This window comes from Ostrinia nubilalis, assembly GCF_963855985.1.
Source record: "Ostrinia nubilalis chromosome W unlocalized genomic scaffold, ilOstNubi1.1 SUPER_W_unloc_1, whole genome shotgun sequence".
Taxonomy (NCBI): domain Eukaryota; kingdom Metazoa; phylum Arthropoda; class Insecta; order Lepidoptera; family Crambidae; genus Ostrinia; species Ostrinia nubilalis.
In genome coordinates this window covers 993,890-1,057,799 of record NW_026973566.1, presented here as the reverse complement: position 1 = coordinate 1,057,799, position 63,910 = coordinate 993,890, and the positions used below count along the sequence as shown (strand labels likewise).

Below are 63,910 nucleotides of genomic sequence, written 5' to 3'. Positions count from 1 at the left end.
TCATCCGTTAAAATCTAACTGATCGTTGATTATTTTGGTGCAGTCCTGTTGTCCCCCCTGCTTGGCCCCCCTGGGGGAGCCAACAGGATTTCGAAATCTTGTTGTCCCCCCTGGCTAGGGGAGACAACAGGACTAGATTTTCAATCAATGATTTGAGGACTGTTGTCCCCCCTGGCAAACATTGGGTATTTAGAAACCATATACTTTTGTAACATTTAAGAAGTACTGGAGTACCTACCTGACGAAATGCCATATTGACAAACTAAATACCTAAACGCATGTCAAATAATAATTAACATCTTGTTAACGAAAGAAATATAAGTTGTTGGTACCGGTAATATTTCTGATTATTCCAAAATCTGCTTTACTTGCTTTTAACAGATCGTTATGAATTATCCCTACTAAATAATATTATACGAGTAAATGCGACAGTACTTTATCTGTCTGTCTGTTACGAATTCACGCATAAACCATTGAACCGATTTTGATATTTGGTAAAGAGATAGTTTTGAGTGCCGGGTCCCGGTTTTTTAAACAGGAATGCGCTCTATATTTTTTTTTGTGACAGACAAAATTTTATGCGGACAAAGCCGTGGGCAAAAGCTAAGTATAATGCTTGACAATATTTTTTATTCTCATGTATTAAAAATATTGTCTTCTGTAAAGTTGACTAAAAATCCGTTTAGTAGGTAGTTTTTACGTGAAAGAGTTTCCGTTTTACCTCCTTAAGTGTGGAATTTCGTAAAATCCTATTATATGTTTCGTATTATTTCCTATCCTTAAATAAATCTATACTTATAATAAATCTGTAGAGAGGTCAATTCTGTACATGAAATATATTTTCTAAATAACTATCAGGGGGTGATTAGTGATCGATACTGATGCCAAAAATGCAATCAGTAAAATTTTTGTCTGTCTGTCTGTCTGTCTGTCTGTCTGTCTGTCTGTCTGTATGTTCCTTATAGAAACAAAAACTACTAGACGGATTTTAACGAAACTTGGTACAATTATTCTTCATACTCCTGGGCAGGTTATAGGATACTTAGGAATTCCCACGGGAACGGGAATTAGCGGGAAAATCCTTTTGTATGAAAAATCTAAACCGCTTAAGTTAGACGCTTGAAATTTGACATGCAGGTACCTTAGTAAACTTAAAGCTTAGTTACAACAGGATATTGCAAAATTCCCACGGGAACGGGAGTTAGCGGGAAAAAACATTTGTATGAAAAATCTAAACCGCTTAAGTTACGACGCTTGAAATTTGACATGCAGGTACCTTAGTAAACTTAAAGCTTAGTTACAACAGGATATTGCAAAACTCCCACGGGAACGGGAGTTAGCGGGAAAAAAAATTGTATGAAAAAATCTGAACCGCGTAAGATAGATGAAGGGGGGGTAAAACGAGATCCACGCGTACGAAGTCGCGGGCGGCCGCTAGTAGATAAATAAAATTCGTTCTTGGCAGATGTCTACACCCTATAAGGAACCTACCTGCCAAATTTCAAGTTTGTAGGTGTCAGTACCGGCACCAACTTTATTTTTTTCGTTATCAAAATGGTAATTATTATTTAACAAACGTTTAGGTATTCACTCATTTTGGGAATTTGGCATTCAGTCAAGTACTTCAGTATTTCACAAATTATGTTATAAAAATACATGGCTTTTAAATAATGTTTGCTAGGGGGGACAACAGTCCTCAAATCATTGATTGAAAATCTAGTCCTGTTGTCTCCCCTAGCCAGGGGGGACAACAGGATTTCGAAATCCTGTTGGCTCCCCCAGGGGGGCCAAGCAGGGGGGACAACAGGACTGCACCGGGTGCTCGGTGTCTGTTAAGGCTCTGGAAGATCCACCAATGCGGTGCTTCAGGTGCTACGGCATCGGACACACCCGCGCGCTCTGCCCGTCAAAAGACAGGGCGGCACTGTGCTACCGCTGTGGCAAGGAGGGTCACAAATCATCCACCTGTGACGAAAAGGCGGTGCACTGCGCCGTGTGCGCGGATAGCGGACGGCCAGCAGGTCACAAAATGGGGGGAAGGAAATGTAATCCCCCATCAAAGAGGGGCAAAGTACAGACAGTGACCCGGTCTGTCATCGCTGCAGCTGCACGACCGGCGGCTGATGAGGAGTGTACGATGGTCGAATAATGGAGTCGATCAACGAACAGTTCTGCAAACAAACGCAAACCACTGCAGGTCGGCTCAGGACCTCCTGTTATAGGCCATGGCCGAGTGGCTGATAGATGCCGTTGGTTGGGTGACCGTGACGGCTTGGTGGCTATCGTACCACGGCCTTCCACAAATTCCCCACCACTCTCGCTCTTAGAACGGGGACATGGATACGTGGCCGCCGCGTGGGGGGAGATTGCCCTTGTGGGCGTGTATTTCTCCCCCAACCGCCCCCTAGTCGAATTTGATTCTTATCTTGATATTCTAGGGGCTGTAGTTCGTAGGTGCTCTTCACGTCAGGTGGCCCTCCTTGGGGATCTAAACGCAAAATCAGAGGCATGGGGGAACCCTGCCACTGATGTTAGAGGTGAGGCCGTCGAGCTATGGGCAGCATCTTGTGGTCTATCCCTATTAAACAGAGGGACAATACACACGTGCGTGCGACAACGGGGAGGGTCTGTGGTAGACGTTTCGTTCGCCAGCCCCGCTCTAGCCGTGCGTGTACAAAACTGGAGGGTAGAACTGGTGGAGACCCTATCAGATCATCGGTTCATCCGATTTGAGGTCTCCAACCACGATTCACAGAGAGTGGCCCGTCCAAGAGCTTCCCCTTTTCCCAGGTGGGCGCTCACCCGCCTTGACCGGCAGATGGCCAAGGAGGCCGCTTTTGTGCAGGCGTGGTTTGAGCCATCCGCGACCACTGCAAACGTCGACCTGGCGGCCACCCAACTACGGGAATCACTGACCGAGGTGTGCGATGCTAGTATGCCTCGATCGCGCCGCCCACCCCCTCGCCGCGCCGTCTATTGGTGGTCAATGGAGCTGGCGCCCAGATAACAATTTAAACTTGAATCTGACTTGCAGTAAGTTTGATGTATCAAAAATGAAGCTTTGTTTCAAATTTGCCATGGCAAGTATATAAACTTGAGGCAAGTTTAAATCAAACTTTCTAGTTTCCGAGCGACAAACTTGCATTAATGTGTTTCTATAAAGTATATGCAAGTTTGCCTTAACAAACTTGCATTATGTCTGCTTCTATAAATTATATGTAAGTTTGCCTTAACAAACTTGCATTATGTCTGCTTCTATAAATAATATGTAAGTTTGCCTTAACAAACTTGCAATGAATATGCATGTTTGACATTAAATAAAACAACAAACATAACATATATTTTTTTATTATTTATACTTTTATCTTATCTTACTTTAAATGAGAAAAAATCGGTTTCATGGTCGCCGTTATTGGTTTTTTTCTTTATTTTGTGTTTCTGCTCTGAAACAAAAAGAAACAAGTATATTTACCACAGGTTAAGACATTATTTTACATTTAATTGTATAAGTTTCTGTACTACTAACAAAATTATGAACTATGTCTGAAATAAATATATTTATAGTAATCCTTAAAAACTACTATAAGGGTAAGGGGTTATTAGTTAAAATTCTGAAAGGAGCACATCTAAAATTTGTAAATCACTAGGTACATAGTATAAAAGAAAGTCGCTGTCTGTCTGTCCCTTGTGTAATAATAATGTAATATATGTATAACTAGCGACCCGCCCCGGATTCGTATGGGGTTCTATTATACAGTGTGTCCGGGCATGTAGTGATCAAACTTTAAGGGCGTAATCTATGGACAATTTTATCGGTGAAAATACTTTAAATTTGGGGCTTGACCCATTTCTCGCATATTTACAAGGATTTAAGTTTTTAATTTTAAGTTTTCACCTCTTCCTTCAATAACAAGTGATAGCGTGGGTAGTTTAACATTAATAAGCAAAAATTTTATATCATGCGATAGCCAATAAAATTATCTATTAGTAGAAGTAGAAAACAGATACAAGTATCATACATTTTAAGGGTGTAAGAATGGATTTAATTAGAAATAAACACGATTTTTTTCACATCTTTTTCAGTTATTTCCCAACACAAGAAAAACCAGGTCGTTAAGGTATGTTTTATTTGCATTTTATTGTTAGTATTTGAGCTATTCTACAAAACGAATGTAAATTTATTAGTCTACGTCTATCAATTTCGACGTAATTGTTGAACAAAGATACCCCTTCCCAGCGGTTTCCATAGCGCACGCGACATGCGAAAATGCACTGCCTGAAAGAATCACACAACCTATTCCGATTACTATGGAAATCGCTGGGAATGGGTATCTCTGTTCAACAATTACGTCGAAATTGATAGACGTAGACTAATAAATTTACATTCGTTTTGTAGAATAGCTCAAATACTAATAATAAAATGCAAATAAAACATACCTTAACGACCTGGTTTTTCTTGTGTTGGGAAATAACTGAAAAAGATGAGAAAAAAATCGTGTTTATTTCTAATTAAATCCATTCTTACACCCTTAAAATGTATGATACTTGTATCTGTTTTCTACTTCTACTAATAGATAATTTTATTGGCTATCGCATGATATAAAATTTTTGCTTATTAATGTTAAACTACCCACGCTATCACTTGTTTTTGAAGGAATAGGTGAAAACTGAAAATTAAAAACTTAAATCCTTGTAAATATGCGAGAAATGGGTCAAGCCCCAAATTTAAAGTATTTTCACCGATAAAATTGTCCATAGATCACGCCCTTAAAGTTTGATCACTACATGCCCGGACACACTGTATAACCTTTCTCATAAATCCCTCTAACTATTGTTGAAAACCGCATCAAAATCCATTGCATAGTTTTAAAGATTTAAGCATATGTATATAGGAACAGACAGCGACAGCAACTTTGTTTTATACATAATGTATAATACATGTACCCGTGTGAAGCCGGGGCGGGTCGCTAGTGTAAAATAAAATACATCTAATGTAAATAAATTAAATCTTACCTTTTTGAAAGTCTAACTTTAGCTTGATTTAGCCAATCACTTATAATTTCTTTTAGACTGTCTTCAGTTACATCTTCGTTGATTTTTCTACATATTTCTGAAAAATAAAATAGAAATAATTAACACTAACAAACACGAATGATTCAGAAAATAATAGTAGTAGGTATATTGAGAGATATACAGGTGTATCTAAATGAATTCATTGGCAACCTTGCAGGGGGAAGCTCAGACCATCATTATGAACAAATTTATTTTCGTGATCAGTTTTTGTATGAAAACAGGAAAAATTGGTCATAGGAAAAGTTCATAATGATGGTCTGAGCCACCCCCTGCAAGGTTGCCTATGAATTCATTTACACCCTGTATAAGTTTGTAATAAAATAAAGGCACTTACGAAAGATTAATTTATAGGTTTCTGTACTCATAAATGACTTTTTATTCGAATTTTTCATCTGTTTCCCAGTTAACGAATACAACTCGGCTACATCATCTAGAATTATTCGTCTCAACATATTAGTCGTAAGGCTTCTTACATTTCTGCCGCCAATACCAGACAAAAATGACATCTGAAATTTAATTAAAGTAGCATTAGAATGTTTTCATAGAATAATAAAATTTGCCCTGTGTTTAAGTATTTAATTTATACATACTATTGCCTGTATTCTTGTTTATTTTTAAATGGTCATCGAAATTATTAAAACTTGCAATATCTTTTACTGGTAGACTTGCCAAAAGTTCTGAAAGACCTGCATTGTCATCTGTTGGTGAAAATGTTTCTTCGGACCTAGCTAACGGTAAATCCAATTTTCTATTGATTTCAGCCATTTGGTTAGCTAGGTCTGACACAATCTGAATCATATGACTCTGCTGTATAGCATATTGCTTGTTTGTAATGCACTCTGTAACAAATAAAAAAACATGGAAAAGTCATAACTAAAACAAGTGAAAATATGAAATTTTGTCGCATTGCATCTTTGACGAGAGAAGCTCATTGCATGTTATAAAAACCTGTTACCTGATTGGCAGTTAACAGCTTTAGAGTTGTGTTTGCTTGGCCTCTTTAGAACCGGAGGTGACTGGGTAATTTACAGCAGACATTATGTCCACTGTCACTTCATTTGTAACATCATTTTCTGCTTCGTCTGAGTCCAAATTTCAGGTTTCTTCCGCTTTTTTTAAATGTAATCGTGCTTCGCCATAAGTTTCTGAAATAAATAAAAAAGTCTCACAATAGTAAAATCTAGTTATAACTTAGCAATACAAAAATAAAGAAAATTATTTTACCATAACTTTTAAGTATTTTTATTTGATATTGTGACCATGTTGCTTCAGGTGCAGGCATCTTCTTCAAGTTTGTTTTTGATTTCTTCAGTGCATACATTAGGGTAATAACAAGTGTTGGTATCTTAACCACTTTGATGAAACTATGCCAGGAGCATCATCTTCATCTAAAAATGTAACCAAAAAAAATTTTTTTGATTCCATTATGCAAAGTCTGAAACCAAATAACACTATTAATTATAATTATATTATATAATATAATAGATAGGTATGTAGGAGGAAATTTATGTTACCTTTGCTAAGACATAACTAACAATTTTAAGAATTAAACGAGGTAGGATAAAAGTACATGATAAGGTGGATAGGATGTTTAGGGGGTATTTTATATTTACATTTACAATTTTGAAGTGCTATGAGTGTAGCATTTTCATAGCAACATGATAATTATTGAAAGGAAAAACTATGACTTTTCCATCAATGTCAGTCACTGTACAGCAATTAATTTATTTTATTTGAGGATATTTGTTAATTTTAGACGTTCTATTTATGTATTATTTTCCAATTGCAGTGCAAGACAGGGTCCACGATGTACATTTACAACTTACAATAACACCTTTCTGTTACACATAGATAATTAGAAATAGATATTGAGTAATATGCATAACTAAACAGGATCGAACATGCAGGAACTATTTAGGGTTAGAGAGAGTTTTAATGAGTTTTTTAACACTTGGAACACGTTGCCTGGGTTTGAAAGTAGGTAAATAAGGTTTAAGGGATAGATATGAACTACATATTATCATTAATTCTGTTTGTAAAAGTAAAAATAAATGAACTAACCTTTAATCTTCAGCACGTCACGCGTCCAATTCGCACAACAGAAGCGTTTATTAAATAAAACACCGTGCAAAACAAAAAAACTTGTAGGTTCTACGTTCTACCACTGATTTTGTGCACTGCAAAACACAGATTAGAGAGTATGCTGCAAAAGTGCAAAACACTTGGCTGTTTTTTCTTCCGGAACCGGAAGTTTTTGTTTTCTTTTTTATGGCTTCGGGCGAGTGACGTTGGCGTATGACCACTAGTGATTATTTGCAGTGTTGCCAGTCGGGTCTTGTCAGAAATTACCAGAAATATAAAAAAATGTAACCTTTTTGAATAAAAAGTAACCTTCATACGGGGGGGGGGGGGGGGGGGGGGGGTGCGGAGCGATTGTGTAAGGTTGTTCATGGATGGTTCATGTTTACCTAAATTCGAAATTTTGACCATTCCATGAAGACCGAAAAGTGACCGGTCGTATAAAACCGTTTCATGGATTTGCGTTTTATTATCAAAAAAACATTTGCTAAAACTCATTGTCTTTAACAAATAATAAATCAAATTCATGTTTAAATGCAGTTTATGACATAATTTTTTAATTGTCACTATTAATATTTTTACTGAATAACCTGTAAAAGTTAATTCTACAATTTCTGAAAAATCACCTAAAAGTAACCTTTTCATTAGTGTAACCTAAAAGTAACCAAAGCAGTTCAAAAGTAACCTTCTGGCAACACTGATTATTTGCTCCATGCGTATGACAGTTTAACGCAAGTTTGTAACAAACAAAAAACAAACTTGATACTTCATCTTTGAAACATAGCGCAAAATGCAAACTTGCTTCAAAATTAAAAAAGCCTTGAAACATCATACCTAAATCAAAAAGCTTACAGCAATATTGCCACAAACTTGATTTGTCATATTTGACGTGACAATCTAATTTCAAATAAAAATCATGTTTGCAGCAAGTTCGCTTGCTATCTGGGCGGAGATGCGGACCACCTGCAATGCGGCTAGGAGGGCCTACACTAGGAGCCGACGCCGCGCAGTTCGAGATCCATCAAATGAGGCCCGCCTCTATAGCACTTACGTGGAGGCGAAACGGGTCCTCAAGACGGAAATCGGCGCCGCCAAGGATCGGGCTAGAGCCGAGATGCTGGCGAGCTTGGATGAGGATCCGTGGGGGAGGCCGTACAAGGCGGCCAGAAATAAGCTACGCCCTATCGGCCCCCCGCTAACCGAGACCATGGAGCCGACTTTGCTGGATAGGGTTGTGCAGGCGCTCTTTCCGAGTCAGCCTGCCTCTTTCATCCCACCGCAAATGGCCGATCACCGCAGGGCAGCTAGTCCAACCGCTCAGGACGCTCCTCCTTCCATCACAAACGGGGAATTTGGCGCGGCTATTTTAAGAATCCGCGCCAAAAAGACGGCTCCTGGCCCCGATGGTATCCCGGCCAAGATGGTGGCCCTGGCTTCCGCAGAACTGGAAAGTCGGTTCCTGGAGCTTTTCGACCAGTGCTTTGTTATCGGAAAATTCCCGAAACCCTGGAAGGAGGGGCAGCTGTGCCTGTTGCGCAAGGAGGGCCGCCCAACTGACTCCCCCTCTGCATACAGGCCTATTATAGTCCTGCTCGACGAGGTAGGGAAACTATTCGAACGCATCATAGCGTATCGCCTCGTCGAGCACTTGACGGAAAATGGGCCCAATCTTTCCGAGGCCCAATTTGGCTTTCGGGCAGGCCGGTCGACCATTGACGCTCTGTCCCACTTAAAAGGCCTTGTCCAGCAGGCAGTTGATGCAGGGGATGGCGTGATGGCTATATCAAAAGATATAGCCAACGCGTTCAATACCATTCCCCACACCACCATATTGGAGGCGCTTCGATACCACGAGGTGCCTCCTTATCTAGAGAGTCTGTTGGCCGACTACCTGTCGGACCGAGAAATACTGTTCGTGGACAGAGCCGGCCAACTTCGAAGGCATGGCGTCAGGTCCGGTGTTCCACAGGGGTCCGTTCTTGGTCCGCTCTTGTGGAACATCGGATATGACTGGGTCCTGCTACCCTCCCTCCGGGCATTGGACATCATCTGCTATGCAGACGATACCCTTGTAACTGCCCGGGGGAGGAATTATGACGAGGCGGCCTGCCTGGCCGCTACAGGTGGCACAACGGTCGCCAACAGAATTGGGCGTCTGGGGCTCGGGGTAGCTCTCCATAAAACGGAGGCCATCTATTTCCACGGGCCCCGTAAGAAGATCCCTCCTGATGCCCATATCATGGTGGCAGGTGTTAGGATCGATGTCAAGGCCCAGTTCAAATATCTGGGCCTAATCATTGATAGCCGGTGGCAGTTTGGCGCACATTTCGCCAACCTGTCGCCGCGCCTAAGAAAGGCAGCCGACGCCTTCTCGTGGCTGCTCCCAAATCTGGGGGGTCCTAGGGCGAAATGCCGGCAACTCTATGCCGGCATTCTTAAAAGTATGGCCCTATACGGGGCTCCCATATGGGCTGATACCCTCGACAGGAGGGGGAACGCGGCCCACCTCCGGAGACCTCAACGGGCCATCGCCCAGAAGGTTGCCAGGGCGTATCGCACCGTCGGCTTCGACGCAGCATGCGCCTTGGCAGGGACCCCTCCCTGGGAGCTGGAAGCGCATGTCCAGGCCGCCGTTTACAGATGGATGGCGGCCCAGAAAGAGCGGGGGGAACGCCCCGCCTTCGAGGAGAGGGAGGCGGTTCGGCGCGAGGCTCGCGAAACTGTGGTCCAGCAGTGGGCAGACCACCTCGCCGTTGCCGAGTCGGGCCGCCGAACCTTGGATGCGCTGGCGCCGACCATAGAAAGGTGGCTCGAGCGCCCGCATGGGTACCTTTTCTTTCATTTGGTACAGATGTTGACCGGGCACGGATGCTTTGGCTCATATCTGTACCGCATTGGAAGGGAAGAGACGCCGTCCTGCCACGCATGTCGCGGCGGTGCGGAGGACACGCCGCATACCCTTGCGGTATGTCCGGCGTGGGCTCCGCAGCGCAATACCCTTATCGCGGCGGTGGGCCGGGACCTTGTGCTGCCCAGTATAGTCAAAACTATGCTGGACAGCAACGAGGCCTGGATGGCGATGGCCTCCTTCTGTGAAGACGTGATGTCTCAGAAGGAGGTCGCGGAGCGAGAGCGCGAGGATGATCCAAACGCGCCCTCGCTCCGGCGACGGCGGAGGGGTCAGAGGAGGCGACAATATGATCGCCTCCAGTTTCCTCTCCTCGGTGATGGCCAGCGGGCCGGGGGCGTGGGGGCGCCCCCGCCTGCATTGCACAGGTCACCACCACCGTCGGACGGGAACAGCTGTGTGCTTCCAGCTGTTCCTGTCGCCCCCCGTCCTGGGGGGCTTGTAGGGCCCGCCATGTAGGCGGGCAATCGCCGGGAGGGGCTGTGGTAGAGAAGGCTTTGTCCGGAAACCCACAGTCTCCTCCCACTTATGGCGAGTGACGGAGCACCGGGGTCTTTTTAGTGGGTATGCCTCGTCCTTCTGACGTGGTGAGCCCCACATAACCTACCCTGTCCCCGCAGGGTAGGTATGCGATTCAACGCATTTTTTCCCCGTAAAAAAAAAAAAAAAAGGGTGCCAGCTATCTCCATACCAAATTTCATTAAAATCTGTTCAGCCGTTCTTTGTTTTATACATAAAACAAAGTCGTGTTAGTTAAACGATTTATAAGTCAACAACGGCTGGGCAGATTTTGATGAAATTTGATATAGAGGTAGCTAGCCAACTACCTATAAAAAAAGAATAATGTTTTTAGTGTATTATTTAATAAGATGTGGGTAGTCCGCGACGTAATACGCACCTTCTCAATGCCAACAATCATTGTCTGTTAGACGGTACGAAGTTCGCCAAGTCAAAATTATAATTGTGTAAGAGTATGCATGCAACAATATTAACGTTTCAGTTATTTTCGAACAAATAATTTTTATACAGTAGCCAAATGTCGATAGCCAGTATGACGCTCATTGCGGCGCGCTCGCACTTTACTGCGTCTAAATCAAAAACCAATACAGACTCCATTCTACAACTTTACACACATTATTTATAGACTACTAGGTATATTTTAAAATAAAAATTTAAAATTTTAAAAATCCCGAAGTTTTGTAAAATTCAATTTTAAAACTTTACTTCCGGTTTTCTATGTGAACAAAAAAGAAATTTCAAATTTGTAGTAAATAGTAAGAAACACAGTTATTTATTCTTCAAAGTCCAATAGTTACTTTATTTTTAATCAAATGTAATAATAGCAGTAATAGCTTCTGAAAAATCTGTTCCTAAAATTTTACCAATTTTTTGAACGCTCATAAAAAATAAACTAAGCGTCATAAAAAAATTATAATGATGCACATCCATTCAGGTCATATAGCAGTACATTTAATCCAAATATGAACAAAATCCAAAACCTGACTTGATTTTCGCTGTCCGCTTCGCGTGAAATGCCCCATATGGCAAGTGCTGAGAAGAAACGCCGGAACAAACTCAGTCACCACTAATTGCCGGGAATTATCTAACGCTAAGAATAACCAAATTCGAGTACATCAAATATGTGCAGACTGAACTGACCACGCATCCTTGTCATCAATATAGTCTCGAACCTTGTAGTACCCTTTGGACATAAGGGTATTTTTTATATGTATCTTAAATTTGTTTATTGGTAATTCGACAAGGTTGTGTGGTATTTTGTTAAATATGGTAATGCATTTCCCCAAGAATGAATTACCAATTTTATGCAACCTAAAAGATGGAACAGCAAGTTTATTCTTATGTCTCGTGTTAAATGTGTGGACGTCGCTTTTCTTAGTAAATAAATGTAGATGTTTACGGACATATATAATGTTATCAAATATATATTGCGAAGCCACAGTCAATATATTGATTTCTTTAAAAACTTCTCTAAGCGAGTCACGTGGTTTAAGACCGTATATTGCCCGAACAGCTCTTTTCTGTAAAATGAAAATTGATTCTATGTCTGCTGCTGAGCCCCACAGTAAAAGACCATAAGACATAATACTATGAAAATAACTAAAATATACAAGCCTTGCTGTTTCAACATCAGTCAAGTTTCTGATCTTTCTCACCGCAAAGGCAGCTGAACTAAGTCTTCCCGCCAAGGCAGCAATATGGGGGCCCCATTGTAATTTACAGTCTAGAGTAATACCTAGAAAAATAGTAGAGTTTATCAGTTCAATACGTTCATTATTTACTGTAATATTTGTGTTAATTTGTTTGACATTAGGCATAGTGAATTTTAAACATTTAGTTTTTTTTGCGTTTAATAGCAAATTATTAGTTGTAAACCAGTCTAATACTTTGGAAAGAGCATTATTCACGTCGTCAAATATTTCCTGACGCCTGTTAGTTTTAAAAATTAAAGAAGGGTCATCAGCAAATAATACTATCTCACAAAGGTCCTTTGAATAAAAAGGTAGATCATTTATATAAATCAGAAAGAGCAATGGTCCTATTGAAACACGGGAGACGGTTTTCCACAGACTAACTTTTATTTTTAAATAGCATAGACAAGACAGGAGCCAGGTACACATAAATATACAGCCTACATTGGATGGCGCTAGTGTTTATAATAAATTATTTTGATATAGATCTAACACCTACACTTATCAAAATAATCTAAACATTGGGTAAACTATATTACATAGAGTATTACATCAAAGTACTATACTAAAGTATGACAGCCATTATACTATACTTTGAATACCTAGCTTCTTTACAAAATAGCTATGTTTTACATTACCTAATCCCTTTGTCAGTAGGTCGGCAGGCATTTCAGACGTTGGTAGATAAACTATCTTTACATGTTTGTTGGCAACGGCTTCTCTAACAAAATGGTGACGCACATCTATATGCTTAGTTCTTTTATGGTACAATGGATTCTCAGTTAACTTCCGAGCCCCCTGATTATCATTATATAAAGTTATTGTATAATCACAAAAGTTCACATCAATTTCACATAATAAGTTTTTTAAATAAATTGCCTCTTTGCATGCCTCCGTTACCGCCATATACTCGGCCTCAGTACTTGACAAAGCAATAGTTCTTTGTTTCTTACATTCATATGTGATAACTGATCCAGAAAACTTAAAGTAAAAACCTGTATACGACCTCCTATCTAAAGAATCTGAGGCCCAATCTGCATCAACATAACCTTCCAAGTTACAATCATCTTTGCTAAACATTAGCCCATAAGATTTAGTCTTACATAAATATCTTAATATTCGTTTTGCATGTTTCCAATGAGTAGGTGAGTAACAGTTATTAAACTGACTCAAATAGTTTACACTATATGAAATGTCTGGTCGAGTTAAAACACTTAAATACATTAAACTTCCTATTAGTTGCTGGTATGGGTATTCTTTACAAATATCTACATTTTTTTCTAACTTTAAATTATTCTCAATAGGAGTGTCAGCAACATTACAGTTTGTCATATTAAACTTACTCAAAATATGATCTACAAATTTCTCTTGGTCTAAGGAAATATTACCATTTTCATATGTTTTTACCCTCATACCTAAACATTGCTTTAATTGTCCCAAATCTTTAATTTTAAACTTTGACATCAATTCAGTCTTTAATTCATTAAACAAATTACTACTGTTATAAAATATTAAAAAAATCATCAACAAAAATAGCTATTATGATTTGCTCCTTTTTACATTTTTTAAAATACAAACATGGTTCTAGTTGTGACTTAGTAAAGTTTAACTTTAATAAACAATCATTTACTCTCATATTCCACGCTCTGGCTGATTGTTTCAGACCATAAATCGCACGTTTTAATTTCAGAACACAATTTTCTTTACATTCTAAATTTGGTGGAGCTTGCATGTATACATTTTCGTTCAGGTAGCCATTTAAGAATGCTGTAGTTACATCAAAGTGAGCAATTGTGAAATTAAGTTTTACACTCATACCAATTAAAAGCCTTAAAGTAGAGTAACGAACCACTGGGGAATATGTCTCTGTGTAGTCCACACCTTCTTTTTGTGAGAAACCTTTCGCGACCAGTCTCGCCCGATACCGCACTCTATCATCACTTTCAAGCTTTTTCTTAAAAACCCACTTACACTGCACTACTCTATCAGCTTCACTCCTGTCTACGACTTCCCATGCTTGAATGTCTTCAAAAGATTGAAGCTCCTCCTGCATAGCTTTACACCATTCTACTGACTCCGGTCCATTCAAAGCTTCTTCGTATGTTATCTGGTCTTCACACAAATTGACATCTGCTTCAACACACATACTGCTATAACCGTATCTGTCAGGTTTTTTTCTTTCTCTTACTGCCTTTTCAGGCTGAGCTGACTGAGTAATACTCTTCAACTCTCTAATGGGTAAGCTGCCAGGGTCATCATCTGAAGAACTGGTTGCACTTTCTTCTTCTACATAGGTACTGTCTTCATTTCCTATCACTGTATCTACAGATTCCTCTGAATCGGAACAGTTGTCAGAATCTTGGTGCTTCTCTGTATCACCAGATGTCTCACCTTCACTCAAAACAACTTGTGATATTTCTGGATCAGCACTTGGCTCCATGATAGTAACATCCCGGCTTGTGATTACCTTGTTAGTGGCAGGGTTGTATAGTCGGTAACCCTTGACGTTATCTGCATATCCCACAAGGTAAAGTTTTTCAGCCTTCTTGTCCCACTTTAACCGTTTTTCTTTTGGGACATGAGTCATCACTGTGCTTCCGAAGATCCGTATGTGACTAAGATTTGGCTTTCGGCCAGTCCAGAGTTCATATGGAGTTTTCTGGTTCAATCCTGAAGCTAATGTTCTGTTCTTCAAATACACCGCTGTGTGAACTGCTTCTGCCCAGAACTTCTTCTCCATCTTGCCATCATACAGAAGACATCTAGCTCTTTCTACTATTGTTCGATTGAATCTTTCACACATTCCATTTTGTTCAGGACTATACGGGTTTGTACGCTGATTAATGATTCCACATTGTTTCAGGAGATTCTTCATTTCATTAGAGCAAAACTCTGTGCCGTTATCTGTCCTTAAGGTCTTGATTTTGGAATTTGTCTGTGTCTCAACCATGAGCTTGAACTCTTTAAAGTGTGAAAACACTTCACTTTTGTTCTTCATAAAATAAACAAACGACATCCTGCTGTAGTCATCCACGAAAAGCAAGAAGTATCTTGATAATCCAATGGATTTAGTTTCCATCGGGCCACATACATCAGCATGCACCAATTCTAGGACTTTTTCACTTCTATGACTGCTTTGTGGAAACGGTAATCTTGTCTGTTTGCCTTCACAGCACACTATGCAGTTCGATCTGTTGATTTCTGCCTTTTTCACATATGAAATTCCTTCAACAGCACCATCTTTCATTTTTTCTAAGGACTTACTGTTTATGTGTCCTAGTCTTCTATGCCACATAGTCATCCCCGACAGTAAACTCTCTGATTTCACTGTTTGCAGCTTGTACACACCATTTGTCATGTTTGCAACGCCAACAAGTTCATTTACTTGATTATATATCAGGCAAACATCCGTTTTGAAGTCTACTCTGTTGCCATTTTTTATCAATTGGCTTACAGACAGCAAGTTTGTTGTGAGTTTCGGTATGTACAACACATTTTTCACAGTCACATCATACTGAGAACCATTCACATTTGTCGTTATCTGTGTTTCCCCAACACTAACTACAGGCATAGTTGTTTGATTTGCAACTACTATTTCTTTGTTTTCATGCATAGGTCTCGTTCGCAGTAAACATTCTTGATTTGGCGTCATGTGTGCACTTGCGCCCGAATCAACGTACCAGTCTTCTGTGCTAAAATTCCCGTTGAAAAACGCAGCACTAAAAGCATTCACAACTTTCTTAACTCTCAATTCGGGGCATTTGTTTTTATAATGACCAATTTTCTTGCAATTATAGCATCTTATTTGTTTACTGTTAGATGTTATGTCATTTGACGTTGACATTGACACTTGTGATGGTTTGAAGCCGCGGTTAGTGTTGCCACTTTTCGACCGCTGTTTCGTCGACCAAAATGCAGAGTCTGTTCCAGTAGTGCCAACCTCGTCACCCATGTCAAGTAATTTTGTCTTTATGACGTCAGCGTTAATGGCGATGCCTGAATGTTCTACCGCCATTATCATTGGTGAAAACTTATCTGGGAGTCCAGCCAAAAGTAATGATCCGATCCATTCATCCGTGATCTCAAAACCCGTTCCTTTCAGTTTTTGCGCCGTCTCGACCATTTGAGATACGTAGGTTGTCATGGAATCGCAGTTTTCAAGGCGAATTGAGATCAACGTTCGAAGCAAACTGATTTTTCGCTGATACCCGTTGTCATCAAATAGTTTTTTCAACTTGTTCCATACGCCTTCCACTGTAGTCTCACTCTTGATATGCGCATATAACGAAGAGTCGATGGTCATCACGAGTTTTGCTTTGGCTTTCTTCATCTCAGCTTCACTAACCGACCGTAGGTTTTCTATGTCGATACCCTCGAGTAGCAAAAAATTACTTGTAGCGAACGCCCAATCGTCGTAATTTTCTCTTCCTTTGAGTTTCGGCACATTTACTAGATAACCCGACGTCGACATTTTTACTTTCTGCACAATATACTAATTTATTTCCGTAAATTATTGCGCTGGGCCCATAACCTATTGAAACACGGGAGACGGTTTTCCACAGACTAACTTTTATTTTTAAATAGCATAGACAAGACAGGAGCCAGGTACACATAAATATACAGCCTACATTGGATGGCGCTAGTGTTTATAATAAATTATTTTGATATAGATCTAACAGGTCCCAGTATTGAGCCTTGGGGCACTCCCATTTTTAGAGGGGCGCCTGAAGAGTTAGTTCCGTGAATATTTACTTTTTGTAATCTGTCTGAGAGGTAAGAGTGTAATAGGCTTAAGGCCTTGCCTGATATGCCATAATGCTCTAGCTTAAATAACAGAGTTTGATGATCAACACAGTCAAACGCCTTCGATAAGTCACAAAATACACCAATAGCATCTTTTTTCTCCTGCCAAGCATCGAAAATGTGTTTGATAAGAGCAACCCCTGCATCGGTCGTACTTTTCCCTTTTGTGAACCCATATTGTTTTTCATGAAACAGTTTATTTAAGTTAAAATGAGACAGTAGTTGATTGAAAATAATTTTTTCGAATATTTTACTGAGCGCAGGTAGTATCGATATAGGTCTAAAGTTGGATGGGTCACTTTTGTCTCCTGCTTTAAATAATGGTATGATTTTACTATGTTTCATCAGGGTGCGGAACTGACCTTCGTTAATACATTCATTAAATATATGAGCTAAATGGGGAGCTATAAGAGGAATGATGGGTTTTATTATGTCTGTTGATATGCCCCATATATCCTCTGTTTTTTTTATATTCCTTCCTTTCCTAAGATGAAATCTTATTTTAAGCTCACCGCCCGAATTCTACTAAACGAGTACCTACAAGGTAAACCGACAAGGAATTCAGGAAGTCTATTTAAGCAATTCTAATAGTTTTAGTCTATTTACATCCGTCACGTATTATTATGTACCTCCGCTAGAGGGCGCAGACAAGTAAACATCAGCTCCGTAATAAAAAATATCTAATAAATACAAAATGGTAAAATAGTTCGAGAACAGTTATAAATACAAACTTTATAGTGTATAATTAGTGTGTGAGAGTGTTTGTGGCTGTGTACGTTCAGAAGAAATAAACAAAAAGCTCAAAACAAAATGTCAAAAATAAATGTTTAAAAACTATAGAAACAATAGACAATAGTTAATAATACTGACTACAAATCAACAAGTGCTGGAAGAATACTCTATAAACACATAAAACACCAGTGAACAGTGCGGGATTTTTAAAATCACATAACTGATTTTAGTGTTCACAAACAAACAACAAAGTGAACTTTGACCTCCGCGGGTGCAGCGCGCTTCAGCGAACGATTAGTGAACTATAGTCTTTTTCACACGTCGCTAGATGGCGTTAGAAGTCTATTTATAATAAATAAATAGTTTTGGTGTTTTGTTGAACTTTTACAATGGCTTTGAATTGCAATAAATGTAAGAAGGAAATACTAAAGCGAGATTTCATCACATGTTTAGAATGTCATCTGAGCTACCATCTGGACTGCACTAGCATAGGAGAAAAGTTATTCTACCTTATGTCATCTGAAAATAGGAAGAAATGTAAATGTGATGATTGTAGATTTAATAAAGAGACTCCACATGAAGAACAGGTACAAATAAATATTCCGACCGAAAATTCTTTCGGATCATTGGAAGTGGAAACAAGATTGGAAATACCACAAGATGATAGTAATTTTGTTACCTTGCGTAGAAACAAAAATCAAATTTCTCTGCCTGATCTTACTGGATCCTTCCTATCTATGAATGAGACGCCTCCTCAAACAAAAAGTTACAACAGCTTACCTGATGGAAATACCTGTGAAAACCTGTACATTCACGAACTTCAAACGGAAATAAAGAGATTAAAGAATGAATTGGATATCGCAAATAATGAGATTGAGAATCTAAATTCTATGAATCTAGATCTGCAGAAGAAAAATCAGGAAAAAGATAGAGTCATAAAATTATTGAAAACTGTTACTGTTGGCGATATCAATAAAAGTAAAGACCATTATCCATATATGTCCACTCCACTGGTACACCAAGGCAAAAGGAAGGAATCAAAAAGAAACCAACTGAATAATTCTAAGAAAAAGACATCTAAAGAGATGGCGCCTTCAAGAAATGAACCCATTCTGACACCTAAAGTTGTGACTTATGAGAGCACATCTGCAGACAACGCCGCAAAGATGAAACATAGAGAGGCTCCAAAAGTTTGTCTAATCAGTAGTATTGAACAGCGCAGCGTTTCGTCCTTAGTGACAAACCATTTTGTGGAAAAGTCAACTTGCTGTCATTACCGCACGCCGGGGGGTGGTATAGAACAACTTTCGGAGGGACTACAAGAAAAGCTTGAACATTTCACACTTAATGACTACTGTATAATTATGATAGGAAATAATGATTTTAATATGACAAAAAATTATAAGGAAATGGTAAACATTTTGAGGCAAAGAATTTTGGCTGTGCAACATACGAATTAGCAACCGACGTATTAGCAAGCTGAAGTGGCAATGGGCAGGGCACATAGTACGCAGAACTGACGGCCGATGGGGCAGAAAGGTTCTGGAATGGAGGCCGCGTACCGGAAAACGCAGCGTGGGACGTCCACCTACAAGGTGGACCGACGACATCGTAAAGGTAGCAGGGAAGCGCTGGACGCAGGCCGCTACCAATCGATCAACATGGAAAGCATTGGGGGAGGCCTATGTTCAGCAGTGGACGTCCTGTGGCTGAAATGATGATGATGATGATGATGAACATACGAATGTTATTATATGTGTACCTAGCTTTAAGTATAGTTTTGAGTCTGATATCTTTAATAAGAGGATTGAGAGTTTTAATGAGCTGTTTAACAAAGATAATGATATTCATCAGTATTGTTATTTGCTAGATTCAAATAAAAACATAAGCTGCTCTTATGAGATGTTCTCAAGGTACTCGGGTAAAATAAATAAACGTGGTATGCGAGTTATAATGAACGACATTGACAAACTTATTCAGTATGTAAAGCATAATTCATCTTGTCAAGTTGGTAGTCCAACTTCTACAATCTACAACTTACTTAGACTCTGAAACTCATATCTCGTTTTTTCGACCGTAAAAATAGTAAATCTATCGAAATGAATATTTTTTATCAAAATGTGTGTAGAAGACAGGACGCGGGGTTGATTAACGTCGAAGGGCAGGTCAGCAAATGAAACACAGGGCTCGATCCAAACGTGACAGTAATAGCGTGTTCAAACGGCGACTGAGGCATGAGCTCACACAATCAAAGCAACGGACAATTGTTATCTTTGTCTCGCTCACGCCCCAGTCCATCTTACTCTAATAACAATAGACAATGGTTACTTTGTTTAGAAATTCTACTACAGAGGTTCTACCGTTAACATTCCACCCCCTGGTTGAGGGCTTAAGTCCGAAACATTATATATTTTACGTAGGTAGAACCGCGATCGTTGTAGCTGGTCGCCGTAGCACTCCATGGGAAGTCCGCACGTCCGCAACTCGAACCTGCCCGTCCGCGCCAGGGTACACCTTTTCCATTATCCCGCGCAGCCACACGTTGCGGGGTAGAGCACCGTCTACGACGATCACGACGTCGCCTGGCTGAAGCGGTGGCACTGTTTCCGTCCACTTCCAGCGTAGTTGCTACGTAGGCAAATATTATTTTAGCCACCGTGCTCATGTGTGGTGATGCCGGCGAGGTGAAGCTCCGCTGGATCCCCTTTGTGGTTGCCTCTTCTTCTAGTTGTTGTTCCTTTTTAAACGCGGTTTTCAGTTCACGGTCGGCGTTTATGAAGTTCGTTCTTCGGTCCCTATATATCATCTCTGGTTTACCTCGACGAGCGATAAACCTTCGCAGTGATAAACCTATGACTGCTGAGTCAGCGCTGAGTGATACGGCGCTCTCCAAGTGAATGGCCTGCGTGGTTAAGCATGTCAGGACCACACCCCAGCGTTTCTCTCGCCTTCTCCCGATGGTAACCTCCATGGGTCCGAAATAATCGATGCCGCACTGAGTGAAGGCCCGCCTGTGATGCATCATCCTTGCTGGTGGAAGGTCTCTCATCTTGGGCGGTGTTGGGCGTGCTTTCCGCACACGGCAAAGTTGGCAGTTCTGCGCCACTCGTTTTACTGTCGGCCGCAGCTTGATGATCCAGAACTTTTCACGGAGCAAATTTACCACAGTCTCGTTATTAGCGTGAAGGCTTCGGCAGTGGTAATGCTGTACCAGTAGCTCGGTAGTTCGATCTCGGCCGTCCAGAATGATGGGGTGGCGTTCTTCGTAGGGAATATCAGCGGTCCCCAGCCTTCCCCTTACGCGTAGCAGTTCGTCTTCATCGAGCATTGGGTCCAAATTCTTCAGGCAGCTCTGCGAAGGTAATGGCTCGCCTATCTTGATCTTTTTCAGGTCCAATGAAAATGCCGTCTTTTGCGACTGTTTTATCAAGTAGGTCTCCGCTTCATCGATCAATTCTCCTGTGATAGAGCAGGTGTTCGTCTTCGGTCGGCGCAGCGACGCTAGTACACGCGCAGTAGTACGTACGGCGCGTGTCCACGAAGAAAACCTCGTGACATCTATCGTCGGCTCCAGGGCTTCCGCTGTCACGCAAACTGGCGTCGCTCGAAGCTCGATGTTTGCGTCAGGAGTGCATTCAGCAGCAGCTTCCATAGGCCATCCCTCTTTGCGCAGGAATGCCGGCCCACTAAACCAGATGGACTTATCTTGCGACCATCCTTTTTCGGTGAACTTCGCAGTATTCTTAAGGATTGTTGTAGTCTTGACGTCCTCAAGATTATTGCGCTTCACTTCTGTGATTCCAATTGAATCCAATTCGAATTTCTGTTCCACCAATTCGTTTAAGTCGGAAACGTGGTTGACGGATTCGATGTTTCCCATTTTTCCAATTGGACCGTGTAACACCCACCCTAATTCAGTGAGGGATGCCACCGGCTGTCCGGATTTTCCTCTTCTGACATCGCCTCCAACGATAAGCTCCCAGTTGTCCTGTCCGATCAACAACAGAGGCTCAGCGCTCTTCATCGCGGTGCAGCCCAGACTCCGTAGATGCTTGCATCGACTTATCACTTCCTCCGGTATGGTCTGTGGCGGCAATTTGATTGCGTTGATCGTGCGCATAGTAAGCATGTGGCTTTTGTTGTTAGGCCCACGTAGCTCCACTCTGACACTTCTCGACCCCCGGTCAATGACCGAATGGCCACCAGCACTAACGATGTGCAGCGGTGACTTCGGTCCGTCTATGTTGACCGCCATTGAGCTGTCGATTAATGACACCGTGGCGCCATCGTCTAGTAGTGCGTACGTTTGTTGCTCGATATCACCATTTTTCACTGTTACCGGTATAACTTTTCATTCGTTTCTCGCCTAAATTCGTTACTTTTTCGGTTGGTGGCGACTCGTCGGGCTCGTCAGTTGTCGGTTTCTTCGTCACGTGTAACAACTGATGGTGATTATAATCGCACTTGCCGCACTTTTTCGCTCGGCACGACAGGCGATTATGTTTCCTCACCAGGCACTTGAAACAAAGTTTATGTTTCTTAACTAAGTCCCACTTCTTATCAGGTTCCATTTTCACAAATTCACTGCAGCTTGGCAACCGATGTTGTCCTTCACACAACTCGCACACTACTTCCGGTTCTTTTTCAGTGACTTCCATCACTTTGTGTACTACTCGGTTCGGTTGACGTGCAGTCGACGTATTTGCTGGCTGTCTACTTTGGTACGTAGACTTGGGTAGATTCGGCTTTGAAGGTGCTCCACCCATGTCAGTAGACACCAAAAACGCAGCTGTATTGGCCAGCTCTTCTAGGAACTCCACTAGCACAGTTAAGGTCGGTGACACTCGCGAGTCGATGTTCACTTCCGATGAAACTCGCCGGGCAAACTTGATGTATTCCGTGCGTTGTGCGGGCGTGAGCTTGTCTAATAACTCCTGCACTAACTAAGGGTTGTTCAAGTATCCGTCCGCCTTTATGTTCTTCAATGTAGACACACATGAACGGACTGCGGCACTAAAGTTTCGTAGTGCTACACTATCGTTATCAGCGACGTGGGGCAAGCTTCTGATTTTCGCCATTGCACATTGAAGTAACGTATGCGGGTTTCCATATGTTCGATCTAGCACTTGTATTAACTCGTTCGGGTTTGTGCTAGTGCGGAGCAAATCTTCAATGAGCTCCTTAGCTTTGCCTTGCACCGCCATTTGAATTCTTGCCAAGTTTTCCGACGGCTTGAACTCGTACGTGGCCGATGACTCCTCGTATCTTCTTTTAAAGAAGAGCCAATCCGCAGGGTCCCCGTAAAAGTTTGGCAGCTCGTAGAAGGCGCGCGGTGTAGGACGCGGCTTCGCAATTGAATGAAGTGCAGCGGCCAAGTCTTCGATCGGCAAACGGCGCTCCCTCGACGTATCGCGACGCTCTTCCGCCGCAGGCACGTGTATCGCTGCTTGTCGTCGCGGAAACTCCATGCGAGGGCGATAAAGTGTCTCTTCTGCAACGTTGAAGGGCGATTTCTCAACCCACTCCCCAACAAGCGACTCACGGTTTCGTTCGGGTGGTTCATCCTCGAGTTCTTCATCAGCTTCTAACTCGGCTAGCTGCATCGCCTTTTTCATTTGAGCTAGGCGTTGTTTCGATTTAAACAACTCAAGCTCCGCTTCGTACTCGATGCGGCGACGCGCTGCTTCTCGTTGAGCGTGACTCGACCGGGACGACACACTGTGGGCTGCGGACGCTGCGGTGGCCGCGCGGCGGAGGGTCCGGGGCGTGACGGAGCGTGTGGTATTTTCTGTGCACGTGGTGTTTTCGATGCACGTGGTGTTTCCGGTGCACGTGGTGTATTCGGAGCACGTGGTTTTGTCAGTGCGCGTGCTATTTTTCGGGCGCGTGCTATTTTCTGTCGGCGTACTGCAGGTTTCGGGTGCACGACGTATTGTGTGATCGTGCACCGTCCCTCCTTCTAACGGGATCTCAGGAACTATAGCCTCCGGGTTGCCGTGTTGACTGGAACTGGAAGGCGACTGTACGTTGAAGCGTGATTCTGCGATGCCCGAATCTGTAGCAGGATGTGACAGATTCATCGTACTGGGCGCCGATACTTCTCGTTGATGTCGTTCCTCTTCCATGCGTCGTTCTTCCTCACACGACGGCAATCTTTGTTGACGGCGCGTAGAGTTTCCCCGTGGTACTTTATTATCGGGCCCGATGTTTCTGGATTTGCTGCGAGTGTATGACGACATATTCTTCGACGATCCGATGCTCGAAGGACCACTTTGTAGAAGACAGGACGCGGGGTTGATTAACGTCGAAGGGCAGGTCAGCAAAATGAAACACAGGGCTCGATCCAAACGTGACAGTAATAGCGTGTTCAAACGGCGACTGAGGCATGAGCTCACACAATCAAAGCAACGGACAATTGTTATCTTTGTCTCGCTCACGCCCCAGTCCATCTTACTCTAATAACAATAGACAATGGTTACTTTGTTTAGAAATTCTACTACAGAGGTTCTACCGTTAACAATGTGTGTGGTGTAACTAACAAAAACCCCGAATTAGAAATGTATATTCATTCAGCAGAATCCAAATTGGACTATGTATGTTTTTGCGAACACTTTCTAAATGAATCTTCAGCTCCTTTTTTTAACTTAGAAGGCTATAAAACAGTGTCTAATAATTTCCGAACCAATAAAAAACGAGGAGGTTCGATGATACTAGGGCTGAATGAAGTAAAATATGAAGATAATTATTTCTGTAAGAAGCTCTATAAATCGGAAGCTTTTGAAATTTGTGGCGTAAGGGATACAGAGTCTAATGTTTATGTTTGTTGTTGTTATCGAAATCCAGTAAGAAATAACTTCGATTTATTTTTAGAGCGCTTAGAAAGATTCTTGGAACATTTCTTCAATAAAAACTGTATTTTATGTGGTGACTTCAATGTAAACTTATTGAACGATGATAGGCAAAAAAAAGATTTTTTGAAACTTCTGAAATGTTATAATTTTAAGTATTTGATTGATTCGGTGACCTATGTACGTAACAACACAGAATCATGCATTGATAATATTATAACTAACATGCATGGTACTGAAATAACAACTAGTGTTGTACATAATGGCCTAGCAGATGGTCACGCAGGGTTTTACTGCACCTTGAAATTGGAAAACCAAAATATGGCTAAAAACTGCGATGATGCTATTAGAATTACGTGTAGAACCTATAACGAACAGAGTGCAGCAGTCTTTGAAAGGCAGGTTAATAACGTAGATTGGACCAGACTAGACGTAAATTCTTTTCTGAAAACATTTAATCATACTTTCGAAACAAGCTATAAAAAAATAACAAGAAAAGTAAAAAATAAAAGAGGTAATAGGCTACAGTGGTTAACACAGGGTTTAAGAGTATCTAGTAAAATGAAAAGGTTTTTAGTTCTGAATATTAAAACAAGTAACGGAGAATTTGCTTGCAAATATAAAAAAATCTATTTACAAATATATAAAAAAGTACTCAGAAAAGCAAGACAACTAGCTGCACAAAGAGAAATTATCCTGGCCTCTAACTGTAATAAAGAAATTTGGAAAATTGTAAATAAAACTAGAAAAGGTCAGACAACTAGAAAAAATAATACACTACTAAAAATAAACGAGAATATTTTAAGTGATCCACAGGAGATAGCTAATATTTTTTCTAACCAGTTTGATAAGGCAAATTCACAACTTAGTAAAAATGATCCTTCTTCAGCAATCTTTATATTGAAACAGAGTGTGAAAGAGGTTGAAGCTAATATGAATTTTTATAAGACTAACAAGAATGAGATTACGAAAATTGTTCAACAAATGAAAAATAAAAGTTCCTTTGGGTTTGATGAAGTTACGATACGAGTTATAAAAGATCATATTGATATTTTAGCGGGACCTCTGGCACTCTTCTTTAATAGTTGTGTCGATCAAAATTTGTTTCCTAATGAACTTAAGTTAGCAAGAGTTCTTCCGATACATAAAAAAGGAAGTAAACTGAATTGTAAAAATTATAGGCCTATCTCTTTGTTACCTATTTTGTCAAAAATCTATGAAAAGCTAATAATTTCAAGACTGTTGGTACATCTGCGACAAAATGGCATACTGAGTGATAGGCAGTTTGGATATCAGACGTGTGTAGGAACTATAGATGCTATAAATAACTTAATTGATGATGTAGTTGCTAAATTAAATAGTAATATGAAAGTAGGAGGATTGTTCTTGGACCTAAGCTCCGCCTTCGATACAATAGATCATGAAATTTTGCTACAAAAATTAGAACACTACGGAATTAGAGATAAAAACTTAAAACTATTTCAATCTTATCTATCAAATCGCAAGCAATTTGTTGAAATTAAACACAGTTAATAATGAGGAAACTACATACAAATCGGAATTAAGAACAATAAAAAGAGGGGTTCCGCAGGGCTCAATATTGGGACCTATTTTGTTTGTAGTATTTTTGAATGACCTGGCTGATTACATGAAAGCAAATCAGCCAGATGTTAAATTAACTATCTATGCAGATGATACTAATGCTGTAGTTTCTGCGAATAATGTACAAGAACTTAATATTAAAATACAAAATACCTTTCATGAATTTGAATATTGGTTTGCTAAAAATAATCTTGTGTTAAATAAAAACAAAACTTTTGCTTTGCTATTCAGGACTAATGCTAGAGATAAAGATTCTTTAGAGCCATTAGTAAATAACTTAGGAATTAATTCAGTGGAAACAGTTAAGTTTTTGGGTATACATATTGATAGAGATTTAAATTGGAAGAAGGAAATAGAAGCATTAGAATCTAGCATAAGCTCAGCATGCTATGCCTTAAGAACTTTACGAGATGAAATAACTGGTAAAAATGTAATAACGATATCTGGCAACCCAGAAGCGTTGTATGCTCTATGGCCCCTCTCTATGGTCTCTTTTTCCTACCATTCAAGTGTGTGCACATGGTTGTAAATTATCTTCTCAATAAATAGAATATCACTGAAGTTAAGTGTCTTTTGTACCTGCCGCATCACTCTGTTCATGGTCCTTCGAGCCGGATGCAGGAGTCTGTACTGAGAATCTGTACTTGAAGCAGTTTTTTTTTCGTGTTGTGTGCTGCCGGCCCGGGGTGACGTTAACGCATTGCATACCACATATTGCGTGCTTTCAAAATGCCCCTAACCGGCGAGGATACCAGCAGTGATTTTGCTCATCAAGACAAGCAAAAATTGATAAATGTGAGAAGATACATCAAAGGCCGCATATCACTTGTGGAAAATGAGCTGGGGGACATTTCTACCGTAAAATCCACCGCCATGTTGGATGTTGCCGCCGAACGAATTAGCAGTCTTTTTACGAGATTGGAGGACGTCAATCTCAATTTGGAATCGATGGATACTTCAGAGACCGCTGAGGGATCGAAAATCGAGTCAAGGTGTCAAAGAATACTAACTGACATTCGTGAACGTCGTGAGGCGCTGAAGCATCATTGTAACTCATCGGCGAGTGACTCCGGATCGACGCAAGAGCACCAGCATAAACCGAATCTTCCCAAGATATCGTTGCCCAAGTTCAGTGGAAGTTATGGAGACTGGCTGTCGTTCAAGGATTTATACGTCACTATGGTACACGGAAATGAAGATTTAAGTCCCGTGCAGAAGTTCTATTACTTGAAGTCGTGTTTGGTCGGCGAAGCTGCCTCTTTGGTTACGACTTTGGAATGTACGAACGAAAACTACGTGAAGGCATGGTCTGCGATTACATCAAGATATGACAATAAGGTTCTTATAGCTAATTATCATTTGCAACACATTTTGTCTTTACATAAAGTCAATGGTAAATCTTATACACTAAGGCAATTAACAAATGATTTTATGCAGTATTATAACTCACTATTATCACTGAATATTTCAAACTTGCAAGATATTATTCTCATACATATTTTGTCAACAAAAATTGATTACAGTTCTTTGCGTGACTTTGAATTGCATAGAGATTCCAGTGATTTCCCTAGTTTGCAACAATTTCTTAACTTTATACAGCAGCGCTGCCAAGCATTAGATATGCTATGCCGTGATGAAGCAGTGAGCACTACAAAGGTCGTGCCTCCGGCAAAGAGCACTAGTCATGTGACTGTTGGCAGCGGCAGAAGTGCAAATGGTAAGTTATTTTCTTGTTTGTATTGCAACAAAAATCACTCAACTTACAAGTGTTTTAAATTCATTAAATTGAGTCCCAATGACAGACAGACATTTGTTAACAAAACTAATTTGTGTGTTGTTTGTTTATCAGATAAACATTGTACTAGCAATTGCACATCCAATATTCTCTGTAAAAAGTGTTTACAAAAGCATCATCACTTATTACATCTTGATTCGCAGACATGTAATGAGACTTCTGCCCGTAGCTCTACTTCAAATGATTCTCACATCAATTCCCCGAGTAATGTTGTAATGACATCTTCAATAGTTACACAAAATAGTACCTCTGTATGTCAAGTGTCCCTTCTGCCCACTGCATTAGTGAATGTGTGTGACAGTGATGGTAAGCGATATGACTGCACTGTGCTTTTGGACATAGGTAGCCAAAAGAATTATATTAGTTCTGCGTTTGCTAATAAATTGTACTGTGTTAATTTTGAAGATGCTAGTCAAACTGTGGCCGGGGTGGGAGGTCATACTTGTAAAATAAAGCATAAAGTTGCACTATCAGTTTATTCTAACTGTTCTGATTTTAAATATTGTTCAGAATTCGGTGTGTTAGATTTTATTACTGATCCTTTACCAATGGTCAATGTGTCTAAAGAGGCACTGCCGTCTCTCATGCATTTGCATTTAGCTGACCCTAATTTCAATATGTCTAAGGACATTGATATGATTCTTGGTGTTTCATGTTTTGCAAAATGTCTTCGAGAAGGCAAGATCGATCTAGGTCCAAATATGCCCACATTAATAAATACTGAATTTGGTTGGGTATTTTGTGGTGAATTGTCTGTGGTAGGTCAACATGTTTCGGGTTTAAAAAGCCAATGTCATTTGTCTGTCCTACATAACGACATTAAAAAATTTTGGCAATTAGAAGAAATGCCTAATGATAATATGTTGTCATTTCAGGAGAAAAGGTGCGAACAGAGCTACCTTGATTCTGTGTCCAGGGATGAAGAAGGAAGGTATCATGTCGATTTGCCAATAAACAAAGAACTTCTACCAAAACTAGGTAATTCTTACAATGTTGCTTTTCGTTGTCTTATGTCATTGGAGAAAAAATTCCAAAATAATTCTGACTTTTTTAAGGCCTATAAAGCATTTATTGAGGAATTTCTTAAACTTGGCCATGCTCACTTTGTTCATATAAATCCACACAAAAGTGATGAAATTGAATATTACATGCCTCATCATGCTGTCTTGAAGGAAAGTTCCTCTACTACCAAGCTTAGGATTGTATTCAATGGTTCTCAACCCACTTCTACGGGCTTGAGCTTAAATGATGTACTTCTTGTGGGTCCTGTTGTTCAACCTGACATGTTTACCATACTTCTGAGATTTCGTACCTATGTTTATGTTTTTGTGTCTGATATAACTAAAATGTACAGGCAAATTCGAGTGAAACCTCAGTATCAAGCACTTCAGCGCATCCTGTGGAGAGATGATCCATCGCATGATATACAGTGTCTTCAGCTGGATACTGTTACATATGGAACAGCATCAGCCAGTTACCTTGCTACACGGACATTGGTGAAATTGGTTGAGGATGAAGGTGATAATTTTCCATCTGCTTCTAAGGCATTACTTCAAAGTACCTTCGTTGATGACATTTTGCATGGCGAGAATGATCTTTCTTCTGCATTAAATACCATAAATGAGTTGCAAGAGTTGTTAGCTAAAGGAAGGTTTGAATTGCACAAATGGTACTCTAATAGCTCAATGTTAATGTCGCAATTTCCTCCTGAAAAACTTGAAAAATGTCATGTTTCCTTTGACAATAAGGAAGGTTCTTGTATTAAAACGCTAGGTTTGAAGTGGGAGCCAAACTCAGATAAATTTCAGGTCGAGGTACCTAAATATACTTCCACTAGTCATACTAAAAGAAATATTTTGTCTGATATTGCTAAGGTCTATGATCCCTTGGGTTTTATTGCTCCAGTTACAGTCTATGCTAAGTTGATAATGCAAGATATCTGGAAGGCAAACGTTGACTGGGATTCTGAGGTGCCTGACGCTATTTTATCTAAATGGAATTTTTTTTGTGCCAATCTTAAATGCTTGAATGTCATTTCAGTGCCTCGTCTCATGGTTAATACTGACGCAGAGAGGGTTGAGCTTCATGGCTTCGCAGATGGCTCCGCGAAGGCGTATGGCTGCGTCGTGTACATCCGCTGCAGTTGTCCTGAAAAAACTACAGTCCGCTTGGTGTGTGCGAAGACAAGAGTTGCTCCTCTCAAACCTGTCACTCTGCCTAAGTTGGAACTTTGCGCTGCACTGTTGCTTGCTAAGCTTATGAGCACTGTTTCCAAAACTTTAAATATTGGTTCTGGGAACTCATTCTATTGGACTGACTCCATGATTGCCCTGTGTTGGATACAGAGTGATCCCGCTAGACGAGATGTTTTTGTATCGAATAGAGTTGGCCAAATACAGAATTTGTCTCCTAAAGACAATTGGTTTCATGTAGGGTCTTCGGAGAACCCTGCTGGCATGGCTTCGCGTGGTTTGGAACCACAGGATCTTTCCAATTGCAAATTATGGTTTGATGGACCTAACTGGCTTTTTCAAAGTGACTCACCTTGGCTTCATTCGCCTCAAGTGTTTTCTCGGGATGACTCAGTGGGTGTTGACACTTGTAATGACATGCCAGGTGTAGCACTGCCTGCCTTTGAGGAGACTAGAAACGATTTTCTTGAATTATTCGACAGATGTTCGTCTTGGAGTCGATTGGTTGGAGTCATGGCTTGTGTACGTCGATTTATTAACAATATGAAAAATGCTAAATCTAAAATCACTGAATTTCTCACAAGTAAGGAGCTTAATCAAGCATCAAGTTGTATCATCAAATGCGTGCAGCATGCTCATTTTCAAAAAAAATGCTAATGGTAATGTTTCCTCGGAACTTAGTTCTGGTTCTAATTCTTCGAAGTTTTTAAACATATTTTCAGATAGCGAAGGAATGTTGCGCGTGGGTGGTCGCTTACGTTATGCTGATATCCCTGTTGATCAAAAATTTCCATTGCTACTGCCAGCACGTTGTCATGTCACTGACTTGTTGATTAGGTATGAGCATGAGAGGTTGTTGCATGCTGGAACGCAGACGACTTTGTCCAGTTTACGAAGATTTGTGTGGCCGCTAAACGCTCGAAATTCTGTGCGTCATTTCATACACAAGTGTGTACGTTGTTACAGGTTTAAGGCAGAAACTGCTTCACAAATAATGGCTGACCTACCCAAATGTCGTATTACTCCTTCTCGACCCTTTCTGTTCACAGGCATAGATTTTGCTGGACCGCTGTCTGTCAAAGTTGCTCGTATAAGGAAACCTATTATAACTAAAGGTTATATTTGCCTTTTTGTGTGCTTGAGTACTAAAGCTATTCATATCGAACTAGTGTCGAATCTCACTACTAAGGAATTTCTAAATGCATTGCGTAGATTCATTTCTAGACGAGGTAAATGTGCTAAAATATTCAGTGATAATGGTACTACTTTTCATGGGGCAAAAAATGAGCTTCATGAGTTATTCAACATGTTTAAGAACGATTTTGAACAAGTTTCAAATTATGTAATTTCAGAAGGTATTGAATGGCGGTTTATAATTCCTCATTCAGCTCATTGGGGCGGGTTATGGGAAAGCTCTGTAAAACTTGTAAAGCATCATTTAAAGAGAGTGTTAGGACACACTGTACTTTGTTATGAACATTTGTATACTCTCTTAACTCAAATTGAAGCTATTGTAAACAGTCGACCAATAACTCCATTGAGAGACTTGGATGGTGATGAGCAGTGTCTCACGCCAGCTCATTTTTTAATTGGGAGCAGTCTGACTTCGTTTCCGGAGGGTGATTTTGCAGAATTTCCTGATAATAGATTGGATGTATATCAACAAATATGTAAGCTACGGCAAACCTTCTGGAAGCGTTGGAAGACTGACTATTTAAATACATTACAAATGAGGTATAAATGGTACAAAGAAAACCCAGATTTAATGTTAAATACTATTGTTTTATTAAAGGATGATAATCAGCCACCAATGTCTTGGCCATTGGGTCGTGTAGTTGAATTATATAAAGGTAAAGATAATCATATTCGAGCTGTTGTTGTAAAAACTAAAACTGGTTTGTATTCTCGACCTATTACAAAAATTGTCCCATTGCCTATTGAGCAAAATAATTAACTTAAGAACTGATAAATGTAATTTTATAATTACTGTCTAAACTGTAAAAGTTAAAAGGTTAATTATGTATTTGTTTAACTTTCATTATTAAAAACATAGTTTGATTTGTTTCTACACTATGAGTGTATACTATCTTGTGTCTTAAACTAAATATTGTATATGTTACTGTAAAAGCTCGAACTACGGTTAATCTTAAGATTTAAGTGTAAGTCTTAGGATTTACCGACATGAGTTGGTAAATGTAAGTATTTCTGAAAATACGACGACTTTTTCGAGCTTTTACCATTTGAATTCAGTATATGCTAGGTTTTACCTCTGTCAGCTGGTAGATGTTGGTTTTAGGAATAAAACAATGAGTAATTCTTAATTACTTACTTTCATCAACTATTAGACAAAACAGGTACACAGTATTATAAAGGTATCATATGATAGTAATAAGTACAAACTAATACCAACTTATTTAAATTATTTGCAATTATTTCTTTTTCTTGTGTTTTGGTGTTCACATTTTTACGTTTCCCTTTTTTATTCCTTCTGACTCATTACCAACGATGTTGTTTTCGTAAAAGTTTACAGAACTTTTAATTAATAAGATTATAACAGAAATGATAATACCATGGAGTTCATGGGATTATCATTTTTGTTATTTCGTCCATGGCATGGACGAAATGTGAAGTGGAAAAAATCGGAACTATAATAACCCAGCGTTGATAGTAGCGCATACCTGTAAATACCTATCATAATTATCTAGCCTATCTAGGACACTGAAATTTTGTACTGCATGCATCCTACTAATATTATAATCGCGAAAGTTTGTGTGGATGTTTGTTACTCTTTTCAAGCAAAAACTACTGAACTGATTTAGATGAAACTTTACAGTATTATTTTATATGACATGATCTTACGTTGCTAAAGAAAAAACAAGGCAGTGGCATCATGGTTTGTTTAATTGTATTAAAATTAAAAGTGATGCCGTGGTCTTTCTTTTTAGTTCTTAAATTATTCGTATATTAAACAATACAAAAAGGCTGCGCTCGTGTAATGCGTAGATAAGACCGATTGTTACCTGTCAAAAACGCTTGTTTTGTTTTTCAACATTTACCGTGCCATTAATGTAAATCCTAAGATTTACCAACGAAATGGTGGTAAGAGTTCGAATCGTAAACCTTTTGGGACATTTACCATTAGGAATTGGTAGATCTTAGGTTTTACTGGAATATCTTAGGATTTACTGCAATTCGAGCTTTTACAGTAACATATACATAATTACATGTTATATTTAAAGGATTGACAATAAGGAAAACTTGTTTTACTACTAGTATGTAACTGGTAGGCTATTATAGCTCGTAGGACACCTTATGGTTGTGTACTTATGTATGACGCCAAGAGCTTGTACTTATGTATGACGCCAAGAGCGCTTAGGTTTGTTGAACTTACTTACCTTAATTAATTTCTTTCTTGTTAAGTGCATTTCTTAACTAACTTAACTTACTTTCTTCTTGTTTGTAGGTGTATTTCATTGCTTAAGTATTATATTGCAAAATGTAAGCTGTAATGTTAATAACTTTAACTTCTTTGTTTGAAGATTGAAATGTAATTTCAATGGGGCGGGTGTATGGTAAAAATGTAATAACGATATCTGGCAACCCAGAAGCGTTGTATGCTCTATGGCCCCTCTCTATGGTCTCTTTTTCCTACCATTCAAGTGTGTGCACATGGTTGTAAATTATCTTCTCAATAAATAGAATATCACTGAAGTTAAGTGTCTTTTGTACCTGCCGCATCACTCTGTTCAATAACTTTAGATCAGCTCAAATTAGTTTACTTTGCGCTCATTGAATCTAAACTCCGGTATAGTATTATGTTCTGGGGAAATAGTTATAAATATAATATTTCAGCAGCATTCGTGTTACAGAAGCGAGCTATCCGCACCATGAAACGCATTCCTCAAATAGAGTCATGTAAACCACATTTTGCAACGTTAGGTATTTTAACTGTCCCGTCATTGTATATTTTTACCTTGTTAACCTATCGAATAAAACACTTGTACAAGTTTGAGTCAAATGAAGACAGAACACAGAGAGAACTCACACGCAAAAAAAACTTACAAATTGCTATAGTACCTAAATTAAATATCGCTAGTCACTGTGTAAGATACCAAGCAATTAAGTTATTTAATGCCTTGCCTGTAGAGTTTAAAACTATTTATAATTTTAATAAATTTAGAAATAAGCTTAAGTCTTTGTTATTGAAGAAATGTTATTATTGTATTGAGGATTATTTAAATGATAAAAAGTAAAGATCTCATTTTGTTAAATGCTTCCTTAAAGTTTTATGCTGTGTTGTATAATTTGTGATTTTATATCGGTTGATGTTTTTTAATTTTTCATGTTTTTTGTAATATTTCCAATACGATAATGTTATTGTTTATGGAATAAATGACTATGACTATGACGTACGTCCGTATCGATAATATTCACATCAGTGGTGAACCTACCACTGCTACCACCTAGGAACCAAATAATTTACAATAACATCTTCATTCAATGTAAACTCAGCCGAGGTCACGCGTGATTGAGCACGTGACGTAATTTATTGCATGTTCTTAACGGCCACCTTTTTTGATACCATTTGTACCACTGAGCCAAACCAAAAATTATTTTGAATCAAGATTAAATTATCACTTGATTGGACGTAATAGTAATTTGCAAACAACTACCTTTTACCAGATGGTAAAACATGAAAATTCATCAACTGAAAACTACCTTTGTCCTATAAATCGTACTTTAACGAAAATACTAGAGAAAAGCCAAAAAGTACAAGTGCTGTTCAGTCAAATATAAAGAAAGCATCATGAATAGTAGGTATGTAAGTGCCACAACTTTGAAAGCCATCCCTGTGACTCTCAAAATGAGTGAATGTTATCCCTGTAACAATCACTTTCACTAGTAATCATCCCTGTGACTACTATTGCAATTATCCCTGTAATTGCACAAACACCCCAAGTCATCCCTGTGACTATAGGTTTCAAAATTTTATTTATTTATTTATTTTCCACACTTAATAACTATCATTACAGGTTGACGCCTAATGCGATAGTATAACATACTTTGTTAAATAATGCTTAATCTAAACTTATATCTATAACCATATTCTAATAATCTTAACAATAACAAATCACGTATAGAGCAGCTATTGTGAACTCATTCAGAGAGCAAGCAAATAAATCAATTTGATCCGCTAACGTATTAATAAGGCGCATGGCGCGAGTGAGCGGTGCCTCCCGCAGCAGGAGCGTGCGCGTGCGCGGCGTGTCCAGCAGCCGCGGCCGCCGCCTCCGCTCCACGTAGCGGCTGGGCACGCTCCACCGTATGTGTCCCAGGAGCTCAGGGTTACTCACCTTGCCTCGCATCAATTTAAAAATATATATGGACAGTGCGAGTTCCCTCCTCACCCTGAGTTCGTTATACCCCACCATGCCCAGAACGAATAAGGTGGGATACTTCAACGGGTAAAATGGGTACACCCCGTACCGTCTCATATACACCACTATTTTTTTATCACCGGAAAATTTTTAACAGGTTATGTAGAAATGTGTGAAAATTATAAAGTAAAAAAAAAAATTAAATTTTTTATAAAGTTAATTTTTTTATTAAATTTTCTTTAGTCCCTATTTTACGCGTCACAGCTGGGCCACTCCGCTGCTCGTTCATTCAGTAGAGTAGTCGTACGCGCTCGCACATTGATCTGTCTGTCTCGCTCACGCCTTGACCACGCTTCCAGTGTTATTATTACTAATTTAGACCATTATAATGCAACATTTCAAGTAATTTTGAGTTCTAATAAGTGTTTCATTACACTTACGTACTTCTTTACGTGGTATTCTGACTGTTAACACTAATTGTAAGTTAATAATACAATGAAATACCTACCTACTGTGAATACGTTACGAATACACACCAATGTGTCGTTACGAGGCTACTACGACTTTAAAAGAAATATGTAATTCAAAGATCTGCCAAAACAGCGGCTTTCAGTGTTATCATCACAGAATAATAATAATGTATTACTTACCTACCTATCTTACGCCATTTTTATTGCAACATTTCAAGTAGGTAATTAGAATTGTAACTGAACGCAGGGCAAAGGACGAAAACAGTAATTTAGTAATTACGTAATACGTCACGTTGTATTTCTGTGAGTTTTTAACACTAGTTAATAATAATACCTACTGTGTAACTCCAATTGAGATCGCGCGTCGTTCGTAGTTCGTGAATTTAAGATCCGCCATAACAGCTGAGTGGTGCGAACAGTTTTAGATGTTGGTTTTAGTAGGCGCTTAGGTAAAATTATAAAAATAATTCAACTTTCCCTTCATACTTACCCGGGCTTAGGATCGGCCTTAGGACCGGCAAAATTCAATGCTTTGATAAGCACCCTGCATCGTGCTGAAGTGTGGCTGTCCCGGTACAGTCGCAAAACTGCACTACACAATTTCTCCGGCCAAGAATAATAATGCACGTATCATTAACACGTATTCACGTGAGGTGAATTGGTAAGACAACGTAATAATTACACGACACTATTGACTTGATTGTTACAATGTTAACAAGACAGTTCACGACCGATCAAGAGCTCGCGCGCGCGCAACTGACCGACCGCGGCCGACCGCGGCCGACCGCCGGGCGAGCGAGAGGGCGGCGCGGGGCCGCGGGCACCCGCCCGATAATGGCCGCACGACAAACGTACACCGCCGCCTTTAGAAAGCGTCGGGCCGGCAACGTCGCATCTCTCTCCATAGTAACGGGCGGCCTTGCGTTGAGCGTAAATACACAAAATATAACAGAAGGTAAACTCATGTATGTACCTCGCTTTGCATACCTCTCTCGCTCGCACGCTCGGCCGTCGCGCTAGGGTTGTCTTGTCATGTGTTGCGTTTATTTCGTTATGATAGAAAAATGTTAGTCTTAATACTATGCAAGAAAGACAATAACAGATATCCACGTATACTTATTTATACACTACTACTTTTTTATCACCGGAAAATTTTTAACAGGTTATGTAGAAATGTGTGAAAATTATAAAGTAAAAAAAAAAAATTAAATTTTTATAAAGTTAATTTTTTTATTAAATTTTCTTTAGTCCCTATTTTACGCGTCACAGCTGGGCCACTCCGCTGCTCGTTCATTCAGTAGAGTAGTCGTACGCGCTCGCACATTGATCTGTCTGTCTCGCTCACACCTTGACCACGCTTCCAGCGTTATTATTACTAATTTAGACCATTATAATGCAACATTTCAAGTAATTTTGAGTTCTAATAAGTGTTTCATTACACTTACGTACTTCTTTACGTGGTATTCTGACTGTTAACACTAATTGTAAGTTAATAATACAATGAAATACCTACCTACTGTGAATACGTTACGAATACACACCAATGTGTCGTTACGAGGCTACTACGACTTTAAAAGAAATTTGTAATTCAAAGATCTGCCAAAACAGCGGCTTTCAGTGTTATCATCACAGAATAATAATAATGTATTACTTAGCTACCTATCTTAGGCTATTTTTATTGCAACATTTCAAGTAGGTAATTAGAATTGTAATTGAACGCAGGGCAAAGGACGAAAACAGTAATTTAGTAATTACGTAATACGTCACGTTGTATTTCTGTGAGTTTTTAACACTAGTTAATAATAATACCTACTGTGTAACTCCAATTGAGATCGCGCGTCGTTCGTAGTTCGTGAATTTAAGATCCGCCATAACAGCTGAGTGGTGCGAACAGTTTTAGATGGTGGTTTTAGTAGGCGCTTAGGTAAAATAATAAAAATAATTCAACTTTCCCTTCATACTTACCCGGGCTTAGGATCGGCCTTAGGACCGGCAAAATTCAATGCTTTGATAAGCACCCTGCATCGTGCTGAAGTGTGGCTGTCCCGGTACAGTCGCAAAACTGCACTACACAATTTCTCCGGCCAAGAATAATAATGCACGTATCATTAACACGTATTCACGTGAGGTGAATTGGTAAGACAACGTAATAATTGCACGACACTATTGACTTGATTGATACAATGTTAACAAGACACTTCACGACCGATAAAGAGCTCGCGCGCGCGCAACTGACCGACCGCGGCCGGCGGCCGGAAGAGCGAGAGGGCGGCGCGGGCCGCGGCCCCGCGCCGCCCTCTCGCTCGTGGCTCGCGGGTGATAATGGCCGCACAACAAACGTACACCGCCGCCTTTAGGAAGCGTCGGGCCGGCAACGTCGCATCTCTCTCCATAGTAACGGGCGGCCTTGCGTTGAGCGTAAATAGTGCTAGCGACGCGTGTGTCCAAATATTACCAATTTTGGGATGAAATTTTGAGTAGCTTTATTTAACTTTTTTTTTTGCATAAATAGGATCAGTATCAATAACTCATTACCCAGATTTTTTTTTTCCGGTGATAAAAATGTAGTGGTGTATTTAGTACGTTATTATAGTAATAGTTTGCAAACAAATACACGAGAAAGAAGTATTATTTAGTTGAGTGGTTGACACTATTATCCAACTAATATTATAAATGCGAAAGTTTGGATGTCTGGATGTTTGTTGCTCTTTCACGCAAAAACTACTGAACGGATTTTGATGTAACTTTACAGTATTATTGTTTATAACCCAGAATAACATATAGGCTATAATTTATGACGATCTGTGACAAACTGAATTTCACGCGGGTGAAGCCGCGGGCAAAAGCTAGTTATCCAATAATTCATAAAACCTCTCTAAAACAATTCGATATTCCTAATAATTGAGTTGGCTTTCAATTTCAATTGAAATTCAAATAAATAACTTACTTACCTCCCCGAATCAACTGGTAATTTAAAAAATGAAAATTCGGTATTTAATGATGAGTTTAAGCAACCAAATACCGAACAATTATAATACGACTTTTTCTGTTCACTCATTTTCGTCAATTTCGCAAAACAAAATAATATCACAGGCGGTTGACCGGCGCGTGACTCAAGCGAACCACAGCGAACGTGTGGCGAACGTCTGTCGCGCTCGCGCCACGTCGACGCGTCGCGCTCGCATTCGTCCAAGACAGTCTTGCTAGAGCGGTGTCTATGTGTGCGTGGCTCGAGCGCGTTTAGTATGGAGTTTGTCTTCTGTTATATTTTGTGGTAAATAGTGCTAGCGACGCGTGTGTCCAAATATTACCAATTTTGGGATGAAATTTTGAGTAGCTTTATTTAACTTTTTTTTTGCATAAATAGGATCAGTATCAATAACTCATTACCCAAAATTTTTTTTTTCGGTGATAACAATGTAGTGGTGTATAAATATCTTATAAATTTGTTCTGAATCCGCTCGAGCATCATGCTGTACTTGGTTTCGTGTGGTGACCAAACAACCGAGTTACATTCGAGGTGACTTCTAACTAACGCGTTATAAAGTGCGACGATGGCTCCGATGTTCTTAAACCCCTGAGATCTGCGTAGTATAAAGCCTAAATTGCGATAAAAAATAAAGTAATCATCCCTGTGACTACTATTGCAATTATCCCTGTAACTGCACACTACACCCCAAGTCATCCCTGTGACTATAGGTTTCAAAATAATGTAATCATCCCTGTGACTACATTACTAATCGCAATCATCCCTGTGATCACGATATCGTCATAAGTCGAAAGTCTATGGTCAGTCATCAAGTCAAAATTATGTAATCATCCCTGTGATTACATCACACATCGCAATCATCCCTGTGATTACGAACATAGTGGTAGTCATCCCTGTGACTATCACTCAGTGGCCTTTACATCACTAATATCATTACTCAAATCATCGTTATTACTAATCAATCGGCACTAGACTGATGGGCATTCCTCCAATTCGATCGTTAATCATTACACAACATAAAATGTATTCTGTGCTGACTACTTGTATTTGACCTATACCGGTCATTACAGTAACATTATTGAAACGTCTGCCACTCAATCTTGGCGACAATCTTTAACCAACAACAACAAGTATTCAGCAAATGAATCAAATGAAAAACAATATCGCTCACCCTTGTGTGTGATCCAAGAGTACTCGCGGGCAACCTCGTTCCGGGCCACGCCGGTTCAATGTTCTCCACTTGACCGCCGCCGCCGTCCATTGCCGTGAGCTTGACCACCACCCCGCGCCAGTCCAATGCTGTGAGCTTGACCGCCGTCCTGCGCCGGTCCAACGTAATTGTGAGCTTGACCGCCGTCCCGCGCCGGTCCAATGCTGTGAGCCAATCCTTCAACCTTCTGGCCGGTTATTTTCCGGGCATACCCTCAGCTCGACTTTGACACCACTACCCCGCCCTCAGCGCGGTACTAGCCCACCGGGTGAGACGACGTTGGTCGAGGCCCAGTGAACGACCAGCGAGCGAGCGGTTCCTGGATGCCAAAGGAGCTTGCCGGTAGTAGGTATAGGTAGGTATGTTCTTATTTTGTTGGTCCAAAATAGCACGTCGCAAATGTTGGCCTCTTCATTAACGTGTTGGTATCAATATCGTTGAAAGTGATCTCAATTGCACGATTCGATCCCAATTCTGATGTCGGCTCGTCAGGGATTCGAACCTCAGATATTGTGGGCGAAATAGGGTATCGTGCAATGAGAATGAGACTTGTGTTCGAACACTTTTAATGATCGTCAAATAGAGTTCAAAATCAGCACTTAGTTCTTAGTATTACAATCTAGACTTCGTCGAGCGATAAAATAGGCACTAGGTGAAACGTGGGACAGTTCCGTGACGATGTCTTCTCTTGTCGGCGTCCGGAGCGAAAGTGAGTTCGATCCTCAGATCATAGAAAGAGAATAGATATGAAGTCGCGCGCAACTACAACGAGAACCAGTGTCCCCACATTTCCCCCACCACAGCTCCCACACACACATTCAACTGTGTAAAAACAAAGCAACTGAGAGTCTACGACAACATGTGCAACTGGCTTAAAAGTGCTGTGATTGGCCAGAAGGCATGTCTTATGGCCAATCAATGGCCGCGTGACGTGACGCACACATTGAAAACGCTAGTGAGAGAACAAAGATAAAATGGAGTCGACAAGATATCGATACTTTAAATCGCTAGGGGCAAGGATCGAAACTGATTTCACAAAATGCTTATGTATGAAAACCTTTTTATTATTATACGTTATTATTAACTACTATCACGCATTTACTTTTTAATTATGGCGATCTGCGTACCGCATATGTTTATCAAAAATAATGCCTATATTAGGCTTTCAACTAGCTCTTATAGTAATTACATAGTTGACAGTTACTAATCCCTTCTACTATTGTTATTGTTTTTGTAAAAACTTAAAAATCGCAAGCAACTCATGATTTTTTCATTCAAAATTAGAAAATAGAAAATAATAATTTACTTCTATTTATCGATAATAGGAAACCGCATTAGAACACGAGCACGGCACTATGTTACGACCGGCACATGCGGCCGTACTGTGTATTTTCACACGACAGTGGATATCGGAAGAAATTAAATACATTGCGCAGTAGTTGAGCATGACATAAAGTGGTTGCTAACTAAATCGTCAATGTACAAGTGTGTTAGAATTTTTATCACCACTGATTCGATATCGCAGTAACTGTTACGGCACTGAATTCGTTCGTAAAAAAGTTTAGTTTTTTTTATTTATAAGCAAAATACCATTGGATTTGCAATACTTACATGTAGTAAATGACTCCATTGTTCCTGTAGTTCTTTCGTTTCACTTGTTTTATTGCACGTAACGACGCATTATTCAAAATATCGGAGAACATTTCCTTAGTACGACTGAATCGCGACTAACCTAGCTACGCGGCCGATGTTCGTTTCTGGGCATATCGCGGAGACACGCGCCACGCCCCCGTTTCACATCTATTCCCTTCTATGATCTGAGGTTCGATCCGTCCCGCCGTGACCGTTACGACTCTGTCGAAGCGCGCCAAAGCGGTGTTGCGCCGGTTCGCCGCTAGGTGGCGCACTTGCGTTTCACTTTAGTGTCCGTACTCATGACCGTCTGCGACAAATATATTAAGGTACTAGCGGCCGCCCGCGACTTCGTACGCGTGGATCCCGTTTTGCCCCCTTCAACTATCTTACGCGGTTTAGATTTTTTCATACAAATGTTTTTTCACGCTAACTCCGGTTCCCGTGGGAATTTTGCAATATCCTGTTGTAACTAAGTTTTAAGTTTACTAAGGGACCTGCATGCCAAATTTCAAGCGTCTAACTTTAGCGGTTTAGATTTTTCATACAAAAGGATTTTCCCGGTAATTCCCGTTTCCGTGGAAATTTCGGGAATTCCTTTCTTAGTGCACCTCTACGGTACCTAAGCTACGTCCCTTCCAAATTTCAAGTGCCTACGTTTAGCCGTTTAGGCTGTGCGTTGATATGTCAGTGAGTCAGTCATACAAAAGGATTTTCCCGCCAATTCCTGTTCTCGTGGGAATTTTGCAATATCCTGTTGTAACTAAGCTTTAAGTTTACTGTTAAAATGTTAAAATATTGTCATAATTTAAGAGTGCATAAAGTTTTTTGGCATACTCATCATTTCGCATAACGTTCATACAGAATAAATCATAATGCATTTTTTTTTTGCCATAACCACTTTTATTATAATAATATTTTAGTATATATTTTTTCTGTATTCTTGTTTTTTTAATAACGATTTCTAGGCATAACATTTATTGGCATCTAAACCAATGCCATAAATATTACCATTCATAATATACAAAATACCATAATTTTTACAAATATGAAATATAAAAATGTTATACATATAAAATATAAGTTAACAAATATAAATAGACAAGCAAGCATGTAAACAAGCATGCAAGCAAGCAGCAAGCATGCAATCAAACAGCAAGCATGCAAGCAAGCTGCAAGGAAGCATGTAAGCATGCATGCAAGCAAGGATGCAAACAAGCAAGCCTGCAAGCAAGCAGCAAGCAAGCCTGCAAGCAAGCAGCAAGCAAGCATGCAAGCAAGCAGCAAGCATGCAAGCATGCAAGCAAGCAGCATGCAAGCAAGCAGCAAGGAAGCACGCATGCAAGCAAGCAAGCAAGCATGCAAGCAAGCATTAGGATTGCCTTATCTCCGGCGCTGCGGGAAGTGCGGTCCTTCCGCTCTGGCGTAACATATACCCGGCATGCCACGCTCACTTCCGCAGCTTCGGCTTGCTGGTCGCCTTAGGCGACCAGCCTCAGCCGCTCCAGCTCGCACGGCTGCCGGATATATGTTACAGCGAGCGAGAACCGCACTCCCTCCGCGCCTCCGGCTTTTAAATTACACTCTAGTATAGGGCAGACTAGTACCACGTGGAAGAGACCACGGCCAGTCGGGATCAACATAATTTCAGACCAGGCAAGCTTAATGTTGTAAAAGAAATGTGGACTGTATAATATGTGCGTTATAATAGATAAGAGGGATTCGAGATCAAACAGAATGTATTTTCACGAGCTTAAGTTTTCTAAGAGACAGGTCAAAATTAAGAACAAAAATGACAATGATACAGAGAATTTAGTTTTTGCAAATCTATAGGCCGAAATGGTATAAAGGTGGAAGGAGGATCGTTCGCAACATCACAAATACATAATTATTTACTCTTCAATGTTGGTTGCTCTTATAGACAATATTTATGACTTTAAATGTTATAAATAATTAAATTATGTTTATAGTATTTTATTAAAAACAAACTTTATGTATATAAAAATTATGTTCTTTACATTTATGATTATTTAAATTATGGTATTGAAAATTAGAGAAAGTTATTATTATGCCTAAGAAACCATTATGCATTTAGAATACTATGCATATCAAAGTTTATGCGAAAAAACTTTATGCAAATACTGTTATGCCAAACTAAATTATGATGAAAAATGTTATGCGTCTGAGAGGGCACCCCTTTGAGGATATTTGTTTTTAATGGCCATGAAAAGTCTAAGAAAAAACGCAACCAAACCATCTCAAAAATAGCTTTAAAGAGTCCAAAATTTTGTCAGCATCTAAGGTATTTGATAGATGGAGTGGCTGTCTTGTTTATTACTTTGTTTTAATCAAAAGCATAGTCTTGTTTAATCAACAAACAAACCGACAGTTTCATGAACGAGAGTCCTACTCCATGATCTAATTATGCTTCTTTTCAATGCGCTAAAAACTTGATGCAGCGAAAAGATCGATTAAATTTATGTCCAACTTTTATGGCGAAATCATTGTTAAGTAGGAACAACAGCAATAAAATTTTAAATTTAATAAAAATAACACTTTCAGGTAGTCAGTAGGGTAATTCAGATACTGACTGTAAAAACGATATTTCACAAAAAACTAACACTAAAAAGTAGAAAAATAATTACCTACTAATTACTTATTTATTAGGACGAATTAATATTTATGTTATACCATGATTGATACTTCTGGAGTCGGTGCCAAGATTATGAAACGTGTGAAGTTTGCCTGCACCGACTCCAAAAGTATCAATCATGGTATAACATAAATATTAATTCGTCCTAATAAATAAGTAATTAGTAGGTAATTATTTTTCTACTTTTTAGTGTTAGTTTTTTGGAGTCGGTTTTATTTTTTTTATAAAAATTAACTTATTTCTTGCTTTTTAGTTAACTAATTATTAACTTGATGTTACCACTGAAGGTAGGCAGTACATTGAGACTATATTCTTCATGTCAAGTGTAAAATAATATTCCCTACAAAATACAGGTTATCATATCGGCAACCTAAAATAACCTTAAACCGTCAGCCTACCTTAAAAACATGAAATAATACCACTGTGGGTCTAATTGTACCTATAATATTTAAAAAATTATCCTCCAACTCCTAAGCGTTAAGGAGTTGTACCTACCATGACCAGTTCATCATGATGAGATTATGACTATCTGATGCAAACACTTGAATAAATTTAGAAACTATAGTTATCTATAAAATTAAAAGAATTATCCTCCAACTCCCAAGCATTAAGGAGTTGTACCTTCTATCATCAGCTCATCAATATGAGATGATGATTTTCAGGAGCAAATACTTGAATAAATTAAGAAAAAGTTTGAAAAACGATATACGTGCCTATAAAATTTGAGGGTTGCCCTCGATTTCCCTAGGATCCCATCATCAGATCCTGACTTGGTGACAATGGGACCACCTCAGAAGTGTACCCTATCGAACAAAAAAAGAATTTTGAAAATCGGTCCACAATTGACGGAGTAATCGGTGAACATACATAGAAAAAAAAAAAACATACATACAGTCGAACATATAACCTCCTCCTTTTTTGAAGTCGGTTAAAAAGAAAATTTACGAATTATTAACATCTTTTTAATAATAGATATTTAATTAAAATAATATGCAGCTAAAACAGCGTTGTATTTACTAAACAAACGTTAAGTTCCACAATCTACAGTATCCTATACAGCTTCATACCTACAAACTTTTTGGTAAAAGTTTGACGTCAAGTCGGCACGGGTTATAGTTATCCGATACTAATAATATTTGATATTTTAGTTGCTAGGGTCAAATAGAAAAAAACTAAAGGGTATGCGTACCAGAAATCGAAAAAGAAATTTTCGCCCTAGTAGCCTGGGACACCCTACTACGCATGCGTGAGTTATTCAAAGGAAAACTATAATAAACTTTCCAACAAGACAAAAAGTGCATGGAAATATCCCGAGTGTAAGTTACCACGATCAAAAGGCGATAACAGCAATACTCCTGTTAAAGAGGACGCGGCAGTCGTCGATGAACCCCTCCAGTTAGATTCATTGGATTCTCGATTTAAACAGCTCGAGTCTTCTATTGTATCAAGACTGCAGAATTTTTTCCACTCCAAAATCAAGGCGTTGCACAACGACATTAAGTAAGTCTATCCCAGAACTGGTAAAGTCTATAGAATTTTTGTCTGGAGCTTACGACGAGATGAAGTCGGAGATGTCAAGACTGAAGACTGAAACATCTGTGCTCCGTGATCAGAATACCAGGCTCAGTGAAAACGTCAAGGAACTAAGTCATAAATTGGCAGTAATCGAACAGCAGGCCCGTGAATGCAACCTCGAGATCCAGTGTTTGCCGGAAACCCTAAAGGAAAATCTTTTGAGCACGGTCTTGCAACTAGGAAGAGTATTATCTTGCCCATTAGAAGAAAAGGACATATTATCATGCACTAGAGTTGCTAGGTTGAACCCTAAGTCAACAAGGCCCAAATCCGTCATTGTTAAGCTGCCGTCGACCCGTGTACGAGACAACTTGCTTGCTGCTTGTTTAAATTACAATAAATCCCACCCTAAGGAAAAATTACACAGTTCTTTGCTGGGCTATGGAGGAGACAGAAAACAGATCTATGTGTGTGAACACCTATCTCCAAGCAACAGATCCCTACATGCCCAGGCTCGTCAATTCAGAAAGGACAACGATTACAAATATCTTTGGGTCCGCAATGGCCGCATATTGATGAGAAAGGACGACCAATCTCCTGTACTGTGGGTTCACGACACCGAGGCACTACAGGCGCTGTTAAAATAGGGTCTTCATCTTTTCCCTCTTTTTCTTTTTAATATAAGTTCTGTACATTGTCAGGCTTAAAAGAGTTAAGTATTTATTATCAAAACGTTAGGAGTATACGTGGTAAATTGCATAATTTGTATGTATCTAGTCTAAACTACGGTTATGACATCATAATACTCACAGAGACGTGGCTGAACGGCGGTGTATTTGATGCCGAAATACTTAACGATAACTATCGTATATACCGCAGAGATCGCGCAACCACGGCGTCTGCCAAGAGCGATGGTGGTGGAGTCCTGGCGGCTGTATCCAAGCGTCTTCAATCGCGTCGACTATCCCACTTAGAAGGTCCCGGCGAAGATTTGTGGATATCCGTTACGGATTCTAAAAGTCCCTCTGACACACTTATTATATGTGCTATATACTTGCCGCCGCCCGTTAGCATAGACAAACTTGATTCTCAGCTTAACTTTGTTATGGACAGTATTAGTTCCTTGCCAAATACCGAAAATTTACTTATTGTCGGCGATTTTAATCTGGGAAACGTTGAATGGATTCCTATCAAGAACCATATACGAGTCTCTTCAGCTATGTCTCTGCAATCTAAAAACTGTACTGTCTCCCATCTACTGTCCGATTTCATGTCTATACACAATTTGACACAATTTAACAATATTCGTAATCAAAATAACAAGATGCTTGATCTGGTGCTTTATAACAACAATCTTATAAATGTCAATAATATCATCCACCCACTTGTAGCTCCTGATTCGCATCACCCAGCCATTGTAATTTCAATTCCTTTCTCAACGTGCCAGTTTTTGAAAAAAAATAACTCAAGTAAATATAATTTTATGTTGGCAAACTATTCTGCAATCAATAATGATCTGAACTGCATAGATTGGGATCTTGAATTTGGAAAAGCCAATATCGACGACATGGTGGATATCTTCTATGAATTAGTAAACTCAACCATAGAAAGGCACGTCCCTAAGCTGTCTTGTCGTTCAACCAAGTACCCGTCTTGGTACTCGAAGAATCTCATTAGGTTGTTGAAGGAGAAGGATAAATTAAGGAAAAGGGTCAAACGGTATGGCAACCCCGTTGATATATTTGATTTCGAACAGGCGAGATCTAGGTGATCTAGATCTAGAATTGAAAAGTCTATTAGTAATAACGACATGAAGGCCTTTTGGGGATTTATAAAAAACAAGCGTAAGAATACCGAGTCAATACCCAATTTAATGCATTTAGGTAACGATAAGTATGACGAGCCTCTATCAATTTGCAATGCTTTTGCTAAGCATTTCTCATCTGTCTTCGTACATAACAGCCTAGGTTCTCCATTACCTGGCAAATCTCAGGATGACACTCTCTCTACTGATGCTATGCTCAGCCACATTTACCTGTCTGTTGATTGTGTAGAAAAGGCATTGAAGAGATTGGATCCAAAAAAGGGGGCGGGATCAGATGGTATACCGGCAGTGTTCCTTAGTAACTGCATCTCAGGTCTGTCCTGTCCGCTCAGTATTCTATTCAACCACTCTCTTTCTACTGGGACGTATCCTCTGCGTTGGAAAACTGCTAATAACAACATTAAATGTAATAAATTATAATTTGATTTATTGTAAATGTCTAGTTATGTTATAAAATAGTTTGCAGTAAGTAAAAGGAGTTGTATTGACCGTACCGAGACAGGTCGGGCGCTACCTGCTAGCCGGTTTGGGTGGGGATGGCTGTATAAAAGAACGAGCACGACCGTAGTCGTGGCATTCTGGCCTTACCCGCCGCTCGGTATTGTTGTCTCGGACCTGTGTGTGAGACTGCTCGAATATTATTATTGTTATTATTGTATTCTTACCGAAATACAACAATCTATAGTGTAAAAACTATACATCGTTTTATTTAACTTCCTGGTGAAACATAATGTCCTGCCCCTTCTGACCATTCTCCGACAAATATATAAATTATAACGCAATATTATTCCTTCCATTCACTTCAAATCATCGATGAAGAAAGGCAGTGGTATTATCAATAAGTTAATTGACAATTTACCGTTTGAGTTACATTTACCTGGATATCAATTTTGTGGTCCTGGCACAAAACTTCAAAAACCGGCCAAGTGCGAGTCGGACTCGCGCACCGAGGGTTCCGTACAAACCTGCAAGGTTTACAAAGTTCGTTCATTACGACAATCGAGTCATAACTATGGTATTTTTATTGCAAAATGAAATTCATAACATTACAATGGGGAAAGATGGAGGAGGAGCATAAATTTAAGACAAAGATCTCTTTATCGTTTAAGTAATCCTTTATTTTATATTAACATATATCATTTATCTATAATATAACTGAAACACTTATACTAGCCTTGCAGCAGACTTGCGAAAGTTCTTTTATTAAAGTTATTTATTTACTAAGTTTTTTAGTCACTATTTAGAAATCTGGTTCAAGGTTTGGTTTTGTTTGGTTTTCACGGGTTAAAGGCAATTAGATCTAAGTATTTGATATGAATTTCAACTTGATAGCTCTACGCGTTCATGAGGAAAAAAGTAATAAGTTTATATTTATTAAAAAATATATATTTTGTAATGTAACTAAAAATTTAAAGTTTTCGGAATTTTCCCTTTATGTGTGCTATAAAACGTTGCTTCATGCCAAATTTCAAGATTCTAGGTCGACTGGAAGTACCCTTTAGGTTTTGATTCCCTTGCGAGTACTTGCGAGTTTCAAAATATGCAGCAGGAAAAAACGGAACCCTTATAGGATCACTTTGTTGTCCGTCCGTCCGTCTGTCAAGACCCTTTTTCTCAGGAACGCGTGGAGGTATGAAGCTGAAATTTATATCAATTACTCAGGTCTACTGTCCCTTGAAGCTGTGAAAAAATCAAACTTCTAAGCCAACGCAATCAAAAGATACAGCCGTTTATGCCGCAAATTTTCGACACTTGCAAGGGAATCAAAACCTACAGGGTGCTTCCCGTGAACTCAGAATCTTGAAATTTGGTACGAAGCAACGTCTTATAGCATAGATAAAGGAAAAATTACGAAAACCATAAATTTTTAGTTACATCACATAATATATATTTTTTTAATAATTTTAAACTTACTACCCATTTCCTCATAAACGCGTAGAGGTATTAAATTGAAATTCATACCAAATACTCAGGTCTATAATACCTTTAAGCTGTAACAAAATCAAACTTCTATGTCAACGCAATCAAAAGAAACAGCAATTTAAGCTGCATATTTTGAAACTCGCAAGTACTCGCAAGGGAATCAAAACCTAAAGGGTACTTCCAGTCGACCTAGAATCTTGAAATTTGGCATGAAGCAACGTTTTATAGCACACATAAAGGGAAAATTCCGAAAACTTTAAATTTTTAGTTACATTACAAAATATATATTTTTTAATAAATATAAACTTATAAATTACTTTTTTCCTCATGAACGCGTAGAGCTATCAAGTTGAAATTCATATCAAATACTTAGATCTAATTGCCTTTAACCCGTGAAAACCAAACAAAACCAAACCTTGAACCAGATTTCTAAATAGTGACTAAAAAACTTAGTAAATAAATAACTTTAATAAAAGAACTTTCGCAAGTCTGCTGCAAGGCTAGTATAAGTGTTTCAGTTATATTATAGATAAATGATATATGTTAATATAAAATAAAGGATTACTTAAACGATAAAGAGATCTTTGTCTTAAATTTATGCTCCTCCTCCATCTTTCCCCATTGTAATGTTATGAATTTCATTTTGCAATAAAAATACCATAGTTATGACTCGATTGTCGTAATGAACGAACTTTGTAAACCTTGCAGGTTTGTACGGAACCCTCGGTGCGCGAGTCCGACTCGCACTTGGCCGGTTTTTTGATTACAAAATAGTGTAATAAACCAAACTTACTATGACATGTATACCTCTAAACTCAGTCTAAACTGAGTTACGAGCATTAGAATTTTGATGATTTTCATACTAGATTTGCTTTTTGCGCGCAAAGTTTTGTAAGAAATTGCAACAAAATATTGCGCTGATTCTGCTCCATACTGATGTCTGGAGCCTTTAACCCTTTCACGCATATGGGACACATTTGTCCCCGCATAGTTTTTACGATTTACAGTAATACTAGTTAAGTTAAACCCTTTGTAGTTTAATATTCTTAAATTTTATTATTATCTTTTATGATTATGCGCTATAAATAATGAAAAACGCGATTCCTTGTGTAAAAAAATACTGGCACAAAATGTGAAAAAAAAATTCGTTAGACGTCAAAATTAAAAAATATTTTAATATTACTTAGCGGCTGTTTGGTCATTATTTTTCTTCCGATTTACATTCACTAATAAGTATAATTATCGTTTTATTACATATTTTCCATTTTCTTCGTATGTATAATGAATATTATGTAAAAATCTGTATTGGGACACGGGTGTCCCTATGTGCGTCAAAGGCAACTTGGTTCTTACTAAGGATATTGTTTGCCTCGTTATAATTTGTATGTTTATATTGATGTTTTATTTATAATTCATACATATTTTTTGTAAATCATTTGTCTTCAAATCGACTTGAAGAAATTTCGCTCAGGAAAGACGAATTTTAGAAGTCATGATTTCTGAAAATAGTGATAACGAGGATGGTTTCCTCCCTGATGAAAGGGTGTCTACTGCTGGACAGAGGCTTCCCTGAGGATTTTCACAACAATCGTTCCTGTGCTGCTCGTATACATGAATGTACATGAGCAGCACAGGAACATGAGGCCTGCCACACTGCTTCTTCCTATACGTGGGCGCCACTCGAGAAATTTTCTGCCCAAACGGCCATCACTTCTGCGAGCTATGTATCCTGCCCATTGCCGCGAAAGTTTGGTAATTATGCAGGCTATGTCTGTTACTTTGAGTCTCCTGCGGACTTCCTCATCACCCTTTGGGTGACTTTGAGCCTTCTCATAAGGCCCATAGTGAAGGAACACGTCTCCGTTCCGTGCGTCATCGCCGCCAAGCCAACACACATTGGTCAAAGACTTTCAGTCAAAGGTCTTGAGACACTGCGATATTTTGGGTAAAAAGATGTCGCGAAGCCTCTCGGATGTTGTCCCCCCAAGTAAGATTCAACGATTGTAGTCACGGCACGGCTGAGACCTTAGAAGACCTAGAATCAATGCTCTATGGCCTCAGTACAGGCTTTCAATAAATGGGATTCAAAATAAACATGGACAACACGAAAAAATTATGTCAAATATCCGTGTTACACGCACTCCTCTGCACGCTGGAGACTCTACACTCAAAGTTGTTCTTGAAACAAACAGTGTATTTAGGTAGGTCTAACTTCAAGAAAGAGGTCTATAATGAGATGAGGATCAAATATAAAAATACGTAAGATATGATGCTATCTATTTTAAATTTCTTATTATAAATATTAAAAATAAGCTTATTGATTAAATTTGATGTGCAAATTTAGTGTGATTTGTATTTATTTTGCAATAAAAGCGTCGAAGTATTTTATTTTCAATATATGAGGGAATGTATACCTTAACGCATATAGGGACATATGTGTCCCCGACTGAAAAACACTGAAATACATAGCACTTATATTTTCTGTACTACTTTTATGTTAAATTAGACTAATATAAATAGATATAACTAAAGAAAAAATAATTTTATGGTTTGGAATAGTTATAAGCGTGTAAGGGTTAATGGATGGTATTGTTTGTTTACACATACAATCTCACTATTTTTGGCATGTAGGTACCTTAGTAAACTTAAAGCTTAGTTATAACAAGGAATTTCCGAAATTCTCACGGGAATGGGAATTAGCGGGAAAATCCTTTTGTATGAAAAATCTAAACCGCTTAAGTTAGACGCTTGAAATTTGGCATGCAGGTATCTTAGTAAATTTAAAGCTTAGTTTATTTATTTATTGATAAAGGTACACCAACAGCAATACACATTTAAGACATTCACAGTATACAACACATATTGGGGTTTTAGTTTAAATATGTTTGCCAATTACAGGTATACACAACAATTTCCAAAACATTGCAGCTTATTAAATATATTATTTGTGTATACAAAACACTAAAAATTTCACAATTAACGAGTCAAGCAATAAAGTTTTCCTATCACGAGTATGTACTGAAAGGCTGAAAATGATTGTTTAATTTGGTTTTGAATTTGGTAGAGGAATCGTTGAAAATGTCAATATCTGGTATTATGTTTTTCGTTTCGTTGTACAGGTTACATATTCTGGCTATGGGATAGTGTACTCCAAGATTAGTCTTGTGCTTCGGTATGCTGAACAACTTGCGTATAGGGTATCGAGGATATCTGTGAGGGACATTGATTTTAATTTGGCCAAGAAGATTAGTGCTTTTAAGTTTGTTGCTTAAAATTTTGTGAAGGAACATAAGGTCTGCCTTCGCGCGTCGGTTCTTCAGAGTTGTCATTTCGAAGAATGATAGCCGTTGGTTGTAGGGGCTCCTGTGGGATATACCTGGAGTTGAAAAGGCAAGATAGCGCGTGAATGCTCGTTGTATATATTCAATGCGCTGGGATGGCGCACTATAGACTGGGTTCCAGGCGACGCTTGCGAATTCCAGATGGCTACGCACAAGGGTATTGAAAAGAATCTTTTTAGTTTGAATATTTCTGAAACTTCTCGCATTTCTTTTCAGAAAACCGAGCATACGAGCCGCGCTTCTTATTGCTTTCTCCGTATGAGCAGTGAGTTTCAATTTGCTGTCAAGTATCACGCCTAAGTCTCTGACTTCCTTAACTTCTGTTAGGGTGACACCATTCAAGGTGTAGGTGGTGTCAACAGGGTGTTTCTTTTTTGTGTAACTGATGTGGTAACACTTGGCAGGGTTTAGCAACATCCCATTCTGAGCACACCAATCGGAAATGTTACTTAAGTCGGTTTGCAAATGGTTCGCATCTTCGGGTCCCCTGATAGTTTTACTTATCTTAATATCATCAGCAAACATATTATATTATTTAATTACTTACCTTACATACACGAATATTATTCATTTTCTTACCCTAAATTATTTTATTAATTAAATAGTGATATGAAAGATATTTTAACCATTTATTATCAAAACGTGAGGGGCCTGCGAACCAAATCTCATGAGTTTTTGAGTAGTGTACTAAATGGGGACTTTGACATAATTTGCATTACTGAAACTTGGCTAAATGATTCCTTTTACAATTCTGAATTCTTTGATAGTCGGTATGAGGTATTTAGGTGTGATCGAGAAGCGGCAACTTATGGTTGTAGTCGCGGTGGTGGGGTGGCCGTGGCCGTGCGCCGCGAGCTGTGCCCAGTCGCGCGGCCGGACTGGTGCGCGCCGCCGCCCGCCGACGAGCTGTGGTTATGCATTCCGATGCGCGGACGCACAAATAACTTCGCTAACACTTATCACTCCACGAATGAACCCACTTTCCTTCACTTAGCATGTACCTATATACCACACGGACCTAGACACGAGTCCTTATTGAGTTCTTTTTATGACAAAACTGTAGACATAATTCACTCACATCCTAAGGACGTCTTTCTAATATTAGGTGATTTTAATGTGTCTAATGCGAATTGGCAATATGATACTGAACTCGGTTACATGACCATACATTGCAATAATGAAGTGTTAAGCTCCTTAACGACAGAATTCATCAACTTATCAATGTTAAACCAGTACAACAGTCAATTTAATTCAAATAAACGCATACTAGACTTAGTTTTATGTACTGAACTGTGCAAGGTTGAATCGTGTACTTTTCCCTTAGTTCCGGAAGACCCGCATCATAAGTCGTTAACTATAGACCTACCTATATGTTTACCTGCACCTCTAAAACCTAACAACAATAAGAAAAAGAGGTATTTCAATGCTGATTTCGACTCTATAAAAAAAGGCCTTGTTTCAGTGGATTGGGACCTTACATTTTCAGGGTGTAAAGATGTCGACTCAATGCTAAGAGCTTTTTACACAATTATAAATGAGCTCATAGAAAGGCACGTTCCAGCACGTTCTCAAATTGATAACAGTAAATTTCCGCCTTGGTATTCACGCCCTTTAATTAAATTAAGCAATGAGAAACGAAAATACCACAAAAAATGGAAGGTATACGGTAACCAGTCTGATTACAGAATTTTCTCGTTACTTAGATCGCGTTTGCGTAAACTAGAATCTGAAACTTATAACAGGTATCTGGCCTTCTCAGAAGATAAAATTAGAGAATACCCAAAGTACTTTTGGTCATATGTTAAGTCTAAAAATCAATCAGAACAATTACCACAAAAAATGTTTTACAATAATAATGTATTGTCAGATGGGAATAATATTTGTCTCGCATTTAATGAATTTTTCCAATCGGTCTTTGTACAGTCGTCAAATGTTCATACAGATGTGTTTTCTGATACTCAGACAGAACATAACTTTCAAGTTGACATCGGACATATAAATTTAGATGAAAACATCATACTTAAGCAACTTAAATGTATCAACATTCACAAGGGAGCTGGTTCTGACGACATTCACCCTATTTTAATACATAATTGTGCTGATGAACTTTTAAAACCAATTACTATAATCTTTCAAACTTCTCTAAATTCTGTACCCCCAGTGAAAAGGGATCTAACTCGACTTAGATCAAAATTGACTTTATAACATAATGTGAATCTCTGAAAAATAAGCTATTTTTGTATCTAATCGGTGTCTTTCTACGACGTATAGAAAAGAAAATAAGTTTATGCCAAATGATACAAGTAAGGCTTTGTGAACCAATTTTGAGTTTTCTTTCGTGTAAATTGATACATGTCTACTTTTAACAAAGTGTACCGGAGGCTCCTTTCACTTTTTTATTGTGTCAAGAGGTATGACTCGTGTTACTACTTTTTACACGATTGAAGTTGTTCAGATTGAGTTTGTGATTAACAATATAAGATGACTCATATTAATATACACAAAAAAAAACTATGTATTGTTGGTTGGTGAAAAAGAATGTAACTTAATTTATAGCACAAAAAGTAAAAGACAAAAGATTATTTATTTTGTGTATAATGATTCAATTAGACTAATCCCATTAACCACAAAAGTTTCGTACATGTGTAAAATGTTATAAGTTACTTAGATCAAAAACATTTGAAAATCGCAACAAATAATTTGGTTAATTATTTGGTGTAAAATGATATAACTTAGCCCAAACGTCAGATTAAAGGAAAAAATAATGTCGTAGTTTATAAATCAAAGAATTTAAGTAAATAGTTTTAATAAATAATGGTGAACATCTACTAGTAAAACATATAATTGAATTCATAGTGCCTAACGTTGTCAATAAAAGTACTTAATAAGTGCATTATCGAATTTACAAGAGCTCCAACTACCAGAACTCTTTATAAACAAAACTCATCACCTTTGACAACAAATTGACCTGGGCGAGTCATTTCGAGAACAAAATAAAAATGGCCTGTATAGCATTCCATCAGTGCAAGAGACTCATTGGTAGTAGATGAGGTCTCAACCCAAAAATAACACTTTGGCTCTACACGTTGGTTATAATAATATAGCCCTCTTACACATATTATTATGGATCACTTGTGTGGTCGCACAGAACCCAACTATCCACAGCAAGATCAAAACTCCAAAGCCTGCAACGCCTAGTAAGCATAGCGGCCACTAGTTGTATGAGAACCACTCCATCGACATCACTTGAGTACCTTCTGAATCTCAGATCTTTAGACCTCTTCATTCAGGAGGAAGTGCAAGCAGCCGCTCTAAGACTTAAAAGTAAGAACGGCATATAGAAGCAAAACAAGGAGACAGGACATTCCACGATCCTGCACAAAACTCTAATAAAAGTAATACCTCTCACCGAGGCACCCATCGACAGAATTCCCTGTGTTCACATCTTCGACTGGAGATATAATATCCAGCTTACAGCGGAAACGCAAGATTGCTCTGGAATCAATGAAGTTAGGATATACACTGACGGTTCCAAAACCCAAAAAGGTACGGGAGCTGGTGTCTTCTCGAATTACCTAAATATACTAAGAATATCAACATCACTAGATAAAAACAATACAATTTTCCAAGCAGAATGCAATCAGAGCAGCACAGGCGGTTGCAACCATAGACATCCGAGGTCTGAATATTAAAATAATCTCAGATAGTGCAAGCAATACAAAGCAACTTAATATACTACATTATAATACTTATATTGGAATGCCATGACGCGCTCCTAAGTCATTGCAGACGCAAATGGCGTTATCCTGCACTCCTGTGGATCAAAGGGCACAGTAACCCTTGAGCAACGACGCAGCAGATGAACTGGCCAGAAGGGGATCGTACACGACGGTATTTGGTCCGGAACAATTATAATGCCGATACCATAAGCACAGATCAAGACCTGGCTGCGCTCCAAAATAGAAAAATAACACCACACAGAATGGAAAGATTGTGAAAGATGCAGGCAAACAAAAGATGCAGTTGTGGATAAACAGGGACAACATCCGCAAGGTCCTAAGTGTAATAACAGGTATGTTAAACAAACACCTACACAATATAGCTGTTACAGACAGCCGGATATGGATGGATAGTCTACTGTGCAGAAAGATGCATGGAGGCAGAAGAAAAACCGCAGCACGTGCACAAGGAGTGCACAAGCGTAGCAGATCAACAGGCTCAAATTCTCCAATCGCCAGGGTCGCTGCAGAAGGCCTGTAGCGACCTAGGTAGGCTGCTGCTACCTGGGGGATCTGTAGTGGTTGAAATAGGAAGATAAACTACAAATAGCGCACAATGGTTTAATCAAAAGGCTAAGTGCAATATTCGATTGCCCTGCAAAACTACGAAAGGCCTTATAATGGATACTATGTATAAAGTAAATAATTATGTAAATGGCATGTGTGGCTGGACTTTATCTGCTTAGCTCGCAAGTATAACATGTCTTGTTAATTCATGTCTCTATTGATTTAAGAAGATTCCCGCCTTAACTTGAAAAAATCGAACTGCCTAAGTTCGATTTTTTCAAGTTATTTATGATTTAAGAAGAGGCTGACAAGGGTGGCTAAATTTCTTGCGCTGCTTCTTCTTAGCACTGGCCCATTTAAGTCCCAAAATAAAAGTAGGGTTCAAGTAATACTAGGACGTGTTAAAAGGCTTTTTAAAAGCCTCTTTGTTGAAAACAAATGCATTTTATGACTTTAATAATAATAATAATAAATTTCATTTATTCAGATTACAAAGATCCAATTATGTTAGTAACAATGTTCTTACATCTAATGTTAGTAGTAATATTTGACATTATTAATTATTTATATATATTTGCTCCTGGTTTATTAGAGCGGTGATCCAATGTCTTATCAGGACACTGTCCCACCTCCCCGCCAAAACCATTAGAATACTGTTGGGACTGTCGAGCATTCGGTTTTTGATGGATGTGATTTTGTTTCTCATCACGGCTTGGAACCCGTTTACGTGAGCGTCGGCAAACATACCAGACGCACTACAGAATCTCGGCAGTCCCAGCAGCACCCGGAACATATTATTATAAAGAACACGCAGAGCGTTGAAGGTCTTTTGTGTATAGCTAACCCACAGGCCGCTCGTGTAGAAGGACTGACAGATATTATCCTTCTGGAGCCAAAAGGCAATCAATATAGCTTGACATCATCATCTCTGGTCCAGAGTTTGATTCCTAATAGGGTAATTGTAGAAAACAAACTTTTCTCTGTCTTCTGTCTAATTAGTTGATGTGAAACCATTGTTGTTTCTGGTCTTTATTACACAATTGCTTCAGCTATACTTACTTTAAAATAGGAGATAATGTATGTGATTTAGGCCGATATAATTCATGGTATATGGTGTAATAATTAATAAAATAGTAGTTTCAGATCAGAATAAACATTTAAGGAGTAAATAATTAGAATTCAGTCTCAAATTCTAGCCTTATTCCTTTACAATCGCCACTTATATCACTTTACACATAGTTATTTGGATACTTAGATCGCTGTTATGTTAGTTAGATCAGTTTACACATTTTTTTTCTCACCACAAAATTGGTGTATATTGATATAAGTAAAAATTTTTGGACGATTTACCCTAAATAACCTGAAGTAATGATTCCTCATAGTGTAATTACTTATGTTTGTTTTACAACTTTTTCTAAAATTAAAGAAACAAAAAATTATTAACAGAAATGGCGGAAAATGTATCACTTTACACTTGTTAGCGTGTGGTCAATTCAGTGTGGTGTAAAATGATTTATGTCCCATTACATCACTTTACACGAATGTAAAGTGGTCGTGCATGGTGATATAACTGTGTTTTTATTTAATTACGAAAAAACCACATGCTATATTTCCCAAACTGGCACACTGCCTAATTATATCTAACATTACCTTTCACCTAAAAAATATTTCACCAAGTTATCTCTAATAGCGATGAAGCAGGATTTTTTTTAACTTCAAATGCGATTTCCCAAAAATCACCATTTTCGACTTAACTCCCTTTTCACTGGGGGTACAGAATTCAGGCGTATTTCCTAGTATTTGGAAACGGGCTCTGATCACGCCGATACCTAAAAATAAACAAAAAGAGTTAATTACACAGTACCGTCCAATTTCTAAGTTGTGCGTACTGGGCAAGATATTAGAGAAAATTGTTACAGCCCAACTCTCCTATGCCATACGTAATCATATTTCTGATAAACAACATGGTTTTATTAAATCACGCAGTGTAGATTCTAACATGGTTACCTTTACAGATTTTATTCTAGATGCGATGGATAAGGACACTCAAGTTGATGCTGTGTATACCGATTTCTCCAAGGCTTTTGATAAAATTAGTCACAATCTATTAATCAAGAAGCTTTGGAGTTTCGGTGTGCATGGTAACTTGCTGAGATGGCTCGATTCTTACATCAGAAATCGAAGTCAAGCTGTCTGTATTAAAGGGTACTGCTCAAGCTTTCTACCAATCCCATCGGGTGTGCCCCAGGGACCGCACCTTGGTCCCGTGCTGTTTTCTATATACATTAATGACATGAGCAGTATCTTGCGTAACTGCAACCACCTACAATATGCAGACGACACCAAAATATTCGGAACCATTAAGGATGTGGGTGACTGTCACAAACTGCAGTCTGATCTAGATTCTCTTAGTAAATATTGTTTAGAAAACCAATTGTTCTTAAATACTGATAAATGTTTTGTGATAACATATACACGAAAAAAGAAACCCCTACTTTTTAATTACAACTTAAATAACATGGTCTTAAATAGAGTCGATAGAATTCGTGATTTGGGCATAATAATGGATAGTCAGCTCTCATTTAAACCACACATAGATGCTATAATCCAAAGATCTTATCGTAATCTAAGTTTCATTACCAGAATATCTAAACCTTTCCAGAAATTGATTACCTTTAAAATTCTGTATTTTTGTTTTGTCCGTTCAATACTGGATTTCGGGTGTACCATCTGGAACCCTCACTTCAAGCAGGATATTGATCGCATAGAGAAAATCCAAAGAAAATTTATAAAAGTATTAAATTATCGTAGTAACCACAGCTCGGATGTGTCATACTGTGATTCTTTAAAAACACGCAAGTTACTTACCCTACAGAACCGTCGAAAACAATTTGATCTAGTATTTCTTTTTAAATTACACTATGCAACACCAAAAAAATCACTGATACCCCGAGTGATGATTCGTATTAGGTATACCTACTTAGTAAACAACAGAAAACAAATTCATAACTTCGTATCACGTCCCAAAACATAAATAATAGAAATCTTACTTTATTTACGTTCCGCAACATTTGGTTGAGGGTACTTATAAAATTTTATCATTGATGTGTACAAAAGTCATCAGAACATTTAAATTACTCATAAATCTACAAAATGCCGCGTGTATGTGTTAATTCTCCTGACTTATTTTGTTACGTTTGCGGTCAATTTACTCCTAAAAGGCAATCACAAATCACCAGATTTTCATGAAAAAATTAACAGGATGCTGGATGCGTATCACAAACTAGGATGCAATATGTCATTTCTTACACTCCCATTTAAGTTTATTTCTGGATAACATGGGTTCAGTAAGTGATGAACACGGAGAAAGATTTCATCAAGAAATAGCAGAGTATGAGAAGCGTTACCAAGGTAGATGGGAGCCAGGGATGCTTGCAAATTACTGTTGGAGCCTCCAGAGGGATACTGACACTACTGACCATAGGAGGAAAGCCAATCGTTCAAAAAAAAAAAATTTTTTTTAATGTAGAATAACAATCTATGTCCATATTTCGTACAATTTTAAATAAAATCAATAAATGCGTTTCATTAATAAACTTGATGTGATACAACAATTTTATTTCAATATTTCAAACAGTATTAAGGTGGTGAATCATAATTACATACTGTGAACCCAGTGAATTTTTTTTTTTTTAATTTGTTGCAGAGTGTTATTGAACTCCCATGTAGACTCCCCGAAATTATTATCGAAAATAAATTTTGTTGTCAAAACTCGTTTGCCTGCACGCTCCTCACGTACCATTAAAATGTTTGTGCCACCATTATCTCGTAAAAATTATACTCGAAATAACTACATTACTCGCTGCCTTAATATGTACAACACTGAATTTTCCAACATAGATTTATTTAATAATTCCATAAACACAATTAAGTCCAAGCTCACCAAACAACTTTTGTAATTTAATGATTAAGAAAGAGTCGATAATTGTTTAGTTTTTCTCGAATATGCACTTGAACACCTTTAGTTTAAATGCCATTGTAAACTTATAAACCTATCATAGATGTACTTAAACTTTAGAAATATTATTGTCTTGTAACTATCCGTTCATTTAATTGTTACTTTTGGGCACTCGTTGTCTTTTTTCTTAGTTACTATTTTTGTTTAGAAGTGATATTTGTAATGACTGTTTTTGTGCCAAATAAATAGAAAAAAAAATAATATATATACACTGGCGTGACTTATTTTTGCAACTATGTCATTGATGAATATTAAAAACAACAAGGGACCCAGATGAGAACCCTGTGGAACGCCAGACACAGCGTAGAATACTTTTGACTCGTATCCATTTATGGCCACGGCCTGGGGTCTCTTTGACAGATAGGATACAAACCAACGCAACAGCGACCCATAAAAACCCATGCCTTGAAGTTTGCACAAGAGAATGTCGTGATCGACCTTGTCGAACGCGCTTGAAAAGTCGGTATATATAGTATTCACTTGCAAGCCCATGTCAACCTCCTGAGATACAGTAGAAACAAAAGATACCAAATTGGATTCCACAGATCGGCCACGCATAAAACCGTGTTGTACCTCTGATAAACTATTTTCGGTATAGTTGTAGATTAAGGGGTATACGAGGCATTCGAACAACTTAGAGAAGCACGACAATATTGATATCGGCCGGTAATTAGCGACATTAATTCTGTCGCCTTTTTTTATAAATTGGTAAAATTCTGGCCTTTTTCCATTCATTTGGAAACATTCCATCGCGTAAGGAACGATTAAATATTATCGTTAATGGAATGACCAGTGAGGCACCGCATCTTTTTACGAAAAAAGGTGGTATGTCATCTGGGCCGGGACCCTTTTTGGTATTTAGTAGTTTTATTTTTGCTAGGACCTGCGTCTCGCTTAATTGCAAGTTAGTAATGTGTTCATTAGTGCTCATATCTGAGTTGCGAATATTGATGTTATTGGTAGTTGAGTATACCGAAGAAAAGTGGCTTGCAAATAAATTCGCTATCTCAAGCCCTGAGGACGCGGTCAAGCCATTCAGTTTCATTTCAGAGGGCAGAGCCGAGACACCTTTGCGTTTATCTTTTATGAAACGCCAAAATTTATCAGGATTTCTACAAATGCTTGTTTCGATTTCCTTCATGTAGTTATTATGACAAATTACAGAAAGTTTATGACAACGTTCCCTAAGTAAATTGTATTCATATTATTTTGTCTCTTAAGTTATTATATCTAATGTATATTTTACGAGCTTTGTTCTTTTCACCAAGTAGTTACAATAGGATATTGCAAAATTCCCACGGGAACGGGAGTTAGCGAGATAAAACATTTGTATGAAAAAATCTAAACTGCGTAAGATAGACGCTTGAATTTTGGCATGCAGATACCTTAGTAAACTTAAAGCTTAGTTACAACAGGATATTGCAAAATCCCCAGGGGAACGGGAGTTAGCGGGAAAAAGAATTTATATGAAAAAATCTAAACCGCGTAAGAAAGACGCTTGAAATTTGGCATGCATGTACCTTAGTAAACTTAAAGCTTAGTTGCAACAGGATATTGCAAAATTCCCACGGGAATGGGAGTTACCGGGAAAAAACACTTGTATGAAAAAATCTATACCGTGTAAGATAGATGAAGGGGGTAAAACGGGATCCACGCGTACGAAGTCGCGGGCGGCCGCTAGTTTTTAATACTTCCCTAAATAAAACCTCAGCGGCACGGAATTTGGCCCAAGCCTAAACAACCAGATATAAGGCCAAATAGGTGTTGTATACCTAAGTTTCGTGTGACATGTTAACAGAACATTTGTTTTTATTAATTTAAGAGGCTAGATTTATAAAAAAAATGCGTCTGTTTAACTTTTTTGACTCTAGAAACGCATTTCGTTGTTGGAGCGTAAAGAGTACGGGTAAGTTTAAATTCGATATTAAATGTTGTAAGGGTTTGGCGCTTTGTTTTTTGTTTTTAAATTAATCTTAGGGTTATTCTCGTTTCCATAATTTGAGAATAATGCCCATTACTCCAGCTCAAGTTGCTCAAATAGTGTTGCTTAGAAGTCAAGGGCGTATGCAGCGGGAGATGGCTGAAACTTTCAATTTATGGCGTACAAACTTAAGATACACGTTAAAAAGGCATGACCAGACCGCCTTTTACACAAGAAGACCAAAAAGTGCCGAATTAAGGTGTATGCCAGCGCGCGATGGCCCGATTATAGTGCTTGAAATATCAAGAAATCGGGTTCTCACTACGTTTGAGATACGCCAGCGTTTACAAACAGCAAGCCCAGCGAATATCAGTGAGCACACAATAAGAAGAAGAATGGAGGATGATAACCTGTATACTCGAAGACCAGCTCGAGGACCAAAACTTCTCCAATACCTTCGCGAAGTGCGACTTACGTTTTCTAGAGAACATGAAAATTGGACGCAAG

General features: G+C 38.8%; 1 protein-coding gene and 2 long non-coding RNA genes across 5 annotated transcripts; 2 read left to right on the top strand and 1 right to left on the bottom strand.

The window, feature by feature from the left end:
* Positions 1 to 3,332: 3,332 nt before the first annotated feature.
* On the bottom strand, positions 3,333 to 7,448 carry LOC135087360 (uncharacterized). Of its 2 annotated transcripts, none has more exons than XR_010260768.1 (7): positions 7,135 to 7,448; positions 6,298 to 6,508; positions 6,029 to 6,218; positions 5,664 to 5,912; positions 5,408 to 5,579; positions 5,014 to 5,110; positions 3,333 to 3,443 (listed from the first exon to the last, which is right to left on the bottom strand). It is a non-coding gene; the product is annotated as an uncharacterized LOC135087360 (long non-coding RNA). The 2 variants fall into 2 exon arrangements; XR_010260769.1 differs by having other exon boundaries at positions 6,298 to 6,461.
* A 19,522-nt stretch (positions 7,449 to 26,970) lies between these two features.
* On the top strand, positions 26,971 to 30,058 carry LOC135087352 (uncharacterized). Of its 2 annotated transcripts, none has more exons than XR_010260760.1 (3): positions 26,971 to 27,593; positions 27,855 to 27,972; positions 28,926 to 30,058. It is a non-coding gene; the product is annotated as an uncharacterized LOC135087352 (long non-coding RNA). The 2 variants fall into 2 exon arrangements; XR_010260761.1 differs by having other exon boundaries at positions 26,971 to 27,972; positions 28,926 to 29,028; positions 29,405 to 30,058.
* A 16,075-nt stretch (positions 30,059 to 46,133) lies between these two features.
* On the top strand, positions 46,134 to 46,736 carry LOC135087308 (uncharacterized). The gene has a single exon (XM_063982106.1). It carries the CDS (start codon positions 46,134 to 46,136, stop codon positions 46,734 to 46,736), a length of 603 nt encoding a protein of 200 aa, XP_063838176.1.
* The last annotated feature ends 17,174 nt before the right edge of the window (positions 46,737 to 63,910 follow it).

Bases quoted from the DNA above. Each gene is read 5' to 3' on its own strand.
- LOC135087308 (XM_063982106.1), top strand. From the start codon at position 46,134: ATGAAGTCGGAGATGTCAAGACTGAAGACTGAAACATCTGTGCTCCGT.